Here is a 72,089-nt window from a genome sequence, read left to right as displayed (position 1 = left end):
TAGGCTACTGTACAAATTAAATTTGAAGTGTACTCACCACTACTTGAAGGGCACTCGGCGAGCCTTGCGCTCCGCGAACTCGTCCACAATCCGCTGTATGTCCAATTTCTTGGCTCGGTCACTTTCGATGGAAAGCAAGGCCAGTCCACTCAGTCTCTCCTGTCCCATCGTGCTCCTCAAATAGTTTTTGATGAGTTTTAATTTGGAGAAAGAGCGCTCGGCGGTTGCCACAGTGACAGGAAGAGTCAGAAATAAGATGAAGGCTGTGCAAACCTCACTGAATGTAGATGTTACTGCTGGGTTGTAAACAATGAGCATTTTTACCAGATCCGCGACAGATTTTAGTTTTTGTATTTGGTCCCTGAAACAGGTTTTGAACGAAAGCAGCTGGCCAGGGAAGCTGGCGGCGATGTCCCGACCGTAGTGCTCTCTAACCCGCTGGGCAGCTTGGTGTAAATCCTCATCCTTTGCTTGTAGTAGTGTGTTGGGGTGAATTGCCTCAAACATGTTCACAGTTGCATTTAAGATGGTGAATCTTTGGGACAATTGCTGGATGATTATATCGAGACATGCATTGAAAACGGTCACCCGAAAGTTGCTCTCTGCGTCAGTGAGGCGGCTGTCTTCAGAAAGTTCATCAAAGTGTCTCTTAACTTTCCTGGCCCTGGTTGTTTCAAACTGTGTTTGACTTCCCCATTTAGTAGCCAGGGCAAGAGTGGCGGACTTCGCCTCATCAAATTGTCCCCTATACTCCACCAAAACACTGATGGCATTTTGCAGTAGAGTAGATGCTTTGAGAATATCCGCGTCTTCTGCTTGCAGTAAATGTGAAGCACAATTTATGCTTTCCAAAATCTTGGTCTGCATGTTGACCAAAAATAGAAAGCTACATTTGCTTATGGCATTCTTGAGTGCACTTGCTTCATTGCGCTCATCCTTTTTGTCACTGGTAAGGGATATTTTGACGAGGGCTTTTATAATGTCTCCATATCTGTGCCTTAACGCAACAAGTGCATCATGGCGAGATGACCAGCGAGTGGGACATAAGCGTTTTAATGTGATAGTTCTGCTCTCTGGCGTCATTAACTCACTGAGCAATGCCCATCGTTTGATACTGTGACCAACAAAGTTGTAGAGCGTCTCTACAGTGTCATAGAACTGCTTCACTCCAGGGACATTTTTAACAGAGTCGTTGAGTGCTAGGTTGAGATTATGAGCAGCGCAATGAACATAGTGGGCAAGGGGCTCATTCTCGGCTATTCTTGCTTGCACGCCACTCATATTAGCCGCCCCATCATAGCCCTGTCCGCGACATTTAGACATATCTAATCCGTTTTTCTCTATAGAACCAAGGATTTTGTTTTCAAGCTCTGAAACTGATGAACCTTCAGTCACTTCAAAACCCAAAAAGACTTCATTGATCTGTATATCTGTTGCAATATCCATGTCGTTCTTAACAACAGTTATGTAGCGGTAAACCTGACTCAACTGGTCTATCTTTGACACATCTTGCGTTGTGTCCATGATGACGGAATAAAATGGGGCTTCGTTTATTTCATCAATGATGTCAGCTTTCACACGTTGAGATAATATGTAAATAATCTCATCTTGAATCTGGTGACTGAGGTATTTCACTGACCCTTCTGGTCGGTTGATTAGCTCTTTCAAAACAGGGTCGTAGCGAGCCAATAATTCTATTATTGACAAAAAGTTGCCAGCTTTTCCCTGACCTAGAACCTCTCGATGGCCCCTGAATGCCAAGTTGCTTGAAGCTAGAGTGAGAGTTACATTAACAATGCGCTCCACGACCTGTCTCCAAAATTAGGCGGCATTACGCACATTCCTCTCCATGTCAGCGTCTATTGTGCCGTTGGTTTTCCACTGCTCATATACTACGCATGCACCAAGGTGTATTTGAGTGGATTCATGCCTCTCAATTTTAGTAGAAAGATGTTTCCAGTCTTTTATTCCGTTTACCCATGCATTGTTGTAGAACGGTGCCTTTCGGTTGGCAAAAAGCCAGCAAGGCTCACAGTAGCAGCAGTCCAATTTTGGGGAATAGCACATCCAGCTACGTGGAAATTTCATCCCAACTTTAGGGGTGGAGGTGTAATAGCTTTCTGAAAAGCAACGGTTATCCTTGTCTTTGGGAAATGGACCTTTGGGTTTGCATGGGCCCATTTTAAGGATATATCTTTTGATATTGGCGTCCTCAATGTTTTCAAAATAGTTTGCCCGATCAGTCGGAAAACGCTCCAGAGGATAATTGCAGGACACATCATGATCCGTGGTCTGAGTTTCACCCGTAGGAGTAGCGTGAGGAGGAGACCTGTTGCTGCTTTCATTCCCAGTGTCCGGTACTTCTTCACCTTGCGGCGCAGCAGGTAAGGAGCCGGAGGGGGAGGGGTGCGGCTGGTCAAGCGTCAGGCCTGGCTCTCCTCTAGACGAGCAGCTAGCAGCTGCTGAGTCGTCCCTATTATTATTATTATTATTATTATTATTATTATTATTATTATCATCATCACTACAGCCGAGAGACAGAAAAGGAAATAAGATAGGCGGCCGAGCTACACGAAGTAACAACAACCATGATATCAACATTTACCACAAACTCACATTTTCTTGCTGATAGACGTGTGTGTCCGTGATTGTAGCCTACCTGTAAATCTGGCTAACCCTCACTAACGTTGTTGGCGGGCTGGGGCTCGGGTATGAAACACGGCTGGCAGTGGCAACAACTTCAGGTTCATCTCCCGCAGGAGGAGGAGTAGGGCGAAAAAAATATCCATATAGCTTGGACAATTCGGCTTTTCCTTGGTCCTTTTTATCTTTTTCTTTGCGTTTTGTAGCTCCACTTTTGTGTTTATAACTGCTCATGCTTAGGCAGTGCTCTGTTGAATGACAAGTGATTGATGATGACGTTGACGTTCATTTACGTATGATGTTGATGGACGGCTGTTGATGACGATTTTACCCAAAATACATTTGGAGACAATAGAAGGGATTCACTCGCAATTTTTCATGTTTTAATGTTAAATGTGAGTGTGAAAATAGCAGCACAAGTTCAACTCATATTATAGGCTACAATGCTTTATACCTGATATGACCACGAACGTCAGTGCACTCAGTGGCGCGAGGCAGCAGGGCCCGCCGGCGAATATCTCGGGGGCGGAGCCTGCTGCCTCGGCGACGGGCCCCCATTGGGTCCCGACCGTTCCGGGCCCGGGGAGCCCTGCCCCTACAGCCCCCCCTGAAGCTCCGCCCCTGCCTCTGCTATCAAGACATCAAATCTGCTCTTAGTGGGCCTTGATAGAACGATATCCGTACAAGCTGATGCAACTCACCGGAGAGTTATGAAACTCCACGCTGCTTCATCTGCTTAAGGAAAATGTCATCAGCTTTAGTTTTTTTTTCCAGGCTGGGATGGGATGCATCTGCAACCAGATATCTACACCGGTGTGTGTAGATATCTGGTTGCACATTGTGTCGTGGAAGCAGATTACACAACATTCAGCAGTAACAACCACATGACATTCACATTACATGAAAGGACAGTTGTATTAGGGCTACTGGAAAGCTTTTAAATGCATGTAAAGGCCGCTACACACCAACTTGAGAACAAAGAACGCGTACCGAAGGCGTCCCAACTTTTACGTCGCCTGCGTCGGCTACCCCGCCCGCCTACGCCGCCCGCCTACGCCGCTCGCCTACGAAACACACCGCAAAGACTTCAGTTTACGAGTGGCAATAACTGTCCTTACCAGCAGGCAGCGGTAGTGTGTATTTGTCATTCAAAAGAGGCAACAACCGGAAGACAGACTATACAAAGAGAAGAAGAACAGGCTGCATGATATAAACAAACAACAAATAGCGTCTAGGTTCCATTTTCACTCTCTCTCGTCGATCGAAAACATGTAAACATAAAAAAGAAACTCTTGCGGCCAGGTGAGATGAAAATGAAAAAGATGAACCGTCTGTGTGTGCCTTCTTAATAGTTTGTTTTGGTCCCTCACTTCCGCTTCTCTTCTCATGCACTTACTCGCTAAACTGAACTAGGGATGCCAGCGATTATTCGATTTTTCGAATATTCGTTACAGTCTCCATAATCGAAAATTATTTTTTTTGATTCGAATTTATTTATATATATTTTTTGATTATTATTTATGTTTTTCTTTTTTTTCCTGGCTTAGTTTAAACCAAAATATAGATTAATGCTAATAATAGTAATTGTATTAATAATTGTAAATGGCAATTGGTCACACCACCAGTTTGTTTTACTGTAAACTTGGAGGAAGCCAGCAGCTCAGGCTGCGCAGAGTGCAGCGAATAATCGATTAATATTCGCCAGGGCTATCCGATTTTCGAATTTGATCATGGTCAGTTTCTGGCATCCCTAAGCTGAACAGCCAATCAGAGTGATTTCTTTGTCCCGACTTTCTTTGGCCTGAGGCCGGGGGAGGTGTGAAAATGTGCCGTAAAGAGACGACGCTGCGGGACACACCAACCTGAGTAGGGCGCCGCGAATGCCTGACTAGTTGTGACGGCCTCTTACTCCCAAAATCGGGTTGGTGTGTAACGGCCTTTAGGGTCACACAAATTATAATGGAAAAAAGCAGAGTAAAATACCAACGAAATGTATAGCTTGTACTGCCGATTTAGAGTAAACGATATTTGAAATATTGCTTTTATCTATCAACATTATCATTGAGTCAGCATGAAAAGTTCCTTTTGAGCTTGAGACCTCTTGACGCTAGGCATGGGCGCGGGAAGGGGGGTGCTGAGGGCGCTGCAGCACCCCCTAGCGGCAGGCAGGGGGTGCGGAGCTCCCCTGTCTGAATTATTATTTGACGGTTTTTGCTGCTCCCGCTGTGCATAATCTGTGTAATATGTAGCCAATAAATTCCACATTGTTTGTAAAATAATATTTTGGCCTGCCCCGAATGTTTTTTCTGTAGCCCCGGACAATTCTACCTCAATAATATAATACATTAACCGTGCTTTACGTGAACCTCATCAAGACACTAGAAAGGACGGCAGGACTGTAATTTCCCGTGTTCAGTGAATGCAACAGAGGCAAGACACCAGACCAATCAGAGAGTTGCATGGAAATAAAAGTGTGCTTGTGTCATTCAAGCTCGCTCGTGTGTGCGGAAATAGCGCATTTAGTGTGTGTGAGAGAAGGGGAGAGAGAGAGGTGCCAGCAGCAGGGACCGTGATGTTAGCATCTGGTTAGCTAGCTGCACTAACGGACATACGGAGCTGTTTGTTCCACAACAAGCTGGAGGAGAGCTCTCCTCTCAGACTGAGGGGCTCAGGTGAGCTAAAGGACTCTCTGAGTGTTTAGATCAGTGGTCACCAACCTTTTTAAGCCCAAGATCACCGACCTCTGCCTAGGTGAAAGGCGAGATCTACCTATTGCAAAATTGAGTGGAAAAGACGGCCCAGACAATGCTTCCAATTTGAGGCCTTTTATATTGGCTAATTGCATCTGAATTACTGTTACAATGAAGGCTCCATAATCAGCTCACGGCATATAGGCAGGGGTAAAGTGCTATTGGGGGGCGGACCTCACCTCCTCAAGGGGGGTCCGGGGGGATGCTCCCCCGGGAAGATTTTTTTTTAAATATTGAAGTTCAAAGCATCAATCTGGTGCACTTTGAGAGCAACATGAAGAAATCTATGGATACCTCTCTCAGCACCCAGATGAAACAGAACTGTAAACAGATTTACTTTATCTTTATGGATATTTTACAAATCACATTAAACTGTATTCTTGTTTTACTGCCATATAGTAGGCTATGTCATACCTGTTTTTCATTTATTCTCTTATTGTTTGTATAACTATAATGATCATATGAAGGTGTGCCGCGGAAATAATCTTTTGAATAATTTGTGACAAAACTGTTCTAAACACTCAAGAGTCCTTTAGCTCACCTGAGCCCCTCAGTCTGACAGGAGAGGACTCTCTTCCAGCTTGTTGTGGAAACAGCTCCTTATGTCCGTTAGTGCAGCTAGCTAACCAGATTCTAACATCACGGTCCCCGCTAGCACCGGTCCCTCTCTCTCCCTCACTCCCTCTCTATCACACTAAATGCGCTATCGCCACAAACACACAGAGCCGAGTTTGAATGACACAAGCACACGTGTATTTCCATGCAACTCTCTGATTGGTCTGGTGTGTTGCCTCTGTTGCGTTCACTGAACACGGGAAATTACAGTCCTGCCGTCGTCTCTTGTGTCATGATGAGGTTCACGTAAAGCACGGTTAATGTGTTATATTATTGAGGTGTCTCAAATATACGTCAATCAAGTGGCACCTGCTAACGGGGTGGTGGATGATAGGTTTACACATCTAAAAACGTATTTTTCGAACATTATTATTTTAATTTTATTTTTCTTTCTTTTGTTACTTTTTTTTACGGTCAACGATCTACCCGCAGCACACTCGCGATCGACCGGTCGATCGCGATCGACTGGTTGGCGACCACTGGTTTAGATAGTTAACTTTAGTCTAAGTTATCTCAGTGGCTCTCAAACGGTTTGGTCAAAAATTATTCAAAAGATTATTTCCGCGGCACACCTTCATATGATCATTATAGTTATAAAAAAAATAAGAGAATAAAGGAAAAACAGTTATGAAATACTATATGGCAGTAAAACAAGAATACAGTTTGAAAGGGGAATGATTTGTAAAATATCCATAAAGAAAAAGAACATCTGCTTACAGTTGTGTTTCATCTGGGTGTTGAGAGATGTATCCATAGATCTCTTAATGTTGCTCTCAAAGTGCACCAGATTGATGCTTTTAACTTCAATATTTAAAAAAAATCTTCCCGGGGGAGCATCCCCCCGGACCCCCCTAGAGGAGGTGAGGTCCACTCCCCACTCGTAAAAATAGCACTTTACCCCTGCCTATATGCTGTGAGCTGATTGTCGAGCCTTCATTGTAACAGTCGCGGGTTTACTGTGTGTTTGCGTGTGGGGAGTTTTTTTGTGCGTGCTCTATAGTGCCCGTAATAGTGTTCACTGGAGTCCAGCACCTCAGCACCCCCACTCAAAATACCTTCCCGCGCCTCTGACGCTAGGTGTTTTGCCGGGTGCTGGCTGTAGGTTATCACTGCTGCTCCGTGTCTGATGAATTATCAAATACATCTGCAAAGTACAGCCTGCAACTATTATATCTCCTACACCCCAGTAGTCCTCAAAGTATACTGAGAACCCCCTAAGGGTCCTCAATCTCCTATTTCCTGAAGAAAAAAAAACGTTATCTAGCTGAGCAATATATTTTATTAAGAAGGGCAAGATCCATCCCCCAAACTCTTATCCAATCATCTGAAAGGGCTCTTTTGGGCCCAATTAAAGATACAACTGCCTTTTTTCCAGGAGTTTGATTCCCATGTCAGCTTCAATACTGCTGTCCATGCTGTAACTTCATCAATGTCCCCGTTTCTGAACATTAAGATCTACATACAGCCGGCATCCTTTGTCGTACAAACACCATACATTTTTTAGCATTCCAATATCATCTCTGTCTTCCTCCTGCTGTTGAAATATAAATGTGCCCTTCGTTTGCCCTATCTTATTCTCTCATTTTAGCCATCTAGCTTCAACAACTGGGATGCTGAGAAAGTCTCTTGTAGGAAGCAGTATGGGGTTGTTAGACACCAAAGTCCCATTACGATGGATTCACATGTGGCTTCCAGGCATATCTGACCTCTTTCTTTGTGAAAGAGTGTGTTCCTTTTCAGACTAGATTATGTCCCACCTGTGAGGTGATGGGTCTGGTTTTAGACTTACAGACTTCAGCAGATGTTAACAGAATCACTAAAGTTTGGTTATATGGTTACGTTATTGAGTAGAGGTTACATTTACGGATTAGACTGTTTTAAATCACAGTCAAAATTCCTTGTGTAATTTCTGAGATGAGCATAATGTTTAGACATCTGTAACGTGCAAAGGATACAACCTGAAAACTGCGTTAAAATGCACTGTTCCACACACTTATGTAACATCCATCCAGCACACCCTTTCCTATGCAAATTCTGAACAAAAAGTACAGGCTGGTGACACAGTAAAAGAACATTTGAATAAACAAATGGAGGAATAAAGTGAAATGAATACAGATTCTGCGGGTGTGGGGGATCTGCCTGGCACTTCCCTGAAGGGTCACTGCAAATAAATAAATAATAATATTTATTATTTACAATTGTAACAGGAATGTGTAAATAATGGAGTGAAGAGTTCAAACCTTGCCCGTTTTAGCCCTTTTATACATGCTCTGCTACCCTAACACTATCTATACATTTCCCAGAGGAGATGGATGTGAGAATTGAACGGCAATCTCCAGTGCTAAAATAATGCCAGAGCAAAAATCAGCAGATCCTCAAATGGCTACTTGAGGCTAGTTCCAATAGCGAGTTAATCCCTATAGAGCCCCATGTTGAAAAACCAGAGTTACCGAAATAACCATTTTACCACTCTGGTATGGTACCAGTGGTACCAACATTGGATTTAATCTATCATTTTCCAACAATGACAACTGTACGGAGGATCATTTCTCACAGCTCAACCGCGTTGATGCCGTTTTGTTTGACTGGAGTGAACCAGACTTGGGGAGTAACAGATTACGTAATCAGGATACAAAGAAATTGTAACTGCATTCCTTTACAGGTACATAAAAGAAACATTCAGATTACTGTTACATTTAAATGAAGGAATACTTTTAGGATAATAATGTTACCAAAAATCGAAATAAATGAACCAAAGAAAGTGAAAACCATAAAGCAGATTCAGGCAGTAGGCATATACAGTAGAAACAGTGATGTAAAGTAACTAAGTACATTTACTCAAGTACTGTACTTAAGTACAATTTTGAGATACTTGTACTTTACTTGAGTATTTCTATTTTATGCTACTTTGTACCACTACAGCTCAGAGGTAAATGGTGTACTTTTACTCCGCTACATTTATTTAAGATCTTTAATTACTTTCATGGGCGTCGCAGCCATTATATGAGGTTGGGACAAGTCCCCCCCCACCTTTTAAAATTATTAGTTTAGACCCCCCCACTTTTACTATGCGGAAAATCTGTGAATCGGTCTATCCACTCGCCACTCTCTGTAGATAGCTGTGTCAGTGCTTCATTATCAAATCCATTCCACTTGCTTATTGTTAGAATGCCCAAATCAATTAAATTCCGTACCATGTTTTCACTGCTACTTTGTACCAAGGCAGATTCTCAGAGCCGTTCACATGCTGCGTTTTTTATGTAGCTGTTTCTTTAGTTGTAAAATCATTTCCACGCTGCGAGGCTCCGGTGCTAACCCCTCGATTCCACCGGGTCCGTCTGCGTCGCGTCACGGCAGCGCGGAGTCACCCAAGGAGTGCCCGAGTCGAGTCCGAGTCATCATTACCTGTGTTCGAGTCCGAGTCGAGTCAGAGTCCGAGTCATGATTACCTATGTTCGAGTCCGAGTCACAAGTCTTCATGCATTAATCTTCGTGGATATGTGTTGAAATGTAGCTGCTCCTCTACATTGCTTTTATCCTGTCATGTTATACGAGCGTTTCCCCACTGGTGGGGGCGCAGAGATGTGATAGGTGGGTCGCGAATGGACGCGATGAACGGGAGTTCAGTTTTTTTTTTTTTTTTGGACCTCAGGCCGGAATCGAACCTGGGTCCTCACGGGCGTTAGTGGACTGTTACAGCCGGAGACTCGCAACGGCGGTTGACTTTCACAGCGCCGGAGCCTCGCAACGGCGGGTGTTTGCGGCGGCGGGTGCGGTACCGGCGCAGCGGCGCTGTGAAAGTCCACGGCCCACCTATGTCAGAACCAGCGGCCCACCGAAGGCAGCGCCCCCCCGGGAAAAGTCCCGAATCTCCCGATGGCCAATCCGAGCCTGCTCACACCCCCACTTTACAAATAGGCCTATGTTTATTATAATTTTTTAACGCAAGCCGTCATCATCGCCACACAGCCTCTTTGAGCGAGCGAGACAGAGAGAGAGAGAGCTAGAGTGAGCACACATTTATCTATTTAATATAGCCTATAGGTGTACAAAATAAAGTAAGAAATCATTCCAATGTGTGCTATAGGACATTAAAAAAAAAAAAAAAGTTTAAAAGGGGAGTGATTAGTAAAATATGCATAAATAAAAAGAAAGAATGCTAACTAGGTAACATAAGATAAGAATAAACAAGTTTAAATGATTTGTTATTGGTTTTGATCATATTCTAAAGATGTTTGGATTATTGAAAAGTATACAGCTCCCTTTCAGTGTGTTGAGAGCTGTATCCATAAATTCATTTTTTGCTCAAAGTGCACCAGATTGAGGCATTTCCATTCAACATTAAAAAAAAGATCTTCCTGGGGGTGCATGCCCCCGGACCCCCCTAGAGGAGGTGAGGTCCACCCCCAAATAAAGCAGGTTAAAATAATTAAATTGCATACATTTTCTTTTAGTAAACACTGAAAACGGGTCCCACAGACCCAAACAGCACACAAAGGTTAAAGGTAAGCATATAATAATGTTCAAATGTGCTAAATATATACAGTGCAAAAAAACTAAAAAAGAGGAGTAAAAGTAGCTCACGACTTGTTTCATTTTTTGAAAGTTGCTCTCATCCTAAAAAAGGTTGGAGACCCCTGTTATAGAACGATACATTTGACAATTTTAAGCTTGGCCTACCATTTTATTGGAGCGATGAGGAACAGGTGGGGCTTCAAAAGGCCCACCTGTTCAAAGTGGGCAATGACAGAAAAAGTTTGAGAACCACTGTTTTATACTAATCTGTCTATTTAACTGCTGTGAAGCGAGTTCGGCTACAATTCTTGTAATAGGTGCTATACAAATATAAAGCTTATTACTAATATTATTATTATTATTATTTATAAATAAACTATATTTAAAATGAGTTACCCTTAAGAGAAGTGATTATATTTGTATGCCAATATTTTCCTATTTCCTATTTTGATAGTATAAATATCGGCACTCTTATTTTTGAATTCACGAGTCCCAAGTCCGAGTCACGTCAATCAGTGCGCGAGTCCAAGTCAAGTCACGAGTCCCGAAAATCGGCCCTCAAGGTCCGACTCGAGTCCGAGTCCAGGACTCGAGTATTCCATCTCTGATACAGACAAAGTTACTTGTAATATTCCAGTTATAAACGACATGAATCAAAGATGTGTTGCTGTATTTTAGTGGTAAAAAAATGCATTCATCATCATAATTATTCTATTGTTACGTTCCCGACTGGACTAGGGGAAAGGAAGGGAAGCGACACGACCAGAGTGGAATTGGTAATAATTATAGGTGGTTTTATTATACCAACTGGGCAAACAAAATGGCAGGCAAGCAGCCTGAACGAACAAAAAATGCCAAACGGATGGTCTAACCATCAACGAAAGAGAACTCCAAAAGAGAGTTATAGGGCTTATCCAGAGTAATATTTATAGGGAAAAACAAAACCTCACGTTAACCGTGGTACAAATGAAATGAGACAGGCTGCACACACACAGCTGTAGCTGATCAACAGGTGCTAATTACCTGGGTCTAAGCTGTTACACATTTCACTAATCCTAAATGCTGTTCAACAGGAGCTAAGCTACCTGGGTCTAAGCTGTTACACGTTACCACACACAACACACTAATTAGCACTCTGCTAAGCAGTCTAACTAAGTACAGAAGGTTTTACAAGGTTTTCGAACACAACAAATAGCGTAACAAGAGGCTAGAGGCGTCTGTCTACAACACAGTGCCTCCAGAATGGTCTTCGTTCCCAGCCTTTATACTCCTCCCCCGGAAGATGTGCCGGAAGAGGGCGGAGATTGCATGACGTCTTGTCCAATCACCTCTTCAGAAGTTGCGAGGGCGGGACGACCAGTGGCATCGGAGGAACTGCACAGCTCCTGTACACACACACACCCACCCACACACAAACAGAATTAACAGCCCCAGGAAGGCAGCGGCTGTAACATTTATATATATAATTTACACAGTGCCTGTGTTACGCTCTCCACGAGCTTTACAGGATTGAACTCACAATGCTGAACACCAGGACGAGGAGACAGAGTTGATGTGGTAAAAAAGGTTTATTAACCAAAAACACCCTTCAGGAGACAAAAAGAGGGATAAGATGTCCAGGGCCAGGGTTTATCACCAGCGGAGGTGCGGAGAAGCACAGAGGTACGCTGGCGAGATGAGCCGAGGATTCTGAGTTGGCGGGAGTTACCCGGTTGGAGCTGGTGTGCGTGGAAGCACGGGGAAAACACAGACGAGGAGAGCCGTGGATCCAGAGCCGGCGAGAGTAGACAGGCTTGAGCCGGTGTGCGTGGAAACACGGAGGAACACAGACGAGGCGATGATGGCTGGACGTGGCAGGCAGAGGAGTAGGCAGACGGATACTGGGCAGAGAGAGCACAAGGTAAGTGTGGCAGCGGGGTGTGGTTAGGGCGCCGGCTGCTGGAGTGAAGGGAGTGGCTCGGCCGGAGGCCAGACAGCTGATCGGAATCAGGTAATCAGTGCCGGAATAAAAGCATGTCGTAACCTGGTTCTGGTCTGTTTTGCAGTAGGCGGGATCCTGGAAGGTCGCCAAAGGACCTGTGAAGGTTCCCACCCGGGCAACGTTTGAGACCAGCGTATATTTTAGTTTGGAGTTAATAAACGCCTGTGTTCAACCAACCTGCTCTTTCCGTCCCTATTTGAACCCTGTGTGAGCGGAGAGGCTCACAGTAAGGATTACAAGAACACAGAGAGTATAGTTTAGCTACAGCTAATTTACCAAATCGTATTACCAGCGTGGTGAAACAACGAACTGGTGAATACTGGATGGAGGAACCGGGTATATATGCAGGTGAAGGTGAGAAGTGTGATCCGGATGATGAGCAACAGCTGAGGAGGTGAGTTGGCGGGAAACAGAAGTGGTACAGCCACGCCCAGCCAGAAAGACAGACACACAGACAGACAATAACAAACACAAAACAAAGGGGAGAAGAAGGAGGGAGAACTGAAAATCCTCACAGCCTGTAAACCGGAGGAGAACGCTGGCATTTCTCCTCCTACTTGAAAGACTATAGAGGGATAGGGTCTGCAAAATTAGTTTATTTTGGGGACGGGCCGGATGCTCTGACCGGTCCATTTCCTGCCCGGCGCCTCTGCAACGCCTCGCATCGAAAAATAGACTTGAATCCTATTTTGAGCGGAGCCCAGCGCCGAGACGCTTCTGGGACGCTTCTGAGCCGTAACGCAGCGCGTCTGGTAGTATAGCACCCATTGAATAGAGTGGCTGCGATCTCTGCGAACGCTGCGGTGCAGCCGTAACGCGGCTGCAACGCGACGCAGACGGACTCGGTGGAATCTAGGGGTAACGGCCCGTCCACACAGCGGCATGCGTTGAAGCTTGCCGGCGGGCGTGTCTGAAACTCGACCAACAACCAATCACATGAACCTCCCGCCCCGGACGCACAAGCACGCGGTTTGATTGGCTAGAGCAGTGGTTCTCAAACTTAAAAGTCGGGCCCCCCCAACACAAATAGTCAGGCCCAGTGGCGGCGCCAGAGATTTCTTTTGGGGGTGCTGTGGGGTAGCTTGACGTTTCATAGAGGGTGCTCAAACATTTAGGGTTTCCCATTAATGTACCTGTCGCTACAGTGGAATTTTCTACTGCAACACTCCCCACACGCATATACACAGTGTTCCTGCAACTGTTACAATGAAGGCTCCATAGTCAGCTCACAGCATATAGGTGTAAGCAGGGGTCAAGTGCTATTTGTATAGGTGGTGTGTGGACCTCACATAGGGGGGTCCGGGGGCAAGCTCCCCCAGGAAAATCTTTTTTAAATATTGAAGTTAAATGCATCAATCTGGTGCACTTTGAGAGCAAAATGAAGAGATCTATGGATACATCTCTCAACACCCATTTGAGACAGAACTGTAAACAGATTTACTTTTTCTTTATGGATATTTTACAAATCACCCTTTTAAACTTTATTCTTGTTTTATTGTTTTTCACTTATTCTCTTATTTTTTTATAACTATAATGATCATATAAATGTGTGCCTCGGAAATAATTGTTTACATTAATGGTGACCAAAACGTTTGAGACCCACTGAGATAGCACTGAGAGAGTCCTTTAGCTCACTGAGTCTCTCAGTCTGACACTTTGTTGTTGAAAAAACTCCTTATATCCTTTGGCGTAGCTCGCTAGCACCAGAAGCTAACAACAACGATCTCCGGTACCGGTGCGCTCTCTCTCTCTCTCTCTCTCTCTCTCTCTCTCTCTCTCTCTCTCTCTCTCTCTCTCTCTCTCTCTCTCTCTCTCGCACACACAAAATGGCTCGTTCCACACACACACACAGAGCCGAGCTTTAATGAAACACAGAGACCCAGACGTAATAGTACTGTACTGCATCATATTATTTTCGAATCAATAATTTTTGAAATTATGATTTCTTTTTTTTTAATCTTTTTTTTTTAATTTCTTTTTTGTATAACCATTTTTCCTTCTGGTCTCTCGCGCCCCCCCTGGCATGCCTCAGAAGTTGAACATTGCTCAACTTTTGCAGCGAGCAATGCGTAGCGATGCTCCCACAATGCAGTTCGGCGAAGCGTAACGTCACCCCATTCAAAGTGAACGGGCAGAAGCGTTGAAGCTTCAACGCACGCCGCCGTGTGGACGGGCCGTAACAGTTCACGAGCATGCTCCACTAGCACGTGGATATAAGGCGCTGTTGTTAAAGAGGTGGAGTGAGAGTCCTCTCCTGTCAGACTGAGAGGCTGATAACTACAGCTCAGTGAGGTGAAGGACTCTTTGAGTTTTTAGAGAGTTCACTTTAGTCTAAGTAGTGGGTCTCAAACGGTTTCGTAATCATTTATGTAAATAAGTATTTCCAAGGTACACCTTTATATGATCATTGTAGTTATAGTAGTAAAAAATAAGAGAATAGCAGGCATGAAATAATTCCAACTCATACTATAGGACAGTAACACAAGAATAGAGTTTAAAAGGGGAGTGATTTGTAAAATATGCATAAAGAAAAGGAAGTCTGTGTTAAACAGTACGGTTTGGGTGTTGAGAGATACATCCATAGATTTAGTCCCTAACTTTGCTCTCAAAGTGCACCAGATTCATGCATTTAACTTCAACATTTAGAAAAAAATCTTCGCCCCGGACCCCCCTAGAGGAGGTGAGGTTCACCACCCGTCCACACCCCCTGTCAAATTGTCCCACCCACATTGAGGATGCTTCCTACGCCCATGGTTACTTTACATATTTGAATTAATGATGTGAAATATAGTCAAGTGTTAAATCAGGCTTTAGTTCCTGCTGGAGTAAATTTACAAGCTACCCTGCAGTATACAAAGTCATTCAAACTACCTGCACTTTAATGATCAATCATTATAAAACATATCATATATATTATTCTGAAATGGAACAATCTGCACATTAGTGCATCTGCAAAAGGACCAGGACGACTGATCCGTGTAAAGAAAATAATGAATGGGGCCATGTATCGTGAGATTTGGAGTGACAACCTCCTTCCATCAGCAAGGGTATTGAAGATCAAACGTGGCTGGGTCTTTCCGCATGACAATGATCCCAAACACACCGCCCGGGCAAAGAAGGAGTGGCTTCGTAAGAAGCATTTCAAGGTCCTGGAGTGGCCTAGCCAGTCTCCAGATCTCAACCCCATAGAAAGTCTTTGGAGGGAGTTGAAAGTCCTTGTTTCCCAGCGACAGCCCCAAAATATCACTGCTCTAGAGGAGATCTGCATGGAGGAATGGGCCAAAATACCAGCAACAGTGTGTGAAAACCTTGTGAAGACTTACAGAAAACGTTTGACCTCTGTCATTGCCAACAAAGGGTATATAACAAAGTATTGAGATGAACTTTTGTTATTGACCAAATACTTATTTTCCACCATAATTTGCAAATAAATTCTTTAAAAATCAGACAATGTGATTTTCTGGATTTTTTTTTCTCATTTTGTCTCTCATAGTTGAGGTATACCGGATGAAAATTACAGGCCTCTCATCTTTTTAAGTGAGAGAACTTGCACAATTGGTGGCTGACTAAATACTTTTTTGCCCCACTGTATGTGCTGAGATGCATGTTGCATAATGTTATTTTTGAATAAAATGTGATTTTTTTTCAACAACTCATTTGTATTTCTTCATTTACTGTATTTCTGTATACTCAAGCAATCTTTCTCTGCAGAAACCTCTATGTACAGAGCACAGATGAAAGTGCTTTAGATGTGTGTTATATTTGGTGCTAAAGTTTGCATTTGGTAAGTGTTTATGTAGTTTTGAGTGCAGTTCTTCACTTAGCAGGAGAAATGAGGTGTTTTGCACTTTGGGTGTGTGGTTTTGTGAATTGTGTTTAGTGTTTTGAGAAACTGAGCAATTAAAAAAAAATGGTGTGTTAGCAATCGAGAAAAACTGTAAGTAAACGATCTGAGTACTACCCAGAACATTACATTGTATAAAGAAGAAATACGATCCTTTTACAACAAACACTATACGCTCTTTTTAGGGTTTTAATAACATTGTGATCCTGCTACTAGTAATCCCCCAACGTTGTGAAATATATTAATCTTATTTTTAATGTAGTAACTGTAAGAGAGCAGTATACTGATTACCCAATCCCTGTAATTGTTTACAAACCAAGTCTATCAGTAACAGATAACATACAGGTTAATATCACTGTTTAGAGATGTATTGGGGATATGTGAACTATAAGGCACATTCAGTTGATTTTGATCAGAAGCTGGTATAATAATACTTTTTTATCACCTGATCACATCTATGTCTTATGACAGCTGAAAGAAGATGATTATAAAGGGATTACTCTGTGGTGAACTGTTAACGGCAGCTCTGCTCAGTCTGGTGTGCAGAGTGTCAGTGAGGGAGCACCTTGCTGCTGATCATCTGACGCTCAGCTCCGCCCCGCTGCTCCAGTCTGTACGCAAAGCGGCGGCTCCTGTACAACTCAACGCGCGCTCCCCAACACAGGCTGCTCTGCACGAGGCGGTGACGGACTCGAGTTATCTGCTTTGAATAAACAAGGGCTCCTGTGGTGTCTGCTTTCCAATGCATCAGTGATGAGAGTGTCCGGGAGGAGAGACGACGCACGCTTTTCTTCTGTGTGGACGGGGAGACAAAAGTGCGCTCCGTGGTTCAGCATCATCCTCCTCATCCTCCGGTCCTCAGATCATACCTAAGAGACACGCCGACCGAGACCCGACACCCCGAGCGAGGTAACCACATTTCCTTAACATAATTATTGTACTTTGTCGCTCCCGAACTCCACACACACACACACACACACACACACACACACACACACACACACACACACACACACACACACACACACACACACACACACACACACACACACACACACACACACACACACACACACACACACACACACACACGATATTCCTTTATGCAACACTTCAGTCTCCAGCCTCCAACAAAAGGATGTTTTTTTTTAGTTCACGGGCGATTAATTGTTCAATTGTTAAGCTAGAATAAATCCAGTGTCGCCTCGCAGCAAGCTGGCATTTGTATCGTTCATTCATGTGATACGAGTTGCCTTGTCTTCTCCCTGCTGATCACATTTACATCCTCTGTAATAGAGTATTGATCTAACTAATTAAAAAGCTACATCCAATAAATTAGCTTTATAAGCTCCCGGGAGAACACTATCTCCACTAGATCCTTTGGGGTTGTGCCATTAGAGATCTGCTTAACATCCATGTAGTAAAAGTTTGAGCTGGAATGAAGTTAAAGTAAGATCGTAAATTCGAACTGACATCAGTTCTGCCTGAGCAGTGGATGAGAAGACTGTATCTGGATGTTTTTAAGAATACATTCAAAGAGCAAACAAATGCAACTAATGGTAATTGGCACTGCTGTTCTCGGTGAAGTGCAGTCTTGATGTGGCATTGTTCTTCTCCCCCCCTGATGAAATTCCAGCAGCTAACGTCACTGATGCAAATTGCCACAGGCTGTGCAATTCACCTTTAATTATGAGCATGTGGGTGTTGGCTTACTTGAGCTGCAGCATTTCTCAAAAGCATAACATGGTGTTTGAAAACGCATAGTCCTGTGGGAGAAGGGGGAACAAACGGTCCGTCCACACACAGGCATGAAAAAAATCTTGATACTGGGCGTGTCTGAAGCTTGGCGATTTTTTGCGAGCATCGCGACCAACAACCAATCACATGAATCTCCCGCCCCCGACATACAAAGCAATAGCAATGTTAAAACGAAGTAAACTGGATATAAACTCCCCAAACGGGCGAAAACCTACCAGTTTCACCCACTATCTCTGCCACCTCCCTCCATGCCTGGTTCCTCCGGTTTGTATCCCGGTAAATAGTTCTGGTCGTAAAGAACCGGGTGATTTGCTATCGTAATTTCTCGTTTGGAATATGAGGAAATGAACTGCGGTCTGGCTCTCCCAGCTTTCACGCGGTTTGATTGGCTAGCGCTTGTACTGGCGGGATTTGCATAAACGGGATTTGATTGGCTGATGCCAGCTTCGAAAGCATCGGGATCATCAAAAGTTGAACATTGCTCAACTTTTCATGCTCAAGATGCTTGCATAGCCATGCTCCGCTCCCCACAATGCAGTTCGGCTAAGATTAAAAATCTTTTACGTCACCCCATTCAAGTGAATGGGCGAAGCTTTGAAAGATTTTTCCCATGCCTGTGTGTGGACGGGCCGTAAGGCTGAGGACGACGGAAATGAACCGAAATCGTTATCAAAAAAGTATTCCGTCCACATGCAATAGGCACCAGAAACGTGTCCTCCTCCACACCAGACTGAGACCGCTGGAGACGTTGCAGTACATATGCCGGGCCTGTAAGTGGCGCTGTACTTCCGCCACAAAATACACCAAAAGCAGCGAAGAAGAGTTCTCGTGCATGCATGGTGCATGGTTGCCCTTCTGTTTATTCTCCGCGCTGGATTTAGCAGCAGAGGTGGGGTTTCGCCGGTCAACATATCCGTTAAAGTTTAAATCTTCCGGACAAAATTAGAAAAGTGCCGGTCAAAGGTCTTCTTTGTTATTTATTGAGCTTTAAAACGAATGTATAACGACTCTATATAATAATATAAGAATAATACACGGAGGACGGAGCCTCTCTCCCCCCCTCTCCTGACAGCCCGTCAGTATCCGTGGTCTCATGCAGCTGGCTGATCCAGTAATGAGTGACCCGACAGTCAAAATAAACAGATTTATAACTAGTTTGGGTAGTTTGAGAGGTAATTAAAATAAGGTAAGGGTGATTATCTAACATGAAGTGTGTGTTTTGTTCCGCTCATCGCTCCATCACTGCGGGCGGAGCTGCAGGTGATCATGCAGAGCTGCGTGTCTCCTCTCCTGTTCAATTAGACTTCACTCGCGTTTATGTACATATCGATCAAATCTAGCTGGAAGCTCCTGCTGGGTGCACTGTCCTGCAAGATACCGGGACCTGGCTCGAAACACTCGGTTGTTGTTGTTGTTGCTGGCGAAACACATCAGCAATGACGCGGGGGTGAGCAGGAGAGGCGGGGCTATTGCGTCATTGTTATCAGGAAATGATCGTTATAGGGTGTAATCACTGAGCCGTTTGGCCCCTGATACCTCATTCACACCAACGCAACTCCGGTTCAAGCTCCGTGCTTGAGCTTTTCAGGTTCAGAACCGGTTCTTCGGTTTAGCTCCGGCTCTTTTCACACCGCCCAGAGTCCGACTGGTGCTGCGTCATTGCGTCATCGTTTGCATCATGACGTAACCGTTTGCGTGCCTGCTTCATAAAGCCAAACCGTGCGGAAACCCCTCACAGCTGAGACCGACAACAACAACAATGGCCGATTGTGCTCCAGCTTCCTCTGTACCTCTTCAGAAGACCAGATTCCCAGTAGGTAACTGGTCTCTTCAGTGGACCACTGCTGCTTTTTAAGTTTCTCCATCGTTGTGTACAAACTGGATAAAACGCCGGCTTTTTGTTGTTGTTCAGGAGTTTGATAATGTTAAGTTGAACCTAGTTTATCTTAATATTATTGATTTCAACTAACCTAATACAGTGATGTTAAATCTGTTGACATAATACATTTAATTAAAGTCAACATTTAAGTTTTTTCAGTGCATTTATGTTAGTTTACATGCTATCTAGCTTATTATCCATGCACATCAATTTGGTATGTGTCCACAGAAAAATGTGGGGTTAAATGAGTCGGCATTTAGACTGCAGGGGCCAGGGATCAAACAACCGATCCTGTGATTGATTGACGCCCTTCACCGGCTGAGCCTCAGCGGTTTTGGTAGAGTTCTACCAAACCCAGTTGCCCTCACCCTCATCCGGTTGCCCTTGGGTGTTTGCCTGAGCGAAGTTCTCTGATGAAATTCAAATGAAACCTCTCAGCAGCAGCCTCGTCCCGTGTGTAAAAGTGGGCTTTAATTGGTGGGTGTTTAAAATAGTTCCATTCTTTTGCAGTTTTTATTCATAGGCAGCACTTAGCAACCATTCTGCTGAAAGGGAGGGTGGGGGTGTAAATGTTCTCACAATTACTTTATGGGTCAGTGCTGAGCTGGGTTATACTAAATGTACTGACATTTAGTTTAGATTCACACAATATTACATTACATTACATGTTACTTGTTAGATGCTTTTATCCAAAGTGACTTACATACTCAATACTGTGGACAATCCCCACAGGAGCAATTTGGGGTGAAGTGTCTTGCCCAGGGACACAACGACATGCTGACTGCAGTGGGGTTTGAACCTGTGACCCCCTGATCCGAACACCTACGGACAACCCACCACGCCACACGCCCCAATATCAAACATCTATTGATCATATGACCTCAATTTAAACACAATTCTTAACCTAAGTTTGGATGTATGACAGTGGCAACAAATAATAAATGTAACACATTGAACGCATAAGTAATCAAATGTAAGGCATTTCCTTTAGTGATGAATTCAATTGGTCTGAAAAGTGGAATACAGATGGAAAACACAGGTCAGTACGAAGAGGGGGGACATCGTTATTTTCATACCCGACTAATCAACATGAATGGCTGTTTATCTGAAGCTGAACTGGGACAGATATTGTTTGTTTTTCTTGTCCCGGGAACGAATGTGTGAATAATGGTAAAGAGGCAGCAGGCTTCATGGTCTGTGGGATTTCTCCTGAAACGGTTTACGAGTCTACTTTTAAAGATGATGGCAGTCCAGGGAGGTGTTATGATTTCAAAAGCCCAAAAGAGAAAACGCGAGGTGTCTCTGTGATTCATGACTGGATTCATATACAGGGTCAGTGGATGTTACACCGTAATGTCAGGAGGAGAGTTCCATGTGGGAAGAATAGAACAAGGAGGAGGAGAAGGAGAAGGGTGGGGGGGGTAGAAACTGTTTCTTTGTGTGCAATTCCCTGTTATTATGTATTGTTTGATGGAGTTCGTCCTGTTTGGCTCCACTAAAGCAAAGAGGGGATGTAATTGAAGAACAACAGAACAAAAGTGCACTTTCTTTTCTTCAAGTTTCTCAACGCAAAGGAAATTCAAAAGGCCAAGAATCGGCATACCGAGGTATTTGTTAAAAATGCAAAAATCATTTAGTTGAATTTCTCTCTTTGTGAGTTGTCTGACTCAACCTGAGGAGATAAAAGATCTCTCATGCAAGAACCTGTAAAAAAAAATGGGCTTGATGCAATCTCAAGGTCTTCGTTTCGGTGCTGAAGTCTTAATTGGAATCAAAATTGCAATTAATCAAAATGTTGTTTTTCTAAATGATAGCAACTTCTTCATTTTTGTTGATTTTTGTTTCTTTGCTGTTATTTGATTGTTGCAATATTTGTGGACAGGGACTAGAAATACTAAAAACACAAAGGTAGCGCAACCTGGAAACAATGTGTGAAGCTGTTGCTTAGTATCACGTTTGATTTAAGCACTCTATGATTTTTCATGACAATACACATTCTTTACGTGTCATGATTCAGATCCAGGAGATGCATACGTTATCACAAGCCTACACCTAACTGTTGAGTTTTTTTTATCGCAACATCACAGAAAAAGTTGGTTGCAATTGAATCGCTTGATGCTACTAAATCCTACACTGGTGCTTTGAATTGCTAACGATAAATTACTTACTATAATTGCACTCAATTTCCCTCAGGAAAAATGAAGGTAAACCTTTATTTTTCCTGAGGGAAATCAGGAATCTTATATTATGTGTGTTTGAAAGGAGAAAAAGTGGCAATTATCAACACTACTAACCGCAAAACTGCATCTAACAGCAACACTGGTTTCAAATGGCAGCCCACCTAAAGCCCTGAAGTTCCAACACTTCATAAACAATAAAATGATGCACTTCAAGGGCTTCATCCTCTTTTGCAAAATAGCTGCAGTCTCATTCTAGTTCATATTTCCAAAGAATAATTTGAATATAACTCTGGAAGCTTAAAGCATTCATTCTTGCCCTTACCCATGGGCTTGACCTAACAGGAAGGGGTCGAGCTTTAATTCCTCAACATTTCCTCGGCTTGAATTGGGTCAGTTTTGTGCACATTTCTCAGTTTTTCCTTCTTTATTTATGTTTTATTCTCTGAGATTAACTTCTTTTTGCTCCTCTGCTTATGAGGTAGATAAGAGCGTATGTCAGAAAAAGTGTTACAAATATAATGTACAACACTGAAAGACTTTACTTGACTTTGAATTTGATTTTACATTTACAGTGTACATTTCTCAAGTCTGGCTATAAAGGGTTAAGGGTTGTGGACAGGGACTAGAAATACTAAAAACACAAAAGTAGCTCAACCTGGAAACAATGTTTTAAGCTGTTGCTTAGTATCACGTTTGATTTAAGCACTACACGTTCTTTACGTGTGGGTTATGTGTTTGCTATGTAATGTTAGGCCTGAGTCTTTAGGGCCTGATCATTGTTCTACTCCCTGCTGTTACCATAGCGACTGGGTTCAGCAGGAACAGGTATATTATATCCTGGGCACCTTGTTAAATAGACGTTGTCATCTGTCATGTGCTTGATGATGGACTTTGATCCGAGCTAATGATCTCTCTGTTCCTCTTGGTGCCGCTCAACGTTTTCATTATGCTCGGCCTGAGCAGAATATGTGTGATTTCACACTGAGCCGTTTGACCTCCCGGATTCTACCTTCTGCTGGCTCCTTGATTTTGGATATTTACGCCGCTATGATTAGGTTTCCCGAGTACAATTACTCATCCGGCATTATAATGGTAATGTCATACAGAGGCTTATTTTGTGTGTGCCTGTAGAGTTGGCTGGATCTCACATCTGTGGACTGATTACTGATCAGACCTGCATTTCATATCAGCATTTTGGAGGAAAATTGGAGGATTAGCAACAACTTCATGCTTATTCCCCGATGTATCTTCCGGGCTCCTAAATCCAGTGGAAGCCATTGTTATTTTAAGTAGCTTTGCAATTGAGCATGGAAGCAAGCTCTAATTCTCTCAATTTTGAGGAGATGTGGTGCTGCGTAAAGCTAGCGTTTTGGAGTTACATCCTCTGCTATTTGTCATTTTGAGGAAAAAATGAGATGATGAGAAAGTGAGCAGCTGAGAGAGGGCCATGGAGCTGCCAGGACCTCTTCACTCCCACCCTCGATTCATACATAATAGATAAGTCACTGTAACTTACAGTACAGGGGCATAACTAGGTTAATGCCCACATTTGCATATTTGTGCCGAATTCCATAATTCATGAGTGTGCAGCAGGCAGCGATCCATAGTGCAAAGAGCCACCTTGGTCCATATGTTCGGGGGCTGATACCCACCTTGTGCACCAACAGCACAGTATTAAAACGCTGTATCAGAGCTGTCAATGCTAGGCGCATGGGAGCTACGTCTTCATCCTCAAAAGCCTTAGCCTCAGCCTCTAGGAAAGCCTTATTAAAGGCAGGATGACAGAGCCACACATCTTTTTCCTGCTTAATTTACTGCCATTCCAAAATAATAAGGACAGTGGATAAAAGAAGGGACAGCGAAGGGTGGTGGTTCCTTCCTCAACACATTTCACGGGCCGCTTTTTCATCGAGATGTTGGAGAAAGCCTGACTCGGCCATTCTCGGCGAGTGTTATGAAGCAGATTCATCAGTCAACTTGATGACTGGCTAAGTTATTTATTCATTACCTTTGTTCTCTGCCCGCCTCACACGAGCAGGCACATGTCAGCCTCGTCCCTCATCATGATTCAAACATCCATATGTTTTTTAGATCACACACCCATGTCTTGTCATATTTGTTAGATTAACGGTGTCTGTCGCCGCCGAGAGATCCTGACCCCGTCATGTGGAGGAAGATTTGTTTTGATTCAGATGCCTCTATTCCATATGAACCAATTTATTTATGTGTGGGTGCCTTCACTTTTTTTTGTGAGGCTAAGGAATGGAGAGTTAACAGAGAATGAGATGTTCACAGTTTCTGAAATATTGACATTCATCTGTCGGACGCCAAGCAGACTGTTTAAGTAACTTTTAGATTTAGTGATTTCTTTAGACCTTTTCCCATTCATATGGATAATTTAATAAGTATGAAAGTTTTGCTATTTAAAGAGTCAGATTACTGTTGGATCCTATTTTAAAAAAATAAAAAAATAAAAATAAAAAAAAGTGTTTGTCAGTCATTTTGAAAAAAAATGACACAAAGGGTAATGTTATTCAGCTTTATAACAGCTTTAGCCGTTGATGTCCTTCGTCTGCTTCCACTTTTTTTCTTTATCACTGGTCATGTCAAAGCAGCAGCTGAATACTCTTGAGAACAAAATGTCATGCATCGGCCGGAGCTCCCGCCACCACCAGAAGCATCGTTTGACATTTGCTCTAAAGGTGAAATTCTGGGTTTGTCTAAATGAAATGTTATCTTTATAGACATTGATTCAGGTTTATTGTGGGAAGGTCACACCCGTTACAAAGGCATCTGTGCTTTGATTTCAGGGCTGAACATAAAGGAGATAAAAATAACGACCTCTCAAGGTCCTTTAGAACAAAACCTTTAGCCCTTAGGGTTAGGGTTAGCTATTCAGGACTAAGGAGTTTTACAAATAGATCGTGTTAACAGTACGTTTTGACAATGCCTCACACACACATGGATAGGTCCCAGGCAGAAAAAGCCATCTGACCAGTGCTAATGATGTCTCAGGCCCGCTTACTGTCGGAGGGTCTGGCAGCCCTCATGACCACCAATGAGACTGTTCATCTTGGTTGGAGCCAAGACGCCAAGACGGGCGCAGATCTTTTTCCCATCTCAGAGGAATACGGCCAATCTGGAACTTGAAATTGAACTTTGTAACGCACTGTTTCTCTGCCTTGGATTTTCTCCTTTTGCACATGAGCTCACACAAAGCATTGTTACAAAACTATTATGTAATAATCAATATTAAAAAGCAAAGATTTAATGCCACAAAATTGATTGTGTATTAGTGAAAAAGAGAGAGGAACAGGTGACAAAAAAAAATTCACCATAAGGTTGATTACTTACATGAAGATAATTATTCTGTATGAAGTCAGACTTTAGTCAGAATGTAGTCATATTGATGTCATTAAAAAGTCAGGATGTAGACATAATGAGATCATTATGTAGTCATAGTAAAAGATTATAGAATATTCAGAATGTTTTTAGAATTAAATTGAGATATAAATCAGGCTATGAATGATATATGAACAGATGTAAAAAGATTCAGCAGATCGAGTGAAATGAAATTGGAAAGTTTTGAGTGTGTAATGTTGGTGAAGTGGAGATATTGTATCTGGCTCACTGTATTAATAACAAATAATAAAAAACAAATGTTGAGCCTTAAAATATATGCAATGCAAGCTGATATCAAATTAAAAATAATTGTTTTTATTTGTATTAAAAGTGTTCTGAAATGCTATTTTATATATGCAAATGAGACATTATCTAAGCCTGGGGGATCGACAGACACAAATAAACAAAGTTACAGAAATAAACACCATATTGGTCCACTATTTTTTCCTATCAAAGAAGACATCTAATTGATTTCTTCAAAAGACCAGTTTTGCCTGTATGTCTTGCGTTAATGCAATTGATGATGTTGTTACTGACCTCACATAAACAAGGTTTCTTCCGATTACAAAGACACAGTTTATCTCATTTCCACAAACCCCATTTTCCTGTTTTAATTCAAATCTTACTTCTCATAAAAGGATTATAAAACATTAAAATATCCACGAATAGTACACAACTCTCAAAAATGGTATACTTGCATTTAAACTCAAATCCTATGTGTTACTGAAGACAATTCTGCATTTATTCATCACAATTAATATTCTAGGGTTTTGGTGTGACGCGTAGAGTTCTGTTTTCCGCCCTGTCATGTGACCTACATTCAAAAACCACAGATTTGTAATAATGGCTAATGTTTTGTTTATTCAGTTTGTTTTTAGGAGTTTGATAATCTGCTCTGCATTAGTTCCTAAAGTGTTTGTGACAGTGTACAGTGTTATTATCCAGGGATATTAAGATTTAATCAGCTTGGATCTGTTAATGAAAGCAGCATTTTAAACTCCCTCAGATATCGCAGACATGCAGATTATATCCCTTTTGATTCCCCCATGTTGTTTTCCATGTTAGTCGATAGCACATTTGTTTCCTCGCTCTAATCTTGTAATTACATCATTTGTCATTTTCAGAAATCTACAGTATGTGTGGAGCAGCTGTTCAGCACGTTTAGCATCGAGTGTTTATTGTTTGACCAGTTAATAATCATGTGCGGTGCTAATTTGGGTGTAAGAGGATAGTGATGACTATTTTGATATTTGCTTTTAGTTTGTTTGTCATTTAGGCAAACAAGCCCCAAAAGGCACATTATCTCGTAATTGGGAGGTCAGTAAATGACTGTAAATATGATTTAAAAATAATTTGCTTTAACAAAATATAAAACCAATTTTTCTCACTACGATAAGAAGAGGATTTATTTTCTATGCATTTTGTTCAAAGCTTTGCTCCAGTATTTATATATCACTGTAGATGGAACGACTTCATTTGAGTGTCAAGTAAATATTTCATGCATACAAATTACATGTTACATTTATGTGTGTTTGAATATTCCTCTTTTGGAAGTACTTGTTCTACTGGGACCTTGTTGTATATTTGCTCACAGTTAGACATCACACAGGGTATAGTTTTTATCTTTTTCTTGGTTCAAATAATGATGTTCTGATAAAAAGGTTCCCAGTCAAACAGGATAACTCGGAGCTCTCGGCCCAACACGCATCAGACAGATTTAGCCCCTCACTAAGGAATGAGTTTTCGTCACAGGGCTTCCTCTTTACATCATACAAGGATTACAAGGTGTGGACTGTGATTTGCTCCGGAGCACAGTGGGATTAGGTTTCGCATTTGATGTCAGGGATCCAGGGTTTAAAAGAATAATTCACCATCCTCATTTCATCACAATAGTGTAGAGAGATGGTGCTTTTGGCTGTTGTCCGCAATGGCTCTGAAATCTCAGGTTTACAACTTTGAAGTGGATAGTAGACGTTATTAAAGAGGTTGGACTGGTGCAGTAATTAAGTCTTAAATACCGGAAAATACTTCTTGTTCCCCTGTCTCCAAGTCAATAGTGTTTTGAACGTGTTTGTGGTGAAAAGCCTGAAATAAGGTCTGTAGTTAACACTAGCTTAACATATTTTTATGTTCTATGAAATCAAATACGTCAGAAGATACTTCACTCGTGAATGTCCGAAACCTGTAAAAAAAAAAAACGGCGATTGCTAACAAGTGTCTAAATGAAACTACTAAATAGACCCTCCAGAAAAACGCGATTCTGCGATCGCAGAATTTACCGCATAATCAGCAAAATGGCGCCGATTTATCAAAAGGCCGCATAATCCCCGCATTTTTCCATACAAAGTTGAGAAAAAAAAAAGTTAACTCGTCTTGACGTGACGTCATCAGCTCGCGCATCACAGAATGTAAACAACACTGTATAGAGTGAACGTGTGGAGCTCACACGATAGAGAAAACACCAGGATGAAAAAATCTAATCCATCTCATTTACCGACGAACATTTCTACTAAAGACCGGGCAAAAAGTGGGGGGAAACTATTCTGCACCCCGTGCAACTGTGTGTTGGAGCATAAGAGAAAATCGACGGTGACGACCCACTTTGATTCATTCAAACATTCAAAAATGCTTTCTGCTGCTGCGGACAAGAAAGCCAAACAACTCACGTTCACCGAGGCATCAACCTCCAAAACCCTTTCGAGGGCTACAAGAAACCAAGTGAGTAGCCTACAAGATTGAAGCTGGTCAGATAACGAACGAGTAAATGAAAACCGAATGAGGCGGAGAAGTGTGTGTGTGTTTGTGGGGGGGTGTGTGAGATTAAAATAGCCCAATTGCTTTTACAATAAATAAACATTGAATGTGTTTAATTGAATAGTAAAGGGGTTTAATGTTAGTGGCAGGTTGTGTGTGAGAGAGAATAAATAAGACAGCCCAATATTTTAAATGTTTTTAATTCTTTTTCCCCGCATATTTAGCATATTTCGCAACTTTCCGCGTACTTCGCAACTTCCCGCAATTTCACCGCATAAAATCACATAAAAACCCTGCATGTTTAATCGCATAATCAAGGATTTTAGCCTGCATAATCAAGGATTTTAGCCCGCATAATCAAGGAATTTAGCCCGCATAATCAAGGATTTTTGCCCGCGTTTTTCTGGAGGGTCTAACTAAACACCATCACGACCAACATTAGCCGCCTTTAGCTTAGCGGTTAGTTTATGTAGCCATGTGATGGTGATGTTGCTCGTTGATAGCATTACATTGGGTTTTATTTTCTACCGATTGCATTGACACTTAAAAAATCACAAAGTAGTTTTGATATGTGGAGGTTATCCTGCTGAACAAAACGTGTTAAGTTTCATAAACGTGTGTTTGCCACAGAGTTTATTTGGTTCGTTGAACTGATTGGTCAATCTGTAGAAAATGAATCAGTAACACTTGAAAAATAAAGGCACAATGAGTAGGATTTGTATCTAAAAAGTATACATTTTGTAAACCTTAGTACAAGGCCTTCTGGTTCAGTGTGGCAGACATATTTTGTATTGCTCTGATCTTCCTAGAAATCAGTCATTAATAAGTCGCTCTCTAAACCAGTGAAATTCTGTAAACTTATGTCTATTCTTTTCCTCAAAGTGGTAAAATCCCTAGAGAAGAGCTTTGAATTGAGTTCTACTAAAGAGTTTTTTTCACATGTTTCTTGGCATTAGTGACATCCAGAGCAACAGATGCAGTTCCCCTGTGATTTAATGCAAGGAGCATGCCACGTAAGAAAACTCATTGCCCAGCAAATGAAACCATTACCTCCCCAGTTGGAGTTACATCTGGGTAAATGACTCATTTCTGATTACTCCCTAATACAGCCATCTAAACATTGTCAGCCTCTCATTCCCACATGTAAATTCTGCCTCATCGTACGTTAATGGCTGCAATTGCTTGTCAGGGTCACAGTGAAGCTTTATTAAAAGATTCACGCTAAGAACGTATGAGAATTCATCTGTTTGGGTGTATTATTATAAACTTGCTCTGTAGTCTGAAGATTCGTCTTCATTATCCAGGCGGGCGCCAAGTGTATAACGCCGCCTCATTTGCTCTCTGAGCCTCGATTTCCCCCCAACGATAATGCGGCTTCTCTTTTGTGTGGCTGTGGTAAAGACAAGCAAGCCATTTTCAATATGCACGCAGGATTACAAAGGTTAATCATCAATTTAAAGCTAATCTTTGTTAAATACCAATAGACGCATGGTGTGTGATCCAGACAGATATAATCAGGCAAACCCCAAAACAACCCTCTATCTAAATGAAGTCAAAGATGGTTAATCTAGGATTTACGGCGGGGGCTGATTAGCGGGAACGGGAGGGTGGCATCTCACTTCTTGACAGATGTTCCATTGTTCTGCTGTTTGCTAAATTTAGTTTGGACTCACCTCAGGAACTGTAATTCTGCATTCCATTCTTTGAAGCAGAATTCGGGTCAGAGGTGCGGACACATTTTCTCACCAAAGTAAAGTGTGCTCAGTCCCAACCTGCTTCAAATTTGGAGAGCCTGCTGGAGAAAGGTATCTAGTCTTTCTTCATTGTTGCTATGGAGTTGAGATAATTATGGAGTTTGCAAATTATGCAATCAAGGACGATGTCCCTCTCCCACCGTCTGGGAAAATTAGTAATTAATTTTCGCCCTTTTTCTCAGTTAATAGGCAGGCGACGGGGAACACAGGATCCCAGTCATTATCCGCTCTGCTCTGGTAAAACATGTCTGCTACAATAAGTTGGCTGATTAAAATGAAAGCTAGTTTCCCTCAATCACACCGTGCATTTAGAGCATGGTACCCAATCAAAGAAGGAAAGGATTTATTGGTTATAGAAGTAAAGTTTATATTTTTCTTTGACAAACTTGTCGACTACTTAAAATTATCTCGGGACTAAACATTGCATTTCCATTGACAAGGTAGACTCCTTTAATAAAGATAAGCCCTGGGGAAAATCAATACGCTGAACTAATTTCTAAAGGAGTCCGACTCGTCTAGACAAACAGCATCACACCTACAAGCCTTGCAAAAGAAAGGCCTTAATCATTGATAGTTCTTCACAAAACAAATCAAGCCTGTTTTCTCATCTGTGCTGCAAGACATCGTAACAAAGCACGCCAACAAGCAATACTGCGGCTGCCCTTTAGGTGATTCTTTTATCCTTCCATTAGGCCTCCAAAGCCAGGTCCACAAAATTCTCTAATTAAGAATTTGTCTTCAGCAAAATTCACCCGTAAAAACGGCCCTGAACGCAGAACGTGGGGTGATAAAAGGAGTTATTGGCCCTGCGACCTCCTTTGCCTCTTATCTCCGATAAACACTTCAGTTGGTTTTACAGGACCATGGAGGTGGCAGAACGAGCAATAAGCCGAGGGGGAATAGTGGGGGTCTGATGACTTATTCATGAAGAAAGGGGCGCAACATGAAATTGTCAATGAGTAGTTGTACTATAAGTTGTTATGTAGTTCTGATAAGACTTGTCTTGTGCTTGGAGTTATAACACGCACTGTAGTGATGTTGTTAAAGATCAAATACAGAGTGTGTGCTTTTTTGGGGGAGATATAAACGAATACTGCACGCTCATTATCGTTAGCTCGTGGATTCACACCAGCTTCGCTCTGCTGTGAAAGTCACCCTGCTGAAGTGGCATGATGTTTTATTCCCTCTAAGTCCTTAACCTGATTCTGTCACATCCCCAGAACTGCACACGCACGGATATTGTCATTAACTAGCAGACAGGTCGTTCCAGCTCCCTAAATGAGCCTGAATTCTCTGCATGCATCTCGCCTAACAACTCTGTTTTCCTCTTCATGTGCATTAAATTCAGCTCAATCCAGGAGTGTTCTTTTTTTACCCACACCTCATCTCAGTTTGTGCATGCTCTAGTGATTTAAAGTGACGGCAAATCCCACCAGGCTGCACACGCGGCAGGATTGCATTCGAAGCGATGATAGTGTTGTGTTTGCCAGAAAGAACAAGGGGAGAAAAAAGTAGCAGAGTGCCAATACTTGTGGTTAGCCTTCCTTGAAAATGTGTAAACAGAGCCTTGCTGGTGGTGGAAACTCGGCTTGAAAGCAGATGTAAAGCCCAGCTGGCACAACACTTTTCATTTCCTCTCAGGCGGAGGAGAAACGTCGCACAGAGGTAAGGCCGACTAGCTTCCAGTGGTGATGCATAGACAATGGTGTTGAGCAGCGCAAAGTAAAAGCTGTAAACGATGTAATGATGGAGAGCGGTGTGGAGCTGTGATGGTTTTTACTATCCCCCCTCCCATCTTTGCCCAGTCAGACCTCTAAAGCACTCGCTGCCGGCGAGCCACAGACTAGGCACAGGGAAATGGAGCTGGAGATTTTTATTATAGATAAACACGTCCCTTACCAGCTAGTTTCCCTGAGTGGAGGAAATTACAAGAATGTTGCTAAAAGTTGGGCACAGAGGCAACTGATTTCATTTCGCCTACGAGGTGCCAGAGTGCTAAACTGTGTTCAGCATGCATGGTCATTTGGAGTAAACATGAATACATATTTGCAGAGCTGGAACACATCGTTGATTAGTTGATAGAAATTTTGATGATCCATCATTTTCCTTAAATTAAGCAAAAATGTTCAAGATTCTCACTAGTGCAAATTGTTGTTTCTGTGTGTTTCATATTTAGGCTGTTGATCGAAAAAAAACCATCACATTTGAGGATACCACTTTTAGAACGTTATTCGTGACCTCAAACATTGACCCGTAACCCTCAGCCCTTGGTTGTTAGTTGCAGCCTTGTTTATTTGTTAGTGCAGGCATGGGCAAACTAAGGCCCGCGGGCCATATACGGCCCGTTGGGCTTTTTAATCCGGCCCGCCGAATATTGGTACAAAATTGTCCAAATTATAGTAAAGACCGCATTCATTTTGCCTTTTTCCTACAATACCCGGCATTTCAGTTGATCCCACTAGATGGCGCACTCTAGACACATTTGACCTTTGCTGGAGTCGGCAACCCGGCAAGATCTAAGAACCAAATACGTGACGCTTACATTGGAGGAGGTCGAGATTAACCTGAGCAATAACAGTTCATGGCGAGTACGGCGAATACAAGTTGTACCAATCAGTAGCGCAGAGCAAAGTGACTAGAACGCAACCACACACTTATTAAAAACAGTTATATAGATTCAGGCAACACTAACCAGGCTTAGTGTGATTTTGTTTATTTTGTGTAGAAAACGGTTTATGCCACAATATGATATGAGATAGCCTGATTAGCATTGGTTACTATGCTAACATGACCTGTAGAATGTCAGAGAAACTTTCATAACAGCGTCAATTCAGACTGAAACACATTCACTGATGGAGATGGAGGATATTTATCAGCTGCTTGTGTGACAGTCGGACAGTGAATACTTTACAGCGGCTGCTGCTGTGAGTTAACAGTAGAATAAACTCCGGTGGACAAGCAGCGGTAATGCCGCTGAACCACATTAATAAACAATGTACCACGGCACTCTGGAGAAAGGTACAAGGTTGAAGAAGTAGTTCTTTAATTTAATCTGGCTTCGTATGATTAAGAAAACCATCCGACGCAGTCCTCTATTGATGTTGTTCTGAGCGGTGTTGCGGAGAAAATCAGCGACGTAAAACGCTGTGTGGGTCATAAGAAGGCACGTAAATGGTTACGTCATGAAGCAAACGATGTCGCAATAACTGACCTAATTCAACCTAATTCACCTTTGAACCTGCATCTGTAACAACCGAGTGTTTAATGAGGAACAGCTAAATATTTTTTCACCGATCTGCTACTGGCCCGGCCAGTCTTTTAAATTGTAAAACTCATAGTTGCCCCCGAGCCAAAAAGTTTGCCCACCCCTGTGTTAGCGGGTACATATTTTGCATATTTCCCCATTCCAACTTGTAATTTGGTTTTCTACTAGAACATTAATATATTAATAAAAAAAAAACATTTCAGGACACTATTCTTGACGTCAAATATTTGACTGATGAGTTTATAAAGAAAATAATTTGTTATTTAAAAAAAAAAAAAGAAAGTATTCTTTGGTTGTTATTTGTTAAAGGGGCCTTATAATGCTTATTTCCTGATTCAAACTTCTACTAGATAACTAGTATCATGATGAAAACATTACATTACATTACATTACATTTCATTTAGCTGACGACAACATGGATATTTGTGATATCGCCTTACCCAGGCACATTCACAGATAGACCCTAAAGCTTGAGCACCTGCCCTTTTGCCCTCCTATTAAAACAAGTGCCCTTTTTGTCAAAAATAATTTATAATGTTTGTTTTTGTAACCCAGTACACCAAGGGTTAACGACACAAACGTCCCAAGCCAATCATTACAAAGAGTTTTCTACACTGAAGTGCTTTAGCCAATCAGAATGCAGATTGTGTGTGTGTGTGTGTGTGTGTGTGTGTGTGTGTGTGTGTGTGTGTGTGTGTGTGTGTGTGTGTGTGTGTGTGTGTGTGTGTGTGTGTGTGTGTGTGTGTGTGTGTGTGTGTGTGTGTGTGTGTGTGTGTGTGTGTGTGTGTGTGTGTGTGTGTGTGTGTGTGTGTGTGTGTGTGTGTGTGTGTGTGTGTGTGTGTGTGTGTGTGTGTGTGTGTGTGTGTGTGTGTGTGTGTGTGTGTGTGTGTGTGTGTGTGTGTACTCACCTGCTCACCTGCTCACCTGCTCACCTGCTCACCTGCTCACCTGCTCACCTGCTCACTGAAAGCTGGAAACTGACACAGGAGAACTCCCGAATTGGTGAATGGCGGTAAAGAGATGAACCTGAGAGAAAGTGCATCTCTGTCAGCGGGACAGCATTTCTGTCAGTCTGAGGGTTAGGTCAAAGTTGAGATATGATAGTTATTTAAAAATGAAGTGTATTTCAGTACATTTTCCTCACATGATAACTAACTGTCATGAAGTAGTGTTTGAACCAACTTAGTCATAGTTTTGTTTTAAATTCAAACATTTCAAAATGTCTTCAACACAGTCACAAAGAATTGTCATATAAGAACTGTCATATATATATATTTTTATTAAATTATTATTATAATTAATCATATATTATCATTGTGCCCTTTTCTGCATTTGAGCCCCTTCCCCTCTAACATCCTCTGCACCTGCCTGGCCTTACCAAAGCCTTGGCAGCATAGTTTCTGAATACAGGCCCTGAGCATTTTCACCATTCTAATTCTAATACTTCTACAGTTATATAGCACCTTGAACTGCTTTATAATTAAAAAAGAAGATTGAAATCTCATTTATGAAGTATGCAAGCTGGGATTTGGAGGGCTTTAATATTTTCAATTTAAAAACACAACTTTGCCTTAGTCATTATATCTTTATAACTATGAATAGCACAATAATCAGGTTCCAATATTAACATAGAAAAAGATTCTGCTTGCTGTGTCCGGGTTGTACTTGCCATTAAGACAGTAATTCCTTACATGCTTAAAGTCTAAGTGATGGGGGACAAAAGACTCAGTCCTCATTCCAGTCTTTAGTGAGATATGTCTTCTTTGTGTCTCCCTGGACACTGTTTCCCTCTACAGCTGCACTGCGGACACAAGACGTTTAGTACTAAAAGGCTCGCTTTAGCATGAACAGCAGGAATGATTAAACCTGTTCCTGCTTCATATTGATGTTACACAAACTTGTAAACCTTTCCTGAATGAAATGTTGCGGATAAAACACAATCCGTTAAAAGATGGACTTGCTAAATTCCTCGGTGATGAATGACCGCCTCCACCTACGCAGTCCGATCCCTGATCACGTTACAATCAATGACCGGCATGCGAGGCGACAACTTGAATTACTTATGCAGATGAGGAAGCTCGATACTGTGAAAGTTCCAGTTCAAGGTCATTCACTGTGTGTGTGTGTGTGTGTGTGTGTGTGTGTGTGTGTGTGTGTGTGTGTGTGTGTGTGTGTGTGTGTGTGTGTGTGTGTGTGTGTGTGTGTGTGTGTGTGTGTGTGTGTGTGTGTGTGTGTGTGTGTGTGTGTGTGTGTGTGTGTGTGTGTGTGTGTGTGTGTGTGTGTGTGTGTGTGTGTGTGTGTGTGTGTGTGTGTGTGTCTTTCCACTCTCTGATCTGCATATCTCACAGTTATGCTTCACCGATTTGTCATTCGCACGTACGGCACAAACAAATGAAGCTTTACACTTACAGTCATGTCACGTGCACTGGGGGTCAGATGAAGCTCACAGACTTTCTCCAACCAGATCTCACTTTTCTAAATGTCCTTAAGTATAATCTCCTTTAGGGCAGAAACCTTGTATGAGCAAATCCAGTTACCGATTACTTCGGGAAATTAAAAATTAAAAAACTCTCCCGGTGTAATGGCAGACCTAATCCATTTTGTTGAAGCATGTTCCAGTTTGTTTCTTGGATATTAGGGATTACTACCACACAAGCATTAATTGTGCACATTACACGGAGGGTGATTTCATCCCAATAATTCAGAAATACATGTTTTTTTGACAAAGTAGAAAACCTTCTGAGTCCTCTTACCAGTTTGTCCGGCATTTGTTTATTAAAACGCAACATTTGTATTGGTTTTCCCCAAAAAATACAAGTAAAAACAATTATTTTAAACGTTTTCAATAGATTAACAGCATTAGTCTTTTATATGTATATCAGATACCTGCATAAGCTATATTATGAATATCTTTCTATATGGAGTTACTTGGTTTTAGATGTAATATTTGTAAAACCCACAAGCATGTGCTAAGGGTGATCATCAGCATTTTTATGATCAGGTTTGGTCACTCCCGTTGGGGCACTTTGATGACATCACCAGATATACCGATCATAATTGTTATGACCTAAAGAAATAAATAAAAAATAAAAATGGAGATACAAGGTTTCCGCCTGACAGCGATGATATCCTGTTCTGTTACAGCCTGACTTATGCTCCCTGTGTATCTGCCATAGAGTGCACTCCATAGTGTGTTTTATTCTACATATCCTTAGTATATCCTGCTCCTGAAGCATAAAGCTCCCTAACTAGTACTGACATATCTAACTGTGTAATGCCTTCACCTCTGCTGCGAGCCAACACAGGACGCCCCTCTGGGAGCAGCTTTAAGTTGAATGTATTATTATCAGCCCGCTAGCTGCAGCCTGGTGAGGAATCACTTCAGCGCTTGGCATCCAACAGCACATCACAGAAGGTCCAAATACTAAACCTCGAGTTCTGCAGTGCTGAATACATATTTGTGATGGCATAAAAACACCAGCAGATCTGTGGAGCGAGTCTACCAATAGCACGCTGTAGTGCCAAAGCCAGAAAGGTGCTCCAAGTTATGTAGAACTGCACACACCAGCTGTAGTTTGGGGAAATACACACAAGATAATCAGAGTTGACCTCCTCGGAAAAAAACACCATGCCTCTACGGTACACATACCTGAGTTATTATGTATGACATGCTGCACACTGGAATACAGACTGCAGAACTCAGGATTTTGCCAAGTTTGGATTGCACTCAATGTATTACTTAATTCTGTGTATCAGTTATAAAGATTGATGTTTAATAAGTAACGCAACATGACCATAAAGCTCTCTGAACATGACACGTTCCTCTACACTTTACTCATCGGAGCTGCCTTGTATTTGTTAGCGCCCAGCAGGCCTTCCCATAGTTTTTCTCACTTAACTATTCATCAGATAGGCCTCATCAAACATTGAGAGTATCCTCACTGTTCATTACAGCATGCCCTGCTTTTTATTTGATGAAGTAATTCATCCATAATGCATGTGTATATTGCAGTTTTGGAGGATGCCTGCGAGACTTGAGAACAGCATCGGCTTTTCTGAAGGCTTAGACCCGAGAAGAGAGGATAAAGTTGGTGCATTTGTTTGATTAAGTCGGTGTTTCAGAGCATTCCCTCTGCGCTGAACTTTAGAGCAATTACTTTGCATAGACAAGATCAAACTCATTGTAAGAATGAAGACAGGCTTGATGGGAAAGGCATGATGAGAACTACAGTATAGCATCCAATTGGAGGAGCAGAATTAGCTCTATCTGGCTGCTGCAGCGGGAGATCTGGAGGCTGGGAGAAGCAAAGGTGCTTTATCAGAAGTGGCAGGCTGAATGAGGATCATCAGGCCACTCTCTGATTGAAATCCTTCTCATAGTGTGTTGTTGTTTCTGACCGAGTGAGGAACACTTCGCTGAGTGAGTCAGCGTCCCTGGGATTGGTTGCCTCCATTCATCCAAGGGTGATGAGCAAGTCAGCCTATTTTATCTGCCAAAATGCCTCCGGGGAAACCAGACAATGTCAGTTGATGCTTGAGATGAATCTCAGAGCATTAACAAATCTCAAGACCAAACTGGAGAAAGCCTGAACCAGCGTATGCAGGGCAGGAGTAGAGATTGTAAAAACATTCCTGTGTCAAATGAACAATTTAGGCTGGCCAACTGGAGGGCCAATGCCACGTTTTCACATACTAAAAATACTCTGAGCTTCTGAATAGTGCTTGCAAGAGGCAGGACCTGACACAGATTTCACCGGTCACATATTTGCGTTGTTATTTAGTGATAAAGAATGTTTCTGATGTATTCCAAATTGGCTCTTTTGGAAGTCATCTCTCAATTTATACATTTCATTGGCAACTTTGTGTAAAAACGGGCAAGAGACACTTCTGCTGTCTTCTCATACGAACTCTGGATAATATCTGGAGAATCACATTGTCCCACGTTTCAGTCTCATATATTTTTAATGCGACAGGAGATTGTCCGCATTATCAGATCATATGGAAATATGACGTGCTTCTGGGTAGTGGGTGCAAGAGGAAGAACCTGACCCGGATTACACCGCGGCCTAATATTTGCCTCTTAATTTCTTCATGAAGAGTTCTTGCCTTTCTTTCAATGTTTATGATGTAATACGACATCTCTCCAGTAATGCATTTTATGTGGCGTCTTCGGGTAAAGAGGGGTGAAGTGACACTTGAGCTGTTTTCTCATATGAACCCCGGATAATGTCCGGAGAGTCACATTGTCCCACACATAGCATAGTAGCATATGACAGGAGATTGTCCACGGCTTCACATAATGGAAATATGCTGTGATTCCGGGCAGTGCATGCAAGAGGCAGGCCGAACACAGATTACACCAGGGTCACGTATTTGCCCCTTATTTAGTTGTAAAGAACTCTTGCCTCTTTTTGAATGTATTTGCAATTGGCCCTTTTGGAAATTCACGAATCTCAGCAATTTTCTGAGTTGCCTTCATGTAAACAAACTGTTTTCTTCACCCTCTGATGTTTGTTTTCTTCTTGTCTTCACGTCATTTGTGGTAGAAACATCATGTTCTGTTTTGCAGTGAAGACCATGATCAGCTCTATTCACACATTGGCTCATTTGAACAGGCCACAGACTTTATTCTAGGGAGCTGGCGGGGTAATGTTTGTTTGATATTCAGTCAGAATGATTCGGACACTTGCGTTCTCACTTACAGCTCCTCCGGGTGATGTGTGAAAGGGGCGTTTGTAGCTCAATGCAGCATTGTCTGACCCATGTCATTTCTGCCAAAATAAGAAAAACAAGAAAGGATTCCATTGTTAATAACAGATCTTTATGCAGATTCTCCCAATGTAGCATGGCTCATGTTCTACTTGCACAGATGGCAGTGGGCAGAAGGATTGGTAATTGGAAGAGACTGTGTTGCACACTGAACCACTCTGCAGAAAGAGAGAATAAAGATCTGATGAGAGCGCTACATTCTCAAAGTTGTACTCGACGTATAGAAGATCACAGCTAAAACACTGTAATTAGTGCCGGGGGCTACATGTGTTTGGGTATACTAGCAAATGACAGATTTCTAGTCTTGAAGCCCGTAATGAATGCCTCTGCTGGTGTGTGGGTGTGGATGAGGTCATTGTGTTACTCATACGCTCCCGAAAAAAACAACTATTAGTTACCATAAGAGATGCAGTGTAATTTCAAAACAAAGAAATGTGTTTCTCCATCCTCGGTGACGCGGTGTGAAATGCTACTTACGTGAAGAACTGTCCCTGTTTGATAGCATTTGTTCTAATTATGACCATATGGACTTTAAGACTTTAAATGATAGTGCATGAGTACATTCTGACAATCAATGGTTAAGACTAAGCCATCTGTGAGTAAGGGTGTGGGAACATTTTGAGACTCAAGTATGATGGGATAAAATGGGGATTGATGCATCACAGTGAGGAACACAGGGGGTTTCAACACCCCCACTGTAGTTCCTGTAAAGAGTGGAAAGTATGAGAGAAGAGATAAGAGCTGGGATATAAACAAGGTATGAAGGAGTTAAACACCTGTAGATTAGACCTGTGAAACTGAATTACAGCGCAGCATGGTCTTTCTTCTGAAGGAAAAAAGTGAAACAAAGATAACTTTATTCATCCAGGTGAAATCCCATTGAGACGATATATTTTTCAAGGGAGACCTGCAGCACGTTGGTTACACATGTAAACATAAAAACAACAGGAAACAAAAAGGACATCATGCAACATAATTACAGGGTACAATTTACAAATCTATTCACAATGACAGGTGCCATGAGTATCAAATAGCATTTCATCCAGCCGAGTTTTAAAATGATGCAGGGGAACCAAAATGCTGTGTGTTCCAAGCTAGAGGAGCTGCGCACATAAATGCTTTAGTACCTAAAACAGTCCTAGCACTTCGCACATGTAAAAAAACACATCCTGGGATCTTAGGCAATAGCCACTTTCAATGGCTTTATAGATGAACATGTATCAGTGACTGAGCCTCCGTACAGTTAGTGAAGGCAGACCTGCCCTGGCATACAGGGTACAGTGATGAGTAAGTCTTTTACAGTTAGTAACAAATCTCAGAGCACTGTGATAGACGGCATCTAACTTGATCAGGCAATGGGCAGGTGCATTCATATAGATCAAATCACCATAGTCCAGCACAGGTAAGAAGGTCACAGTGACTAGCCTTTTCCTGGCTTCAAATGAGAAACAGGACTTGTTCCTGAAAAAGAAACCTAGCCTAACCCTCAGCTTTTTAAGCAGATTAATGACCTGAAGTTTAAAAGAGAGAAAATCATCAAGCCAGATACCTAGGTATTTATAACAGGCAACCACTTTGAGTACTTTCCCTTGCGTAGCAATAATATCCAAAGTGGTCTCCGGTGTCTTTTTGGCTTTCGAAAATAGCCTTACCTTGGTTTGACCAACATTTAAAATAAGCTTTAGTTCAGAGAGCTGCGTCTGAATAATATTAAAAACAGCCTGTAATTTAACAACAGCCTCCTGAATGGAGGGACCTGCACAATATATCACGGTATCATCCACATAAAAATGTAAAGTAGCTTCATCCACATTTTGACCTAAACTGTTGATATAGATGGAGAATAAAAGTGGACCAAAAACAGAACCTTGTGGTACACCATTTGTAATGTTTATCCACTCAGAAATGAGCCCATCAAAATGAACAAATTGGGACCTTTCAGAGAGGTAGTTCACAAACCACCCCACTGCATGGCTGGATATGTCAATACTGGCCAGCCTCTGCTTCGAGATGTGATGATCGACGTTATCGAACACTTTGGAAAAGTCAATAAACAGAGCTGAACAACTCTGCTTTTTGTCTAAGATACCTGTAATATCATTCCCCACTTTCATTGTGGCAGTGATGGTGCTATGTTGCTTTCTGAAACCTGACTGATGTTTACATAGTAGGTCATTTTTACATAAAAACACCTTTACCTGCTTTCACTAGGCGTTCAAGAACCTTGGCCCGAACTGACAATTTAGAGATGGGTCTATAATTATTTAATAAAGTGGCCTCCCCAACTTTTAGTAAAGGCAGGACATAAGCTGACTTCCATATTTTTGGAATTCTGTTCGTGTTGAGAGAGAGGTTAAAAAGAGAAGTAAGAGGTTGTGCAATCAAATCTGCAGCTATCTTTAAGAAGAAAGGTTCTACGTTGTCCGGGCCAGCCGGTTTCTTAGGATCTAACTTGGTTAAGGATTCATGAACAACATCCACAGTAAAAGGAGTAAAACTGAAAGGGTTTTCCAAAACACGTTTTTCAGAGTCACAGACTGTGGTGTTCACCGAAGCAGAGTTAGTGACAGAATCAAACCGAGAGCCACAGGACACAAAATGCTCATTAAAACAATTTAACATAGAAGCCCTGTCCGATATAGTGCCAGACGCTGTGGTAAGGCATGGAGGTAGCTCATTGCGGATTTCACCGGTGGATAACAATTTTATGGCTTTCCAAAATGTTCTAGGATTATTCAGGTTCTTTGTGGTAACTGACAGATAATACTTAGACTTAGCACTTTTGATTTGTGATGTGAAGCTATTTCTTAGCTGCCTAAAGGGTAGCCATTCTACCTCTGAGCCTGATTGCATTTACCCAGGCCTTGTTTCTCTCATGTAGGAGACAAATCAGCAAAAAAACACAGGATTGTCTCGTCCCTTCACTCTAAATGTACGCAGGGGTGCATGTCTATCAATACTTTCCATAAAACCAAGATAAAAATAAGACCATGCAGTTTCAACATCATCACACAGATCGATGTTCCCCCAATCATTACATTACATGTCACTTGTTAGACGCTTTTATCCAAAGCGACTTACATGCTCAATACTGTGGGCAATCCCCACAGGAGCAATTTGGGGTGACGTGTCTTGCCCAGGGACACAACGACATGCTGACTGTCGTTGGGGTTTGAACCTCTGCTCCCCTGATCCCAACACCAACACACTAGTCCACTGCACCACACGCATCCAATCAAAACCAAACAGATCATGTACAAAACTCACCAGTAAGTGGCTGTACTACACCAGTCATTTAAATAGATGGGGAATTCCTTATTTCTTCACCTCATGGTCAGGCTAGCCTTGGCGGATGCCTATAAAATCTATTGCATTGCTGATTTCCATTGATTTTGGGTATATGGACTGGAATGAATTATCAAACTGGTTTTACTCTGGAGTGATATATACCTGAGAAATGAAACTTGATTATAGTGTCTGTTTGTACGGCCATATATTTATATCTCAGGGTAATATTAAGCAGTGAAAAAAAGATCCTGTAAGCAACTGAAGTCTGATTTTATAAAAATGGGGCAAGGAATCCTATACTGTGAACCGAAATGCATCTATAATTTAAAAACCCTTCCTGTATGTGGGAGTACAGTTTCAGAGCAACAGTTGGATGTGTGTGGGTGGGTAATATATTGTACGTTTTTTTAAGGGCTCATTGAAGAGAATGGCTGAGTGGAAGATGAAGGAGCAAACTGCAGAAAAAACAGAATGATGGTGTGTTTCTGCGTCCCAATATTTGTTTTTGGGGCGAAAGGGTACTGTGTCCAACAAAAGATCATCTTAAAATGAGATGAAAAACAATGTAAAAAAAAGATAAGGATGTTTCTATTGTGTTCAGATTCAATATATTACCTTCGGCCATGCTGAGAACAAAACAATATCAAACGTCTGTCGTAGCTGCATTTGTGTATTAATTACTGTATGATATTAATAATAGGAATGATTATAACTTGTAACTTCCTCACTTGAAATCAATCCCTTTAATAGCACAAAATGCATTCTTTGTAATCGAGCTGTATTGCGGTAATAATGGTTTTGTACTAATGTCTTTAATGAGCGCCCATTAGGATAACAAAGCTTGCCCTGTGCAGTACCTGCTGCCCGCTATAGTTATTGGTGGGGGGCCTGCTGAATATGAATGAGGGTTTGCTCCACAGATGTAAAGAGGTTGCTGTTTGGGTTAATTAGTGTGAACCTGGCTTCCTGTGGAACTAAAACCTGTGGAGTCCTCCTCTCAGCCTGGTGGGAAGCCGTGTATAGAGCGGCTCTGTTGGCTGTGCTCTCTGCTCAAGCACTTTTGCTCCGGTGAAAGATGGATTTGAAAGCCCAGATAATGGTCGGCAAGTGCAGCTCTCATGTGGGGAGGCTCTTTGTCACGGCTCAAGTGGGACTGCACTAGGGCTGAACGATTTTAAGAAAAAATTGAAATTGCGATTTTTCTGGCAGAGATTGCGGTTTCGATTTCAACCACGATTTATTTTCTTTAAATCAAGTTTCAGTGTAAATTAATTAAAACAATGAATTTCATTAAGATAATGCAAGAATGAAAACGGCTGGCAACAGATTTCAAATGCAAGACTGTTTATTAACAAAATATCAAGCATTAAAAAGATCAATGGCTCAGCAGCATCAAAATAATTGCACTTTTGTAAAATAACGTAGGCTACATACAAATTATAAATTATAACAACAAAGTGGAGCAAAAAAAGAAGTCTTACCTTAAAAGTAGTGCAAAATGGCTCAAAGGAGCTAGCTTATGAACATCAACATCAGCAGCAGTTACAGATATTCAACCCGTGTATTCAGAAACCTGTGCTTGTTCTTCAAATAAAGTGGCAAGAGGAAGTGAAATGTAAAGGTAGTAAAAATAAATAATAATCATAATCATAATAATTTAAAAAGTTTAAATTACCCTACATTTTCCTCATCAAGAAAAGATGTCAAACTGGTTAAATTATTTTACATCTAGTCTGTATACAAAAGATAAGTAAAAAAGAGTGAACATCTTTTTTAATGGAACAAAGACATGTCAGGGTAAGGTGCCGATAAGAGATTTCAGGGCAAAGTGCAGAAGAACAACAACAAAAATCAATAAATCTTCCCCTTCATCCCTTCAGAGATTTTTGGCCAAGAAAACCCACATGTCAACCTTTGCTGGCTTCAGACATGCACGCTGACATGTGACAATATTGCCACTGGCACTGAACAGTCTCTCTGATGGTGCACTCGTTGCTGGTATGCAAAGGTATTTACGAGCCAACTTGCTAAGCCATGGGAAGTTGACATTGTGCACTCTCCACCAGGCCAGTGGATCTTGCTCTCCATCAATGGTAGGAGTTATGAGGTAGTTGTCCAGTTCTGCTTTAATGGTATCCTCCAACTGCACAGTAGAGGAAGCAGGGAGCACCTTGGTCTTAAAAAAGCTGCCCAGTGACCGCTTTCGTTTTGTAAAGGTGGATGGTGGTTCTTCTTCTGCACTCAGGGGCATGGTATGGGTTGTGACACAAGCCCTCTGCTCCTACAACACACAGTAATAAGAGGCATCAATGTTTTGCTATCAGTTGTGATTAAGACCAACGAGGCATTTTGTCTAAAAGTTTAAAATGTCAGTAGAGTATAGTTAAAAAAAACTAAAAATACAACTTTTTGTTTTATTTTGAAACAACAAAGAAAAAGGACAGCTTACCTTTTGTGCCACCTGTTCCATTTCCATCTTCACTCTGTCTTTGATGTATGGGACATTCTCTTCGCTTATGTAGCTTGTCTTGAATCTTGGATTAAGGAAGGATGTGATGTCCAAGAGCTCCTGTGTCACTGGGTTGCTGTATTTCTCTTCAATGTAGTGGAGAGCTCTTGATTTGATCTCCTTGGTGAGATTCGTGTCCTGGTCAGTTTCAGCAAGCGTTGCTGTTCTGAGGAGATGGAGCACTGGCTTCAGGTATGACACGCTTACGTAGTCCTCACCTGAGAGGGCGTCTGTGAACTCCTGAAGAGGACCGAGGGCATTGTTTACAGATTCAAGTACATCTATGTCTTGCCAAGTGGGGATCAGGTGCCGCATCTTCCTGTCTTCAGACAGAACCTGGCACAGTGCCTTGCTCTGCTCCAACACCCTCCCAATCATTTTCTGCCGGGAGCCCCATCGTGTCGGACATTCAGTGACCAGTGACTGTTGAGGTAGGTTTAAGTCTTGCTGTGCCTGTTTGAATGCCCTCTTCTTCTTCCAGCTGTGAGTGAAGACCGCAACCAGCTGCTTGCAAAGTCCTATGGCCCGTTTGATTCTTTGATCATCTTTGACAGCATTTTCTGGTGGAAAACATTACATGTATTACAGTATGAAAAGCCATAAGGATAGCTCATAACACAGAATTCATAACATATTGATTACATCTGTTGTCATCTTGTATTAAGTTCAATGACGTTTTTTTAGCAGCAGACGTCAGGTGGTACTACCACAGTAAGTTATTGCCCATAAATTAATTTGTAATTGGTAATTAATGTACAAGCAAGGAATATGCTTTTTAGATATTCCACTAAAAAACAAAAAATCATTTAATTCGTAATATAGTGGCATCAGCTGTGGTTGCACCACCCTGACATCTGCTACTACAAAAACGTCATTGACCCATTAGTAAGGGCTTCAAAAATAGGGGAGACCGCCTTTGCATCTCTCGGCAATCCGCAATTAAACAGAAGCAAGCAGTATTGGGAGGTTTTAAAGTTTACCCATGAAAGGGTTCATTTTTCTCACTAGGATAAACAGTATGTTAAAGTAGCATTGCGCTAACAGTTGGTCAGCTAACTACAGCTTGACAACAAACCTCTCGGCGCTTCGTCCCTCCCCCCTCCCAGCTGTGTTTGAGGGCAGAGTAATATAGCAGAGACTAGGGCCTCTGCGAGGATAATACGAACTCTCACACTTGTAGTAACTTTGTAAACATACACACTCGCACGAACACACATTCTTGTACTTACCAATTGCAAGATGCAGCCTGTGTCCGAAGCACTGCAGTCTGGTCCATTGGTTAAGTTCCATTGCTTTGATCATATTTGTAGCGTCTTCTGTTGTTATGCACGTCTGGGCCTCTTCTTTTAGACCCCAGTTGGCCAAGCACTCCTTCAGCCCCATGGCAATATTCTCCCCTGTATGGTCAGTGGGGAAGTATGCTGTCTGCAGGCAGCGGCTACACAACTCGAAGTTGGCGTTGACGAAATGCACGGTCAAACTCATGTAGGGCTCGGTCGTTCTGCTTGACCACAGATCAGTAGTTGACGCATAAAACTCCGTGTTTTCAAGATCATTTAGAACTTTGGCCTTACATTCTGTGTAGAGCTGTGGGATGGCAACTTGATTGAAGTATGTGCGGGAGGGAAGAACATACCTCTTATCCATTGTGCGTAGCAAACTTTTAAATGCGTCTTTGGTCACTGTGTTTACAGACACCATGTCCTTCGATATGTAAGTCGTTACGGCAGCGGTAATCTCCTTGTGTCTTCGGCTAGTTTTTTCATAAGGCGTCACACTGGCGAACGATGATGTTATTGGTGGCTGACTTGCCGAAGTATGGCTGCTGCTTGATGTTTCACGGTTCTTTTTCGCCATGCACTGCTCATACAAGTTCAGGTGGTGAACTCTGAAGTGGCGATGTAAATTGGTGGTATTGCCAGCCGATGTAGCCACTTTTACACGACATGTTTGGCACATCACCTGTTTCTGGTGTTCATCATCATCCTCAAATCCAAAATACTGCCAAATGACCGACGTGCTGTTTCTTTTTGGTATTAATTTAGTCGGCTCCGCTTCTGCTCCCGCTTCTGCCATGCTTGAAATTTAATGACGAGCTACACACTGATTGGGTGGGAGAACACGTCATCTGGTCACGCGCAGGCTGCAGCTTTCTGATTGGTAGCTGGCACAGAGCCTTGGGCATTCATGTGAAATTATTGACGAAATTATTATTATTATGCACCAAGAAAAACCGCAGCTTTGACGATCCCAAAATCGTGTTGTCTGAGATCGCGATTTTCGGTCTAAAACGATAGATCGTTCAGCCCTAGACTGCACTATACGTTTGACTTTTTCCTATAAGCAAGAGTTCCATTTTCATACCCACTGACTTATAATCATACATCAAGAAGCATATCAAAATGCCTCCCTGCCTGCATATCACTGCACAATACCTAATGCACTTATAATGGTCAGACAGGTATTCACTACTCGTAGATTTAATTCACGAAAAGGGTAAAACCCTCTGCTTTCTGTCTCAAATTGAGGAAATTGGTCATTCTCAAACTGTCAAATGTAGACATGTTCATACTGTATTTCTAGCAATTTTGAAAGAGAGGATAACATTAATGTTCACGGTCACACATGGCAAAATGCAGGCGAAGTTGAGTGGAGGCGAGTAGGGGAGAGTTCTCTGGCCAGTGGTTGTTGCGTCAGTCACAAATCTTTCACAATTTGCCGCTGAAGTCAAATACGTTTCTCAAAACATTAAAGGAAAGAAATAGGCAATGCAGTAACAGTTGGTATTTATTTTTCATATTAGGGATGAAATTATCGGTATCATTTGCAATATACAGCTAACGATAATCTGAAAATAGCTGGCTTTTCCTAAAATGTCAAATCTGTAGCCATCACTATGACTGCAATCTTTTGGGTACCAAAAAGCCAGAGGATGCCTTGGCATTCAAATGATTTCACGTGATTGCAGAAGGTTTTTATTGACAATGATGCCTGATCTGCTAAATAAGTAGTTATCGGCACTATTGCAGATTCAGCGCATCTGTTAATCCCTAGATATGATATATATGAACTGTTAGGGAAGAATAGCCAAGCATCAGAATGGGAAGGATTTGTTTGAAAGGACATAAGGTAATAAAAGTATTTTAAAAGTATTGAATGGTAAAACGCTTTAACTTATTTACATCCCTGTAATGGTTGTAATGTACTGTCCCTGTCAATAGTATTTCCATTTCCACCAGTATTTCACAACAGCTACATTTTCCCCTAGCCAGCCTTTCACCTGAACCACCCACGGGTGCTGCATCCTGCTCCCAGGTCTCTTGGAGGCCATAGTGCTTCTCCTCCAGTCTGGGTGGTGTAACCTTCCACTGGTGTTCGGGGAGATAGTGTTGGTTAAGCGCTCTGCCAGATAGAGTGGCTGCCATGTGCCTGAAGGGAAAGCTGTAAAGATATGCATCAAGTGCTGGCTAAAGCAATAAGGCCCATTGGAATGTGAAACAATGGCTCCTTCCAGGTGGCGGAGCGCTGTGAGAGGAGTGGGGAGGGGAATTGGATGAGACAGAAAGCTCGTCTGGCTGCCTGGCTGTTAGCATTGGACTTGGCAGCTCTCTGCCAGGGAAACGCTGACAGGCAGGCGTGCCTGTCACAGCCTATAAGAGCCTCTCTGTACAGCCCTGGGCCTGAAGGGCAACTCTGCGCTCAGACTGGGTTTGTGGGCCACAGACCGGGGCCACAGACCGGGCCACAGACCCTGTGAAGCAGGGCCAGGTCTCACACTCTTTGTACGGCTGAAAGATTCTAAAAGGTGAAACAAAGTTCTTGATAAGAAATCCTTAAAAAAACATAATTGCAATATATTATCAAAATACAATCTCCTAAGCTTTGACAATCTCATTCTGTTCTCGCAAATTAAATTGGTATTCAAGATTCTGAACAATGCTACTACACCACCTTTGAGGCTTGATCCACCTTCACTCCAAACAAATGGGCAAAACCTCAAGATCTGTCCTGAACCCAGATGTAACCGTCCCACATAGGCGCTACATTTGCACAATCTGCTTTTTTTCTTACAGCCACCTAACATTGGAGTTAGTGGCGGCTGGTGGTAAATATTTTCGGTGGGGCTGTGGAAATTAGTGATGGGCATTTCGAATCCCTTCGGGGACACAAATCTTTTGATTAAGTTCACTTTAAAGATTTGTTCACTGATTCGTTCACCGGTTCGCTAACGACTTCTGGTGATTTGCACGTTCACGAACGATTCGTCTTTGTACTTAATTCGTTCAGTGAGTCTTCACTACTGCCGAAGTCCGTACAAGAAGTTTGCTGGCGTAAAATGTATGATATTAAAACACATTTTACACCTCACCTTGTTGCCCCATGAATTATTCTCTGGGAATAGGCTACATATTATTTAAGAAATATAATTGGCCATTGTTAAATCCATGGTTAAATCTCAATGTATTACAGCAGGCTAGCACTTTATACTTTCAAACTCATGCTCGTACTATGTGGCCTAGCTTAAATACCAAAGCATTAAACTCGATTTGGCCGAGTTCATATTCTATGTACCCATCTATGTTTGTTTAGGGGGGGGAGAATGTCCCGCTAACGCTGTGTGTGTGTTTCACATTAGCGCAGTGGTTCTCAAAGTGGGGGGCGCGCCCCCCCTGGTGGGCGCAGAGGCATGCCAGGGGGGGCGCGAGAGACCAGGAGGAAAAATGGTTATAAAAAAAAATAAAAAAAGATAAAAATAAAAAATAAAATAAAAATCATAATTTGAAAAATTATTGATTCGAAAATAATATGATGCAGTACAGTACTATTACGTCTGGGTCTCTGTTTCATTAAAGCTCGGCTCTGTGTGTGTGTGGAACGAGCCATTTTGTGTGCACGTGAGAGAGAGAGAGCGCACCGGTACTGGAGATCGTTGTTGTTAGCTTCTGGTGCTAGCGAGCTACGCTAACGGATATAAGGAGTTTTTTCAACAACAAAGTGGAGGAGAGTCCTCTCCTGTCAGACTGAGAGCTAAAGGACTCTCTCAGTGTTATCTCAGTGGGTCTCAAATGTTTTGGTCACCATTAATGTAAATAATTATTTCCGAGGCACACGTTTATATGATCATTATAGTTATAAAAAAATAAGAGAATAAATGAAAAACAGGTATGAAATACTATATGACAGTAAAACAAGAATAAAGTTTAAAACAGTGATTTGTAAAATATCCCTCAAGAAAAAGTAAATCTGTTTACATTTCTGTTTCATATGGGTGTTGAGAGATGTATCCATAGATCTCTTCCTTTCGCTCTCAAAGTGCACCAGATTGATGCTTTTAACTTCAATATTTAAAAATAAATCTTCCCGGGGAAGCTTGCCCCCGGACCCCCCTATGTGACGTCCACACATCACCTATAAAAATAGCACTTTATCCCTGCTTACACCTATATGCCGTGAGCTGAATATCGAGCCTTCATTGTAACAGTCGCGGGTACGTTGTGTATTTGCGTGGGGATTGTTGCAGTAGAAAATTCCACTGTAGCGACCGGTACATTAATGGGAAACCCTAAATGTTTGAGCACCCTCTATGAAACGTCAAGCTACCCCACAGCACCCCCAAAATAAATCTCTGGCGCCGCCACTGAGCCTGATTATTCGATTTGGGGGGGCCCGACTTTTTTTTTTCTCCAAAGGGGGGGCCTGACAGAAAAAGTTTGAGAACCACTGCATTAGCGGGACGCTATGGAGCTCAGGTATCCGCCCTCTGAAGCTTTTAGGGCCGACAGGGGGAGGAGAATACAACGCTGTGTGTATTTATCGCTAAGCTAGCGGCTAAGCTAGCTGGACTCTACGGTTCAGGTATCCGTCCTCTGAGGCATTTATGGCGGACAGGTTGGTGTGTGTGTGTGTGTGTGTGTGTGTGTGTGTGTGTGTGTGTGTGTGTGTGTGTGTGTGTGTGTGTGTGTGTGTGTGTGTGTGTGTGTGTGTGTGTGTGTGTGTGTGTGTGTGTGTGTGTGTGTGTGTGTGTGTGTGTGTGTGTGTGTGTGTGTGTGTGTGTGTGTGTGTGTGTGTGTGTGTGTGTGTGTGTTCAGATGAGAGGGCTCTGATTACAGTTTTAATCCTCTGTCAAACTGCAGTATCATCACTGAGCGATCAGAACTCGCGACAGGGGAAGCAAATACAGACATCACACGACGTAGCTTTAGGTAGCAAAACACAGAGATATGCTCACCTTTTGCTGTTATTCTGATCAAAAACGAGAAACACGCGGCTGAAGGTTAATCCATAGGTTAATCCAATGTGTCTGTCACTTTGAAAAAGTATTGATAATCCATAATTCAATTTTTATGTCAAAAACTGAGTTTTCATTAGCTGCTAATGATAGCTTCCAGAGTGATTGACAGCTTCCTGTTTTGTCTCCTTGGATACGAGTACAAACAACTCACAGACTGCACCGGGCGCTGTGACGTAGGCATCCTGTGACCATCAGATTTGACGACGCTGATTGGCTGAAATTATGTTTTGGCGGCATATTTAAAGATAGCAACAGTCAGCTGCTAGTGGCTGCTGCTGCACTGGTTGAGGGCTCCTCTCTTAGCGCCCAGATGACGAGAGAGGGAGAGGGTAATGATACATGCCAAGGCCAGGCAGGAAACATGTGACTTATCAGTAACTTTAGACATCGTAACACAATTTTAATCGATATTTTATTGTAGATTATACATTTTACTGTTACCAATTATATAATATTTACCTTGTTCATTAAAAATAAAAAAATAAATATTTTTAATTTTTAATTTTTTTTAATTTTAATTTTTCATGTGGGAAGAGGTGGGGCGGCGCCCCTAGCGCCCCTATGGGCCGGCCGCCACTGATTGGAGTATTCTTCCAGCTGATCTTAAAACGTGCGCAGATTTTCAGACTCTTCCCATAGTGCAAAATAATTGATTTTCAGTAACCAGTCTTGCCAACATCAATAATACTGTAGTTTGAGATGCTAGTTTAAATGAACTGTAAAATTATTATATATTCACAAATGTATTACTGTAGTAGCCTATCTGTACTTTATCTGTTTTCATTGTTAGCGTGTTACTGTAGGTACTAGGACATGTTTTAGCGTTTGTTATGTGTACCTGCCCAGGGAGAGCAGATGGATTTAATCTGGTATAAATAGCATCTCTTGTCTTTTAGAGACAAATGTATTTCTATGCATGGTCCATGTTCAATAAAGACATAAACAAAGGGCCTTTTGTGAAACCGTAGACATATGCTATGCTAATTGGTAGTTATTCTGCACACACAATTTGCTTGATTTGATTGACCTATGGGACTTAATTATACTAAAGGTGGAGTATTTATGAAAGCAGAGGTATAAATATTTAGAAATAAATCACTCAAACGACTCAATTACACAGATATTAGGTAACGTCATTGTTATGCATGCCTCGCAAATCAATGATCCACTTCATATATAATATAATGGCTCTTATGACACTTGTTATTTTACTGCACAGAATTACTAAGGCCAGACGGAAATGTCACAAGAAGATATTTCATCAGTTATTTTATATATAAGACACTGAATAGACTTTCCTGATCGGAATAATTCAACAGAAAACATTGCAAGTCAAAAATGTTGACGTGTGTGTGTGTGTGTGTGTGTGTGTGTGTGTGTGTGTGTGTGTGTGTGTGTGTGTGTGTGTGTGTGTGTGTGTGTGTGTGTGTGTGTGTGTGTGTGTGTGTGTGTGTGTGTGTGTGTGTGTGTGTGTGTGTGTGTGTGTGTGTGTGTGTGTGTGTGTGTGTGTGTGTGTGTGTGTGTGTGTGTGTGTGTGTGTGTGTGTGTGTGTGTGTGTGTGTGTGTGTGTGTGTGTGTGTGTGTGTGTGTGTGTGTGTGTGTGTGTGTGTGTGAGAGTCTGTTCCGAGGGAATATCCGTGTGTTTAGATTACCTTAGCGTGACCTTTGCAGTTGATTCTGGATGTTTTCATACCCGGCCCTGTTGTTGTGACTAGCAGCTCTGAAGCTTGTTTTTCCCGTGGCAGTATCTGAAGACTTTTTGTGTTTTTAATGTACTCCATGACATTTAAAATAAAATGTGTTCTGCTTTTTCAGCAGTTTTACATATTGTGTGTTTTTTCTGTTGAAGGTACAAAGTTAAAGATATGCCAGCGTTTAAAACTAAATCCAACTGAACCCCACAATAAACAGAATATGAAGATGTTACTATGTTCGGTTTTTCCCTATGTATTGTGTTGCAGAGAAATATACTGAAATAATCATGCTAGCTAGCAACAACCTGTCCTGCTTTACGATACTATTTCAGAATAAGAATCAGTAAATTCCTTTACTCATCCTAGAAAGGGGAAATTGATGTTGCTACAGCAAAGTATAGAAAATCTAACACTATTATAAAAAAGGCATGCACATTTACATAGGTTCACAGTCAGGTAGATAAGTAAGTAGCAGCAGTATGTATAGAATAAGAATAAGTGTAACATTGTAGAATGAAGTGTGGTGTAAAACAGAAGTACAATTATTACTTCACACAGCTAGTAATGTTGCAGTAATGGATGGACTTACTAAGCGTAGCACCCAGTAGTAATAATAATATTAACTTGGAACACATAAGTGTTGTTGTACAATAGTGGTTTCATAGTCTTTGTTGTTGTGTGTGTGGTGGTTGTAGAGCCATTGTATCTAGAGAGGCGATGGTTAGCCACTGTAGCGTCCTGTCTAAAAAATGCAGCTGCCCCAAGGTCTGCTTACTCACAGGATCTGTGTAAATGTTCATAGTTTTCATATTGGATTAAATCCAAACTGGGGGTAAAGATAAAAACTGATGCCTTTTTTCTTTTCGGCCTTGTGATAGCAGGACATTATTTGCCTGCTGGTGGCTTCAGTGCTGAGTCTAACCTCTGTAACCTCAGCAACAGAAAGTCTAACGGCCCGTCCACACAGCGGCTTTGGAAAAAGCTTGCCGGCGGGCGTGTCTGAAGCTTGACCAACAACCAATCACATGAATCTCCCGCCCCTGACACACAAGCAGCGGTTTGATTGGCTAGAGCTTGTACTGACATATGATTTAATTGGCTGACGCTTCCACCGAAAGCTTCAGAAGCTTCAAAAGTTGAACATTGCTCAACTTTTGCATCCTGAAACGCCAGGAAAGCTCCGCTCTGCTTCCCACAATCCAGTTCGGCGAAAAGTGACGTCACCCCATTCAAAGTGAATGGGCAGAAGCCGCTGTGTGGACGGGCCGTAATGGTCCATGATCAGACCCCCCATACCAAGCATTATGCATAGTAGTAGCAGTAGGGCGGTAGTGGCGAAGTCCATAGGGAATTGGCTTGGCAACTGTCAAATTAAGATCACCAGTTCAAGTCCCGGAAAGACCAAGTGCTTCCGAGGTGTCCCTGAGCAAGGCACTGTTCCCTACACTGCTCCCCGGGCGCCGTACATAATGGCAGCCCACTGCTCCTAACACTAGGATGGGTCAAATGCAGAGAAACCCTTTTGTTACATAGTACCTGTACTACGTAATGACAATAAGTTGAATCTACTTCAAAAAGCATAAAGCTTCAGGTTAGTTCAACAGTAAATACAAAGATAGCGAACTCTAAGCTTATGCCCCACATGAACATATTAAAATAGCAGTGTTATTTCACTTGTTTTAGCATTTTGTGTGTGTATTTTTGCCCCTTGTTTTGGTAGTTGGTGGTTTTTCTTTCTTAATGAACTGATAACTATATATATACCCAGTAGTGATGGTGAATTGCTGCCCCCTGTTACTTTAAGACATCGCCAACAGCATTTAGAATAAAATAAAAGAAGGCAAATATTAAAATATTTAACAGCCACTGTAATTAAAGTTTAAAACAAAAGGACTGCAAATGTCGTTTACTAAGGGCTCTTTAGCAACATTCTATATCTAATGTAATGCTCTAAAGCCTTCTCTACGTGTTTGCTTACTTTTATTGCCCTAGTATTGATCTTTCTTGGCATGTAATGGAAATCAAAGTTACTAAGAAGTGAGAAGTCATCTGATTCCCAGCAATAAATGTGTCTTTATAAGTCTCCGAATGCCTTGATTTCGATGCTCCAGAGGGGTATCGATTCAACTGTGGGTTTTGAGCCGGTAAAGGAAGACAGAGCGCACTGTTCTTCTGGCCTCCAGCCATACTCGCATATCTCAGACACTTCTCTAACAAGGTGTCTGACTAAATGTTATCCAACCAGGGAAATTAAACTATCAATTGAAAGTGACTATATAGAGTTAGAGAAAGCTGATTGGAATATGGAAAGAGACTGAGAGAAAGATGAATTGAGATCCTTTTGAGATGATACACTTTTAACAGACATGGATTGTATTTAGGGCTGGATGGCTTTTTCAGGGGAATGAGGAAAGTGCCATTCCAGTACAATACAGACATTCATTCTGCTTTATATGCCTGAAATCTGAAAGCCTTTTCTTCTCTTTTGTTCTTCCTTACAGATGTGCGGTGGACTGCCGATGATTTCTCCTCCTCCTCCAGTTGAAATTCACTGGCTGACAAAGACGGCACTTCTCACTGCTCGTGTTATCACTGAGCTCGGAAAGACAGATCTGGTCCACACCTAAACCATTGTCTCCTATTGCTTCTGTCTCTTTTCCAATCTTCTTATCATCACCATGGCTTGTTTCCTGGCATCTGCCTTTCTTCTGGTTCTCCAGACGTATGCTGTCCCACCTGACTTTGTCCAGGATCGGTATGACATAACGCTGGACTCCGTGGGCCTGGATCCTGGACTACCATTCAATATCTCTGGAGATGAACCCTCACACCCATCCCCAGGGACAAGTAAAAGAGCTCCACACAGTATCATTATCGGAGTACGCAAGGGGGGCACAAGAGCACTCTTGGAGATGCTGGACATACACCCTGAGGTTGCTGCTGCCGCCACGGAGGTGCACTTCTTCGACTGGGATGAGAACTATGCAAAGGGCTTTGAGTGGTACCGTGAGTTGATGCCATACTCGTACCCACAACAGATCACCGTGGAGAAGACTCCAGGTTACTTTACTTCGGCCCTCGCACCTGAACGCATCTGCGCCATGAACTCCTCCATAAAGCTGCTTCTGATATTGCGAGACCCGGCCGAGCGCGTCATATCCGACTACACCCAGGTGTACTTCAACCGGCTGGAGAACCACAAGCCGGTGCAAGCCATTGAGAACCTGCTGGTGCGCAACGGAGCTCTCAACATCCGCTACAAGGCCATTCAGAGGAGCCTGTACGTCGTCCATATGCGTAACTGGCTGCGCTACTTCCCCCTGGAACAGATACACATCGTGGACGGGGACGCCCTGATCCGTGACCCCTTGCCCGAGCTTCAGAGGGTGGAGCGCTTCCTCAACCTGCCCCCAAGGATAGTATCCTCCAACTTCTACTTCAACCAGACCAAGGGGTTTTACTGTATCCGGAGTGATGGTCGGGAGCGCTGTCTGCACGAGTCTAAGGGACGTCCTCACCCGGCGGTCAACAGCACCGTCCTCCAGCAGCTCCGCTCCTACCTGCAGGAGCACAACCGGACCTTCTTCAGGCTGGTGAGGCGCACCTTCGACTGGCAATAAGGGACCCTGATCAATCGGACTCAAGGGAGCCACCACTTTGCCCGTGATGAGGACAAAAAGCGGGCATAAAGCACTTTACAGAACTGACATTCAAAACCCCTTTGAATCGCCTCTTAATAACTACTGGTGTGATCTTTGGTTTCGGCAGAGCAGTTCTATATTTACACGATTAGACAAACAACTATGAAAAGCTGTAACTAGAGGCGTGCGATTAAATGGAAGAAACTCAAAGATTAATAACTCATTCTCTCTGTGCTGGAAGCATTTAAGTGATTAAATTGCAGCAAAAACTAGTTTATGGAACCGATTAACTTTTTTTCCCTTCTCTTTCTTGTTTGATAATCTCGTTCTTAATAATAAATGGTTCTGCTTTCAAATGTACCAGACAAGTGGCATGTTCTTTTTCTCCATTTCATTCTAGCTGTCAAATGCCAATGTGCTCTTACCTTTTGTTATTCCGGGAATATACTAAGCCAGGCAGAGGCATTAGAATAAGCCTTTGATTTGCTGTTGTGGCAGGTAGACATTAATGCAAGGAAATAGGTACCCTGGAGCAGCGCTTTAGTAGTACAAGAATCACTAATGGCTTTGGACATTGAAGGTAGCCTGCGCCTGCAGCTAAATAAGTCAAACCTCTACAGTCAGCAAGCTCCAATGAGGGGAATGCATTTTGCCGCTGCTCTGCAAAAACGTTTTTGCAGGTGTTAAATGTAGTCATTATATCATATGCTTGTAAAACATTTACAGGTTTCCGTGTAAATGGTGTTCACACATGATCTCTTTACTGATTTGGATGCAGTTTTTCCCAGAAACGGCCTGTCATCCCGCACACAACAGATAGATGTGGGTCATGTTTCTTTCATTGATTGGGCTTTAAACAGCAGCCAAAGCTACAGCTCCACTGGGATCTGATATTCATGTGATCCGCCACTATGTCTGCTGCACTATAACTCTCCTGAGGCGAGTAGTCGCTGACGCTACATTGGATCTGTATCAGGAACAGATACAATAGCGAGGGGGGGCATATAGCTGTGGGCTACATAGGAATACTTTGAATATTTATATGAATAGTGTAGTGACCTGGGGTGTTAAATTATAATTAGGAATGCGTGATTTTCCTGTCTGTACAGAAGTTCTGTTTAATGACCAGGTTTGGGGAGAAACAGATTACATGTGACGGGATTCCGTAATCAAGATAAAAAAAAAAGGTTACTGTATTCCCTTATAGTTACATTAAGAAAAGTGTAATCAGATTAATGTTTCATTTTTAAAAGAAAATGGGGATTAGAATACAAAATGTATATATTATAGGAAGACGTACGGCATTATTATTCTTTGTGGTTTTAATTTAGGCTACATTTAATCTTATTAATTGTATAATTTATTTTATGTTTAATTGATGTATTAAAGTAAATTGGCACTTGTTAACTATTTTAGGCTTATCCTACAAGAGGACACATTTCTGATCCTAAATATCTTCTTTTCTAAGGTCACATTGTTATTTTGTCCAAAATAATACACATCAATTAAAAACATATTGATCCGTCTATTCTCTTTTCTTTATTTGCATTGCATTTGATATTGAGGTTATCCAAAAGTAGCAGAACATTATCGGGTCAATTTACTTTTATATTGTGATCTTTAGATTAGGTAACAGATTACATTATTAAAGTAACCCTGGTGATGAGAATCCCTTATAGCTCATCTCTCAGGGACTTTTCTCCCTTCTGCTCACCAGGGGGCACTTGGTCTCAGGAGTAGCTCATGGGGGAACAGTGTGAGGATGCATGGCCAGACAGGCTCTTTCTAGCCTCTCCTCTGTGGTGCAGTCAGAGTGAGGGCCTGTGACAGTTACCTCCTGACCCTGGCTGACGCCTGTCTGCTCCGGTATGTATCAGCGAGCCGCTCATCCGGAAGAGAGCGACTCGGCACAGGCAGCCTTGCTCCACCGCTACAACCCACACACACACACACACACACGCACGCACGCACGCGCGCACACGCACACGCACACATTACCGATTGCTCCCAAGGTGTTACATTGGCGCAGCACAGTGTTTCCATTAAGCAGGTGGGCAGGAAGGACAGAAGGGCATGTTTTGCTTACATGAGAGTACACACTGAGCAAATCCCCATTTAGAGCCTTTATTTATCTGAGGCAAAGTTGACTGAGTATGCTTGCTGTTTTCAGGTGCACTGCAGCTCACAGTCATGTTGGACTCTTAGGAATTGAGCTGAGCAATGGGTTGTTTAAGGCTAAGGATATTTTTTATCAGCACAGTGCCTGGAGCTTATAACATTGCAAACAATGCAATGATATGACTCATAAAGTTCTACAGGCCTTTTTATTCAAGGGATTTGTTGATACAATGCTAAAAATGAAGCTGCCACAGTGTATGTTTGCTTGTGTTATTCTAAATGTGGTAACACAATGGCTTCTGGTGCTAGTTTTCAACAAAAGTTTACAAACACATGTTGCTTATGGGAGGCTGTGGCTATATAAGCAAGCTGACTTACTAATGCTGGACCAGGTTCACCATTTTGGTTTGGTTTATTCATGTACTAAATACTGTACATTTGGGGCTGATTTTCAAAAATATATACAAAGTTTTTGGACACATTGCATTCCATCCATCTAAAGATGGCCCTATATGGAAGGTGAGGGGATAACCAAAAATGTTACATGTCAGGGGGTATACATTTCAGAACCACATTTCATGGAAAGTAGCCAACAGTTTAGTTGAAAATAGTCTTATGCTACAAATGTCAACCTGAATTCAACCAAAAGTAGTAGGGTTCAACCTCTGGGGACTACATATGTCAAATGTATAAAATGTCACAACTATACATCAAAAACAAATGGTGAACCAACCAAAAACAAGTAATATTTTATAAACCCAAGCCAGTATTATCTTCATCATTCGTCATTTTTCGTCAACTACCCTTTTTAGAAGCGTGTTGGGGATTTTATCCAGCAACCATCTGGTTACCCAGGCTGCCTCTGAAATCCTAGGCAGAGAACAGCTGAAATAAAGCTCTATTAATAAAAACGGCAATGTGTAGTGATTTCTTATTGGCCTACAGAGCTTTGACTTATTTTTGTTATTCAGAAAACACACATGTTTCTTTGCTTCTGATGTGCTCTGATGCAAGGCAAGTCATTTAAAACCCTAAACACTAACACGTTGCTTTAACTAATGGCTACTGTTGAGTGAATCACTTATCACTGTATGTCTTTGATAACTGCTAGCCCGGGCGTAATTAAAGGTTTGAGGGGTGGTCTAGAGCAATCTGCTGTATATGTTTTGGCTGCTCTTGTCATCCTAGACGCCTCTAATGATCTGTCTGGGATTGTGATTGATGAAGCACTTAGCATCGAATCAAAGCACAAAGAACGCTTGCTACTTGCTAAGCTGTTTGCAAACTAACAGCCACTGTTTTTGCGTTATACAAGTCTATTACAGAAGTGTCCTTAATGGGAATTATTGACCTCTGTGTCAACATTGTATGCAGATCCTATGTGCACAAAGAGTTGACTGACATGGCTCAGCAGCATTGGTGGAAGAAGTATTTAGATCCTTTAAGTAAAAGTACAAACACATTCATGTCAGAATTCTCTATTACAAATCCTGCAGTCAAGATCGTACTTTTACATATTATCAGCTAAATTTAAAAGTATTCATTCTGCAGAAAAATTGCCTCCATATGTAGTGTATTATGAATCATGATATATATCGCATTATTAGATTATTAATATTTGTGCTTCAAGTAGAATTTTCCTGTTGTGGACAGTGTTTTGCTAAGAAAGATATTCATATTTCTGACTTTGTTTTTTTACTTTTTGCATGAATTGGATAATTTGACTTGATGTACCTCAACCTATGGTGGACGACAAGTGCAAACGCAAATACATGGAAATAAAGAAACATGTTCACCAACTTGATAAACATCCATAGCATTGACTCAAAGCACAGCACACTCAAAACGTGGAAAATTCAAAACATTGCAAATAAAAGAAACGCAAAAAAAAAGTGAACTGATAAGTAATTGTAGGTACATTTTCAACAAAATTGGGTTGGCCAACTTTATATTTCCAGAAAGTCAACCATTGCTCCGGTCCCAGCTGTGTGCATCAGTGTCCCCGTTTCTGTTGTATTTTGAGCTTGCAGCATTTATTTGCAGTGTTAAGAATGTGTGATCCGCTCTATCGAAATCAGTCGGAAATCGCAACGGCTCATTTAAAAATAAACGTGGATTTGCGTAAAAAAATAGTTTTTCGGGTGTTTTGTTTGATTTTAAATAAACAAAGTCTTGGCTTTCAGAATACGAAACTTTTATTTCCAAAATCACACGATAAATACGTTTTTGAAGCTTGTAAAGGGAAGATGACAGCTCGCACTTGCCACTCTGCTCTTCCGCAGCGCAGCTTCCCCTCCCTCCGGCTGAAATTATGAATGTAAGGTGTATAGCAGTGGTTCAGAGATTTCTTTTGGGGGTGCTGTGGGGTAGCTTGACGTTTCATAGAGGGTGCTCAAACATTTAGGGTTTCCCATTAAGGTACCGGTCGCTACAGTGGAATTTTCTACTGCAACAATCCCCACGCAAATACACAGTGTGACAGTTACAAGGAAGGCTCGATAATCAGCTCACGGCATATACACTGAACAAAAATATAAACGCAACACTTTTGTTTTTGCTCCCATTTTTCATGAGATGAACTCAAAGATCTAAAACATTTTCTACATACACAAAATAACCATTTCTCTCAAATATTGTTCACAAATCTGAAAAATCTGTGATAGTGAGCACTTCTCTTTTGCCGAGATAATCCATCCTACCTCACAGGTGTGGCATATCAAGATGCTGATTAGACAGCATGATTATTGCACAGGTGTGCCTTAGGCTGGCCACAATAAAAGGCCACTCTGAAACGTGCATTTTTGCTTTATTGGGGGGGTCTGGGGGGTCCGAAAACCAGTCAGTATCTGGTGTGAGGGTTAGGATTAGGGTTAGGGTTAGGGTAATGTTGTGAATCGAGTGGCCCATGGTGGTGGTGGGGTTATGGTATGGGCAGGCGTATGTTATGGACAACGAACACAGGCCACTCGGAAGAAGTGTACGCTGGCGCGACTAGCTGCCGCTGCTCTCCGGTTGCCGCTGCTCTCCGGTTGCCTTTTTTTGTTTTTACGATTCTCTGTATAGCTTGCAGCAGATCACCTATCTGTGGCGAACGGGATACTGGTGGTCTCTACTCTGGGCTACTGTCAAAACGATCTAGACTGTTCAAATTTAGCGTGTTGGCGTTCTACTCACCTGAGTTACCTGGCCACTGCTACTGCTGTTCGGTGAACGTACATCTGCCCGTGCATCATGTGGATCTACAAACTCGCTGTGAGCTCTGTGCTCCTGTGGACTATCCTGTCCATAGTGATTTATCCAGCGTCATCTCTGATCCAATATATGAGCACGGAGCTCCTCCAGTTTCGATTCCTCCGGCTTGATCCCCCGCCTGTACTGCACTACTTCCCGGACATCGCCCGCCGTCCTCATCGGAGGTACACCCATCGCGGAGCCGGACGAAGTGTCCACATCGATGACTCCACTGCTATCAACTCCATCTGGTCTTCCACCCGCCGTCGCCCTCGGAGAACCATCCGTAGGAAGGTGGATCACAGCTCGTTAACTCGCCTGGCTAGGTCGGTTAACGTTGGCTTCTCCAACCAGCAGTCCGACGTCAAATTTGGCTTATTTAACATCCGCTCCCTCACTGGCAAGGGATTACTTCTACAGGACCTCCTCCGTGACTGCAAGTATGACTTCCTTTGTCTAACAGAGACATGGCAACATCCTGATGATTATTCTCAGTTAAACGAGTCAATTCCCCCTGGGTTTGTTTACACCTGTCAACCCCGTCTCACCGGCAGAGGAGGCGGTCTCGCGATATTACACCGCGAGACTTGGAAGGTCTCAGCTGTCACCGTGCCAGTGTCACGCTCATTCGAGTCCGTGGCTATACAACTAAATGGACCTACTCCAACTATTTTAGTCATTATATACCGCCCACCCAAACCTAACAAGGACTTCACTGATGAATTCACCACACTTCTCACTCACATTTGTTCACTCTCATCCAATATCATTCTGTTAGGTGATGCTAATATTCATTTGGACAAAATTAATCTTTCTCTCACTAAGGACTTCATCTCATGCCTGGACAGCTTTGGTCTTCAACAACATGTTGACTTCCCTACTCATTCGAAAGGTCATATTCTGGACATAGTCTGTTGTGCTGGTGTCACTCCCCTAAACTGTTCTGCTGTCTGTCTCCCCATCTCTGACCACATGCTCATTTCATTTAATTTAAGTCTGTCACTGTCCAAAATCAAACTGTCACGCACTATGTCCTTCCGTAATATCAAAAACATCAATGTAACCGACCTCACAACTGGTATTGACTGTTTTCCCACCATCACCCCCCCATGTACCCCGGAACAGCTGGTTCTCTTGTATAACAATGGTCTCCAGACTCTGTTAAATTCACTTGCCCCCCTCAAATCCCGGACTGTTTCATTCCCCCACTCTGCTCCCTGGTTCACCCCCCACCTACGTCAGCTGAAAGCCGAAGGTCGTCAGCTGAAGAGGCTTTTCAGCAAAACCGGACTCACCATACACAAACAAATGTACCATACCCACATCCTCATATACAAAGATGCCCTCTCCTCAGCCAAATCCCAATATTTTACAGCAAAAATTACTGCTGGTGCTGGAAACACCAGGGCCCTGCACTCAGTGGTCAACAAATCACTCCGCCCCCCTGATTCCCTCCCCCCACACTTTTACTCCACTGACCACTGCAACTCCCTGATGTCATTTTTTAACACAAAAATAGACACCATTCACCAGCAACTGACCCCTCACACGTCCAGTTGTCCACCTCCTTTTGTCCCCCACCCCCCCCTCTCTCTACCTCTCTCCTGCTTCGAACTCCCCTCTGCTGCGGATTTATCCAAAATCATCCGGAATTCCAAGCCATCCACCTGCCAACTTGACCCCCTCCCATCCTCCCTGGTTATAGCCTCCCTCCCCTCACTGCTGCCCCTGATAACTGCCATTATTCACTCCTCCCTCACCTCTGGTTCTGTCCCCTCAGCCCTCAAAACTGCAGCTGTCACACCGTTATTAAAGAAACCTGGTCTAGATCCCAACATCTTCAACAACCTCCGCCCCATCTCCAACCTACCTTTTCTCGCTAAAATACTAGAAAAAGCAGTGGCATCACAGATTCAGACACACCTCACCAACAATAACCTTTATGAACAGTTCCAGTCCGGTTTTCGCCCCCGTCACAGTACAGAAACAGCCCTCATTAAAATCACAAACGACCTCCTGATAGCAGCTGACTCTGGACAATTATCCATCCTCATCCTCCTTGATTTAAGTGCAGCCTTTGACACCATTTCCCACTCCACCCTCCTTGACCGACTTACATCCATTGGCTTATCTGACACACCCCTAGACTGGTTTCACTCATATCTCTCCGGCCGTACTCAGTTCATTCAGTTAAAATCATTCACATCCCATCCCTCCCTCATCTCCTCCGGTGTCCCCCAGGGCTCTGTCCTTGGCCCCATCCTCTTCATCATCTACCTCCTCCCCCTTGGACAGATTTTCCGTAAACATAACATCAATTTCCACTGCTATGCGGACGACACCCAGCTATACGTCTCCTCCAAACCCTCTTCCACCTTCCCACCCCCCTCCCTCTGTACCTGTTTACAGGAAATCAAATCCTGGTTCACCTCAAATTTCCTAAAACTCAACAGTGATAAAACTGAGGTAGTCCTCATTGGTTCAAAACTCACACTCACCAAGCAACCCAGTTTTACTCTCACCATCGACAACTCCCCGGTTTCCCCCTCCCCTCAGGTCAAGAGTCTGGGTGTCGTCCTCGACAGCACCCTCTCCTTCCACACCCATATCAACAACACCATCCGGTCTGCCTATTTTCATCTCAGAAACATCAACCGCCTCCGCCCCTCACTCACTCCCCACAGTGCCGCTATCCTGGTCCACTCTCTCGTCACCTCCCGCTTGGACTATTGCAATTCCCTTCTCTATGGTCTCCCCCACAAACACCTACACAAACTCCAACTGGTCCAAAACGCTGCTGCCCGTATCATCACCAGAACCCCTGTCATCAGTCACATCACCCCTGTACTACACCAACTCCACTGGCTTCCCATTAAACACCGCATTGACTACAAGATCCTCTTTCATACTTTCAAAGCCATTCATAAACTCGCCCCCCCATACCTGTCTGACCTTGTCCATGTCAACATTCCCACCCGGTCTCTTAGGTCTGCCTCCTCCATCACTCTCAAAGTTTTCCCAGCCCGTCTCTCCACCATGGGGTCAAGAGCCTTCAGCCGCTCTGCCCCTCACCTCTGGAACTCCCTCCCCCCTGATATTAGAAACATGGACACTATCACCACTTTCCAAACTCACCTCAAAACCCACCTGTTCAGGCAAGCGTATGGCTGACCTGTGCTGCAAGCTGTATGTTTTTAGTAGTTATGTTTTTAAACTGTGTTTTGCTTTTAACTATGTTTGTAAAAATTGTTTTTAACCTTGTTGTACGGCGACCTTGAGTGCCTTGAAAGGCGCCTTATAAAATAAATGCATTATTATTATTATAAGACGCGAGGCGACACAACAGTCGGGGGTCCGTCTGTGTCAGTTATTTGGTGTCAGCTTGGTGTGTCCGGGCCTTTAGGCACAGTACGCTATCAACATGATTCAGTGAATCAAGCAGTAAGATGCAAGACTTAGCTGATTTGATATGTTTAATTTCCGAACATCTGCAGTAGTTTGAAGGTTTTACTCATTTTATAGGATTTCGAACATAAACTTATTGCCAACTGAATGAGCCTTTGTGTTTATTCCTCTATTAAATACTATTCCACACAGCTGTGCACACAGGTGCGATCATCTGGATGATGTCTCTGAGCTTTCAAAAGCTTTTTCCAAAACATCAAGGTGGCTCCTTAGCAGGATAAAAAGAACACTTTGATTCTATTCCTGCAGCCAAGCAGCAGCGGGGTGTTTTCAGCTCTGTATTTTGGCTCAAATGCAAGGAGCCTTGAGGGAGCAATGCATACAATATATCCAACAATACCATCGACAAATCCATCACACCGAAGCCTTTCACATCTTGTTTGATCATAAAGAAGGAACAAACATCTACATACATCTAATGAGATCTGGGACCCGGAAACCGACATGTTTCCCAAAATACTCGTTGGATTATCACACACACAAAAGGCAGAAAAACATAAGAATCGTTCAGATAATTGTGTTTTTCGCACACATTTTTGCAGTATCCTTGTTTTTCCCTGTGCTTTGTGATTACTTATTCATCTGTTTGTTGATTTATTTTTCATTGCCTCGGGTGCAGAGGGCATGTGTTTGATGTGCTCTCATGGCAGTCTTTACAAAAGGGGAAGGAAGGCTGCAGCTGCATTCAGGTCAAAGGGAGGAGAAAGAGCATTTTAAAAGCCCTCTGATTAATCCTCTGAGGCTATGAAAAGAAAAGGATATTAAAAAAAAGTTAGATCAGTGCTGCGAATGCAGAGCTTATTGTAAACGTTTCTGTGCAGGCATGTGTGAGGGTTGCCAACATGACTTGAGAGTTGACATCATGCTGTTTTGCAGGAGACAGGATGTCAATGGAGAGCACTCTGGAGATCCTTCTGCCCTATCATGTGAAAAGATTTCACATGAGCTTTATTTTTGCTTTTCACTTACTCTAACTCTGAACATTTGCACATATTGCACTTACATACTTCAACGACACAATATCTAATCTCAATACATGTTTTATGTTTCATTGAAAAAAAAAGTTTTCTGTGGTGGATGGGTATAGAACTAAAAACACAATCTGCAGCTGGTTGAGAAACTATAACAGTATGTTATGTTCTCAACTGTAGCAAAAGAGTGTTCTACCTATAGAATTGTTACATTATTCCCTGGGGTCCATAGTTTCTATGTAAAGTAAAATGAAATATATCTTGAAATCATTTTAAAAGCGGGATATAGAATGTTTAGAGAACCTGCACAAACATGATATCTGTGGTCTTGCTAGCCACAGACACCCGTCCTCTTTCTAAGTGTCACTTCACACTCAGCCCTCAGCTCCATATGTCTGAGTGCTGACACAGCATATAGACTCCGTGTCTGTTCTTCAGGCTCCCGTCACTTCTGTCCCTCGGCTTCTTTAATCCCTCAAACCTCCCCAGCAGCTCTTGTCTACTCAAATCAAGAGCTTGCGAGGCCGAGCCAGAAGGCATTTCACTCTGGAATATGACATATACTCTCCTTTGGGTACACAGAGTCCCTGCTTCTGATCCCTCTGCAGCTAAACAACAACAACAGTCTCAGTGCACATGGCAGAAAGCATCGCATTTCAACCCTCGCTTATAGCAGCCCCGGCCCCCAGGAGCCAAGTGTCAAAAAATTGCTATTTCAAGCCTTGGTAGGAAAGGGCTAGAGGGACACGACAGAAGCGGGAAGGTCTCTCTGAACTCCTTTGAAGTCTGTCAGTCTTCTCTGCCTCACTTCCTCCTCAGCTGGGATCCAGCTATCGTGGGATGCTTAGCTTCTCTTTCCTTCATTCATCTTGTTCTTGACATCTCCAGCACTTCAGGGGACCGGGTGACATTTTGACTCCGGTCATTTTTCAATGTCGGCCCCTCATCACTTCCCATTGTTTCAAGCTCTCTCTCCGTGAGCCCACTGGAAGGATGGATGGGGTTTCTTATTTTTAGAAAATTAATTTACTTCATACAAATTAAGGATGCTTCACAAGTGGCTCGGGCACCTTCTTATTGTGAACTCGCTTCAGCCCCTGTGTGTTGCTCCATTTGCAGGCAAGTGCAGAGATGTGAAGATAAGTGTGTTCAAAGGGAGAGCCCAGACTTCAGAGGGAACGATAACATCGGTTCAGTCCCCCCCGAAGTCCTCTGCGAAGTGACCAACCTCCCCCTCGGGGTGCTTGATAATCTGCCAGTCTTGTGGCAGCTAAACCAGGTAAATAAGCCAAACGGAAGGACAGGAAGGAGAGAAAAAAGGGAATAAACAACTTCTAAGCATCACTTCTTGAAAATAAATCCCCAGATTAGATTTGTTTTTGGAACACTGGCATCTGTTTCAGGCTTGTTGATAAATAAAATATGATTCTTGGATATTTAGTACTTGCTAAGCAGTAGTCTGTGTTTATAGCACACATAGCTCATTTTACATTAATCATAAACCTAGAATTGCTCCACTGCTTAATCAGAATGTACAATAAATTGTCAAAAAGAGGGAGAGTTCATGTACAATTATATTTAGTGTCATTTGAATTATGTAAATCGCTACTTACTGAAACCTGCATGAGGCAAGATAGTCACCCCTGTCTTAATTCAAATGTATATGTATTTAATTATCCAGTTTTACTCTGTTTACATGCAGCTACTATCAACCATCATCCGTTTTTATTTTATCTATAAATCTGGTTCTCACGCCTATTTCAAATTCCCTTTTTGATATGTTTTTTTTTCTATTGCCTCAAAAGCTCAAAGAGTAGAAAAAAAGATACACCATTTAAAAAAATGAGTCAACATGCACGAGCCATTTGAAGCCCCTCTCAAACCAATATACTGATATAACGTTTGTTCATTTAGCCGTGCTTAGTTCTTGTTTTCTCATGTCATGTTAATTTGTTAGCCATCAGGCCTTGTTATATGTTTCATGTTTAGATTATATTCCATGTTTAGATTTAGTTTTTAATGTTGAGTCATGTCTCAATGTTCATATGTTATGTTAAACTTTAGTCCAGTCTCGTCATGCACTGTCTTTCATTGCACTTCCTGTTTTAATGTGTACTTCTTTTGTATCTTTCTGTCTTGTCTCAGAGCCCTTGACTTCCTGATATTCTATGTTTTCCCGCCAGTGTCGGCCCCATCCATGATTGTTGCCACCTGTTTCCCATTAATTCTTGTATATTTAGTCCAGAGCCGTTTCTCAAAGTCGAGGACACTTCCTTGGTAGGACATGTCCTTCCGAGTCAGGTCCTTCAGAGGCACAAGAATCACAGGATCCTTCCTAGCATTCGGAGAACAAAGAATGGAACAGGCTAGCAAGTTTGCAGGTGTGCGTCATTTTTTAAGGCCCCGTCTTAAATTGAAACTTAACTTTCTCCTTCTATTTGCAGCCTTGAAAAAGTCCTGGAGGATAAGCAGCCATAAGGAAATCATAAAATCACCATCACCAATCAATAATACAATTTGTATTCATATCATACTTGATGTTTGCAAACCTTTTCTACACATATTGGTGCATATTGTAGCATAAACCACAAATATCAACAAAAGAGGCAAAGTTTAAACAAGGTTCATTTTAATTCAATTTAAATTTAAATTTAGCTAGGTGTATGTAATAAACTAGCAACTTTTTGTACATGCTACTTCTCATAGGTTTTATATCGATGAGTTAGCTAGCTTAAGTGAACACATGCATACTGACATCTATAATTAGCCAATAATTAGTCTACCTCACGATGTACCTAGCTAATTATGAACTTGCTTTACTTTCACGGAACACATTTATGGAGATAACAAATGTAACAAAGTAACATATTTACCAACACATTTACTACGCCACTGAACATACTTACATTTAAATGTGTACTGTCTGGATTTAGCCATTTTCCACCAAAGATTTGGGAAATTGGTCCGTGCGCAAAGAATTGTGGGTCATTTAAGACTGCCGAGGATACACATGAGCAGCCGTGACATTTTCTGCAATGAAGGATTCAGTCCTCGGTAGATTTCCAAGGATCCTGTACATTGGAATAGTCCTTCGGCGGGATTCAATGACGTAGCATCCTTGAAATAGTGGCTCTGAAGGATCCTTCCTTGACATTGAGAAGCAGCCCTGGTCTCCCTTTGTCCTTTGCCAGTTTTTCTTGTTTCATGCCATATCAAGAGCCAGCCTTTTTTCAAGCTAAGAACTTTAGAGTCTGCATGTGTGTCATCATGGTAATGTGGTACTGAAGACACACAGAGGTAGTTTTGAGTACTTTGCTTAGTGTTTAAATGCCTGTGGACAGATTTAGTCAATCACAACCGTGCACGCTTTAGTGTACCTTCTTATCTTTTTTGCAGGTTCCATACAATATTTGAACTGGTTAAGTGAAGAGCAGAAGCCACTTTTCAAATTGTACACAATCCTTTTCCCGTGCCATTGCTGTCAACCCCTATCCATGCTGAACGTTGCTAAGCTATTATTGATTGGGGTGTGGTCAAAAGTGCAATTTGCTTCAAAATGTAACTGACAGAGAGCAGTGCTTTTGTCCTGTGTTTTTACACTGTGCCCATGGATTTTATGTTAAAAAGACATTTTAATGACTGTTCAAAATGCCTTTTTCTTGTCTTTTATTATTATTAACTACTTGTTACTTGTTGCTAGGGACGCTGCTGTCAATATTATTTATGTTATGTCGTGTAACTGTTTAATGGTGTTATCTTTATTGCTACCCCCTTCCCCGTCAATGTATAGTGTTGGTCCACAGCGCGAACGGAGTTCTGCTTCACCGAGATTCATTTTTAATAAAAAGCGATATCACAATAGTAACCAAAGTATTTTTACTCTCACAGTAGCCTCTACTACTTTGTATCCTCTCACATAACTATTCACAGTTCAAAGGCTGCTCATTTTGGTCAAACAGCAATTTGCCTAATACAGTGCAACTACAAGGCTATCTACTGTATTTGAATGACAAAAGATGACACTCACCTTACAATATCCTTTGTATATTTCTATTTGTCTTAACTGTTGGAACTTGTCCAGGCATGTTCAGTGGGAGTGGACTTGAAATCCTTAACTCAAGGTGTAGAACAATTAAGTTATCAAGCCAATTGCATTACTTACTACAACTTGAATTTTGTTTTATGTCAATTAATGCAGAAATTAGAGTTCAAATTACACACAATATTAAGTTGATGTAATTACCAACATTATTACGTCAACACAACTTATAAATTAATGTTTGCAACTTAAAATGTTTATCTAAATCAATTAACTTGCATTTTTATCTTGCAACCATGCATTTAATTAAGTGGAGCGGAATGGTCGCCTGAATTTGTTTTTAGAGTTTAGGTACTTAGTCTGGGAACTAAAGGGTCGCCGGTTCACATCCTGATCTGACCAAAGAAAATATGGAGTGTGGACTGGGAGTTGGAAAAGTAAACTCTGCCACTCTCCTGTCCTGCATGTGGTTCTGTTTGTGCATGTATATCAAGCCTGTGTGTGAGTGAAAAAAGTAATTTCCCGTTGGGGATTAATAAAGTATGTCTTCCTTTAATATAAAAACAGTCACTAATACATAGTAAATTGATAATAAATTACACTTAGCTAAAGGGAAAATACTCCCATCAATGGTATTTGTCAAAAGGATATGTAGTGTCAGGTGTGGTGTGAAATGTTCTCTGCCTGATGGAAAGGAAGTGTTAAAACTGTACAGAAAGCTAGACTAATGTTTAAACTTATGACTCCCAGTCTCTTGTGTGTCATAAAGTGCAACAGAGCAGCCAGGTTGTGCTCTGTGCAGTTTACTGATGTGACACTGCAGGGATTTTTGGGGCTATTGAAGTTCAAAAAGTGTTCCTACTTTTTATTTACTGACGCCACTTCAATCTATCATAGGTAAGATTAAAAAGATCCTTCACAAAGGAAAATAGGAGCTCATGAAGAATAAAACACAAAATATTCAGGATAGTTCACTCCCGGTCTTTTCTGTAGTGCTATTTGTTGAAAGGGGACATGTGATGCTCATTTCAGGCTCATACTTGTATTTTGAATTTCTACCAGAGAATTCAATGTTTAAAAAACGAATGTGTTCTCCCATGCAGTCCATCTGAATGCTAATGTACTCACCCTATGCCCAAAAGCTCAGTATCAGCACCTGTCTCTCAAAGGCCCAAATATGTTCAGATTGGCTTGATAATATTTAAAATGTTGCACCTTTCAAAAGGTAGTCCTCAAGGAGTGGGTGGAAGTACCATAGGGCGTAGATGCTCTCTGTACCAAAAATTGGTTCAACTCTGTCACCAAGAACCGAGAGCCGTTTATATCAGAGGCCAACGTCAGTTTTGTTTTTATACCAGGTATCAGGCATAAATAATACATTCACAAGTTTTCATATGAAGACTATCAGAAGGTGCGTCATAGTGAAGCACTTCTGATTCTAATATGCTGGCAGAAATGGCTAATGCCACAATCATAGCAACAAGCATAGTTATTTAAAGCATTTATAGTGTTGGTCCACAGCGCAAACGTATTAGTTTAACAAAATCTGAATCTAAAATGGTGGCATAGATACGTTATTTTCCCCTGTGCAATTCTCCAACCCAGTCTCACATCTCACATCACATCGTCATAAACAAATACCGGAAACAGACCGAAAACATTTAAAAAATATATATATATACTTTATTCCGAGTGTGCTTGCTTTTCTCTTTGAAAGTCATCACATAACGGC

At 42.1% G+C, this 72,089-nt stretch overlaps 2 protein-coding genes across 2 annotated transcripts; one reads left to right on the top strand and one right to left on the bottom strand.

The window, feature by feature from the left end:
• Positions 1 to 16,890: 16,890 nt before the first annotated feature.
• Positions 16,891 to 57,790, top strand: hs3st1l1 (heparan sulfate (glucosamine) 3-O-sulfotransferase 1-like1). Its single transcript, XM_079688201.1, has 2 exons — positions 16,891 to 17,257; positions 55,394 to 57,790. The coding sequence occupies exon 2, from the start codon at positions 55,571 to 55,573 to the stop codon at positions 56,510 to 56,512; it is 942 nt and encodes a 313-aa protein (XP_079544327.1). The 5' UTR covers positions 16,891 to 17,257; positions 55,394 to 55,570; the 3' UTR covers positions 56,513 to 57,790.
• LOC307042256 (E3 SUMO-protein ligase ZBED1-like) lies at positions 43,551 to 52,445 on the bottom strand. Its single transcript, XM_079686049.1, has 3 exons — positions 46,136 to 52,445; positions 44,847 to 45,466; positions 43,551 to 44,678 (listed from the first exon to the last, which is right to left on the bottom strand). The coding sequence occupies exons 1-3, from the start codon at positions 46,980 to 46,982 to the stop codon at positions 44,274 to 44,276; spliced, it is 1,872 nt and encodes a 623-aa protein (XP_079542175.1). The 5' UTR covers positions 46,983 to 52,445; the 3' UTR covers positions 43,551 to 44,273.
• Positions 57,791 to 72,089: the final 14,299 nt, after the last annotated feature.

Source organism: Notothenia rossii (genome assembly GCF_949606895.1).
Source record: "Notothenia rossii genome assembly, chromosome: 6".
NCBI lineage: Eukaryota > Metazoa > Chordata > Actinopteri > Perciformes > Nototheniidae > Notothenia > Notothenia rossii.
The sequence above is the reverse complement of the archived record's forward strand: the minus strand, read 5'-3'. Positions and strand labels throughout refer to the sequence as shown.

Excerpts from the sequence above, each read along its gene's own strand:
- hs3st1l1 (XM_079688201.1), top strand. The coding sequence starts at position 55,571 with ATGGCTTGTTTCCTGGCATCTGCCTTTCTTCTGGTTCTCCAGACGTAT.
- LOC307042256 (XM_079686049.1), bottom strand. The coding sequence starts at position 46,982 with ATGGCAGAAGCGGGAGCAGAAGCGGAGCCGACTAAATTAATACCAAAA. Across the intron at positions 45,467-46,135 it reads CAGGCTGCATCTTGCAATTG|AAAATGCTGTCAAAGATGAT; the intron begins GTAAGTACAAGA and ends GTTTTCCACCAG. Across the intron at positions 44,679-44,846 it reads TGGAACAGGTGGCACAAAAG|GAGCAGAGGGCTTGTGTCAC; the intron begins GTAAGCTGTCCT and ends TGTGTGTTGTAG.